The sequence below is a fragment of the Thermobia domestica genome, unplaced genomic scaffold, assembly GCF_964235325.1.
Source record: "Thermobia domestica unplaced genomic scaffold, izTheDome1.hap1.1 HAP1_SCAFFOLD_1087, whole genome shotgun sequence".
NCBI classification, from domain to species: Eukaryota; Metazoa; Arthropoda; class Insecta; order Zygentoma; family Lepismatidae; genus Thermobia; species Thermobia domestica.
Genome location: NW_027656797.1, coordinates 1 through 60,783, shown reverse-complemented (window position 1 = coordinate 60,783; position 60,783 = coordinate 1). Strand labels below are relative to the sequence as shown.

The window sequence follows — 60,783 nt, the reverse complement described above, 5'->3', positions numbered from 1 at the left end:
GTTCAGTTACACCGTGAACTTACGTAAGGACAGAGCGAACATGAGACGTCCACACAACGTCATAAAGGGCATGCATGCTGTACAAGTTCAAACTGGGGTCAAACGTCGCTGCAGCGTAACGGAAGATATCCCAGGCCTTTGGTGAGGGTGTCATGACTACGCGGACATGGCAGCGGTGGTTTAACAAGTTAAAGGACGGTGACGAAACACTCGAAGACGAAACCACGTGCCGGAAGACCAACACATGTACAAAATGTAGATTTTCAGGCAGCAATTGAGGTGAACAGTGGCCAGACATGTGAAGAACTGAGATTACAATTCACTGTGAGTGGAGAAACCATTCGGCAACACCTCCATCAACTTAGGAAGCACTAAAAGTTGGGTCGATTGGTGCCACATGATTCTCCGCTGGGCCAGAAGGCAACGCGAGCAGACACATGTGTTTCTTTGCTGTCTCGTCTGAGGAAGAAGGCATTTTTGGACAGGGTTGTTGACATGTGATGAGAAGTGGGTCCTGTATGAAGCTCCACGGTGCCGTCATCATTGGTTAGCATCCTATGAACCGGTTTCAAAACAGCTAAAAGCGGCACTGCACTAGAAGAAGGTTGTCCTGTATGTTCGGTGGATTGCTTGCGGCAGTAAAAAATGGTTTTAGCTTATTTTATTGAGTCGTTGGTGAAATATGTGTTTTCAATAGTTTTTTAAATATGTTTTTAATTGCCGCCCCTCAAAATTTGCCGCCTTGGCCCTCGGCCCATGTGGCCCATGCCTAAATCCGGCCCTGGAAACGAGTACATACCTTAGATTTATGATGTAAAATATAGATGTTTGTAGAATACGAATTTTGTAAATTAATTAGTTTTATTTCTAGCTTGAGTATGATAAGTTTTAATAAGTTTTGCGTTGCAACTACTCCCGACTTAGGAAAGCAAAATAATTTTGATGTTTAATTTGTGCTGAGGTTATATGCACTTCCTGTACTTGTGATGAAATGTACGTATATTTACGAATATATTCTCTTTCATCATATTTGTCAATGCATGACCTTATATAATGATTTATGAAAGGTAAATGACTTTAGTGTTTAGGAACAAATTTAAAGAAATAATTACATAGTAGTTTTGTTACATAATTCATTAATTAATTACAATTAAGTTTTGAAATATATAAAGGTTTTCAAAACTGTTTTTGTAAGTTATTTAAAGAGTAATGAACTAAAAATACCAGTACAGACAAAAGTTCAGTAATTGATTTAAACAAAATTCTTAATCTTAGTTCAAGACCCAACTATAGCTCAATGTTTGAAATTTTCTTTTCTGTCATTTTGGATGGAACTTACACACTGGTTATACCAAAACATTTGTATTGCAAAGTCGGCTCAAAGATACTCAATTCCCTTTGTACAATAATTTAACATTTTTGAGTTGTCTTCGCTTACCCATGGTAGAATGTGGTTAGTTCAAAATGTAACTTCCTTGATTGGTTGACTAATTGATTGTATACATTTAATGAGGATGTCAGTGTTAAGGTTATTTGTCCCCGCAACTAAAAGGTCACTGACAAACACATGGTTTCCTCTGAAAAAAAAAAATGTTATATGGTAAATGAGAAACGATGATCAAAAGTCATATACTTCTAGCAGGTACGGCCTAAGAAAAAAAAATGTTGTGTGTGCAAGAATGAGTTTTGGCCCCCTAACAATGAAAATGGGTATAGATAACCCTCCAATGCTTTCAAGCAAAATTTTTATTTGTTGAACAAAAGTTATTAACATATTCAAATGGTTAATTTACATTCAAAATTACATTAAAATTTAAATTTTTAAAAATATTACTTTTTATACTTTTCCTCGTTTCGGCGTCCCTCTCAAAATCGCATGTATACGGCCGCACATGTTGCACACGTCTTAGGCCGGCCCTGACTTCTAGGAATGTTTAGATCTAAATATAATAAAATATTAGTAACTACCCGAAATTAACGGAACAATTATATATATGAATTGTTACTGAAATAAAAGGGTGGACTTCCGGAATGTGTGTGCATTTATAACATATGTAATTACGTAAATGTTAAATTTGCAGTAAAAACAACTTCTCTAGACATGTTTATCTGCATGTGACTGATTGTTATTGCACTTGCAGCTGTTGATAACTTTCGATTAAAATTTCACATTAATGGTACAGTGTTTGGCAGAAAAATCTAACGATTTTCAAATTGAATTTTGACTGCGTTGATTGTTTCACAAATGAATTTTATTTCCTAAATGAGTTATAACACAAAGCTTTTTGATTACAATAATTAAATATGAATGGTATCGTTCTATAAAAGTAACCAACAAAGTTCTGTTGCTTTTTGTGGAGGTGTGTGTTCAATTCGCCCTCACACCGTGAGTTGAATGAGAATGAAGATAAGGGGAAGGTCAGTTGTGGAAGTGGGTATATCCAACATACTATCTGGTTGTGACAGTTCAGTTACACCGTCAAATTGGAAAGGACAGAGTGAACATGGATCCTCCATAGAGCGTCACAAGGGCTTGTTTGGCGTACGAGTTCCAACTGGGGTCAAACGCCGATGCAGCGTGGCGGAAGATATGCCAGGCCTTTGCTGAGGGTGTCGTGACTACGTGGAACGTGCAGCGACGGTTTAACAAGGTTAACGATGGCGACGAAACACTCGAAGACAAACCACGTGCCGAAAGATCAACACATGTACAAAATGAAGATCTTCAGGCAGCAATTGAGGCGAACCGTGACCAGACATGACGAACTGAGATTACAATTCAGTGTGAGTGGAGAAACCATTCAGCACCACCATCATCAACTTGGGAAGCACTATAAGTTGGGTCCCACATGATCTGACTTCGGGCTAGAAGGCCCAGACACATGTGTTACTCTGCTGTCTATCGTCTGAAGACGGAGCCATTTCTGGACAGGGTGTTGACATGTGATGAGCTGTGGATTCTGTACGAAGCTTCTTGGCGCCGTTATGATTGGTTAGCATCCCATGAACCGGTTCCAAAACAGCCGAAACCAGCACTGTACCAGAAGAAGATGCTCCTATGTGTTCGGTTGACTGCTTGCGGCATCCTGCATCGGTAACTGCTACCAGCTGGTCAGAGCATCAATACAACTGTGTACTATCAGCAGATGGGCCGTGTTCAAGAAAAACTCAAAACTCTGGACCCAGCACTTCTGAATTACAAAGGGGTCCCTCCTGTTACAGAACAACGCTAAGCCCCACGTGGCTAGGACTACCCGGGACACCATTCTACCTCTTGTATGGGAAACACTACTGCATCCGCCATACTCCCCGGACATAGCAGCTCCGATTATCACTTGTTCCATTCCTTGGAAATCACTTTCGAGGACGCCAGTTCAAATCCCTAGTAGAGGTGCAAAATGCACTTGATACATTCTTCGCTTCACGGCCCACCAAGTTCTATCGCGATGGAATCCATGGTCTTCAAGAACGTTGGCAGAAGATCGTCGATGCTGATGGGGACATTTTTTTTTTTATCTTCCATGTACGTCTTAGGTGACATATCGATGTTCGAAAATGGTGAATGAAAAAGCGATAGAACTTTCCTGGTTACCTTTGTAGTTTTTGATAACTACATTTTTCAACTGACTTCCTCGATGGCCAACACATTCCTCCTATTGTCGAATGGAATGAGGTTTCCTGAAGCTGATTTTTTGTTTCGGCGGTCACGGATATGTATTGTGACTTGGAACACTGCAATTGAGATAGTGGTTGACTTTCCGGCGAAAAGCACCCAGAGTAATAAATGCCTGGAAGATGAAAGTGCAACGTTCTCCAGACCCAACACTTCATGGCGACTGAAATCATTTGAGCTGACTACAGTGTCACGTTGACATCAACCATCACCACTGTGCTGAATCGATCTATAAAAAAAGAAAAAGGCAAAGACAGAGAAAAAAAAATGAAATCTGTAAGTTTCACGTTCCATTATTATGCCAGTTAGGCTAAAGGGGACGGTGATTATGAGAAATGAATGAAAATGGTGGAATGAAGAAAGTGGGAGGAAACGGGAGAACCCTCGAGCACGGTGTTTGTACACCACAATGTCCACACGGCGCGAGCTGGGATCGAACCAGGGACACCAAGCAACGGAGGAGAACGCTCTACCACTGAGCCACTACGCCCCCGAAAGAGAAATCTTTCAGTTACGCCAACCGTGAATATGATTCTCAGACCTACAAAAAATGCAAAAAAAAAAAAAAAAAAATCTTTCAGTTTAACGTCCCATGATTATGCCTTTTAGTTTAACGTCCCATGATTATGCCTTTTAGTTTAACGCCCCATGCTTATGCCTTTTAGTTTAACGTCCCATGATTATGCCTTTTAGTTTAACGCCCCATGCTTATGCCTTTTAGTTTAACGTTCCATGATTATGCCTTTCAGTTTAACGTTCCATGATTATGCCTTTTAGTTTAACGTCCCATGATTATGCCTTTTAATTTAACGTCCCATGATTATGCCTTTTAGTTTAACGTCCCATGATTATGCCTTTTAGTTTAACGGAGACGAATGATTAAGGCAAGTGAATAATGATGAAAGAATTGGTAGAATGAGAATGTCGAAGGAAACGGAAGTACCCCGAGAAATTCCACTTACACAATATTGTCTATCACAAACTGACTTGGTCGAGAATCGAACCAGTGACCCTATGCGCCAGAGGTAAGCGCTCAACCACTGAGGCACAGTACCCACGCTCTCAGGCATCGAGAAAGAATTGGAAGAAAATAAAAATGTAGTTTTGAGATGAAAGGTACGGTATGTTTCATAACTAATTTTGGAAACATAATGCTTCGAGTTTTAGTTTAATTCGGAAATAAAATAGCATTTTTGAAATAATCATCCTGGTTACAATTTCAATTTGAGAACTGTCTGGTTTCTCTGCCGGAAACTGTAAATTAAGAAACACTTAAGTATAAAAGTTTATGATAATTTTGTGTTATATATCACTAACGATCATCTGTACTGTTGTCTTACTAATATAATTAAAACCTTCACGGGAATATATTTTGGTACCAGTATTACCTTAATAGATAGTACGATTTGTATTCTGTATCAATTCTCATGTAAACACACCGGTTTTATGGAGATCTAAAACGAGGATTTACTCAGAAGCATGTGACATTGTTCAACAAAATGAAATCTATCAAGTAATACATTTGATTTGGGGTAGTTTCCTTTTTTCTTCATTACACGGCATTATTGTGCATTTTTTTAACCAGTTGTAGGCCCTTATATCGCTGTGAATACAGTCAGCTAAATCTTAAATCCTTAGATTCCTAACTTTTTTGGTCTGATTAAAATGTAGTATAATAAATTGTGTTGAAGACCCTACTTCTACAATACCCTTTCTTTCTTATTTCAGAGTAAAGAAGACATAGCAACATGGCCGACTGCTCTAATTGTCCGCCGGTGACGGTGGGTCCTTCCATTCCAGCTGTGTGTGGAGGAGCATCTACATTCCTGTTTATGACTCTGCTGGAGTCTCTCTTGAAGAACACGTGCGACGTAGAAGACCCTTGTGGAAGACTGGAAGACAGCAAGGACATCGAAGACAAATACGATTTCATTGTGATTGGTTCAGGTCCCGGCGGCAGTGTTGTAGCTAATAGACTGAGTGAGGTGACGCAATGGAAAGTGCTGTTAATAGAAGCTGGAGGCCAAGAACCGTTGGGGACTCAAATACCGGCATTGATGGGGTATTACCTTGGGAGTGATCTTGATTGGAAGTATGTAACAGAACCAGAAAAGGAAGCTTGCCTTGGTTACCCGGAAAGGAGGTGTCATTGGCCGAGAGGAAAAGTCCTTGGAGGCACCAGTGTGCACAATGGTATGATGTACATAAGAGGAAGCCCACTAGATTATGACCAATGGGAAGAGCTCGGAAACACTGGTTGGAGCTACAAAGACGTTCTACCTTATTTTAAGAAGTCTGAGGATAATAGGCAGCCAGATCTTGTTGATCCTGGTTACCATGGTACAGGCGGTTATATGACCATTGAACAATTTAATGATAGGCCACCTATTACTGGTGACATCTTGGCAGCAGGGGAGGAGCTAGGTTATTTACAAACTGATCTTAACGGGAAGAATAGCACTGGAATTGCAGTCGCTCAAACGTTTAGTAGAAATGGTGTAAGACTTAGCGCGTCTAAAGCTTTCCTAAGACCCATAAAAAATCGAAATAATTTCAAAGTTATTTTGAACGCCACGGCAACTAAGATCCTCATAAACCCTGACTCGAAACAAACATATGGCGTTCAGTATATAAAAGATGGCGTAACGAAAAATGTTTTTGTCAAGAAGGAAGTAATTGTATGTGGTGGGGCAGTAAACTCTCCTCAATTACTTCTCCTGTCCGGTATAGGTCCAAAAGAAGATTTAGATAAACTTGGAATTTCAGTCATTCAGAATTTGCCTGTTGGAAAGAATTTACACAACCACGTCTCATTTTCATTGCCGTTCTTAATAGACGATGTTCCAACCAATCAGCTTGACAATCAAACAGCCACTGAGTACCTCAAGTCCCGCAAAGGACCTATGTCCAGCACAGGGCTCTCTCAAATTACATTGCTTGGGAAAAGTGAGTCATCAAGTCCGGACGTTAATCAAGCTGATTTTCAGCTGTTCTTTGGGGGTTATCTTGCAAGTTGTTCTGAAAATGGGGAAAGCGACGAATTAGAAGATTCGCCTTCAGATATAAAACGAAATGTTGGTATTTATCCTACGGTGCTTCACCCAAAGAGTAGAGGTCAACTAAAGCTGAAGTCCACAAATCCTTTGGACCATCCCCTTATATACGTCAACTATTTGACTAATGAATATGACGTTAAAATGCTCGTGGAAGCGATCCAATTCGCGATTAATCTCACAAAAACAGAAGCATTGAAGAAATATAATTTTACACTTATTGCACCACCAGTCAAGGAATGTAACAAATATGCATTTGCGTCTGATGATTATTGGGCATGTGCAGTTAGATATGAAACAGGTGCAGAAAACCATCAAGCAGGTAGTGTCAAAATGGGACCTGCTCACCAAACAGATTCAGTTCTAGATTCGAAACTTAGGGTATATGGTATCAAAGGTCTCAGAGTTGCGGATGCATCCATAATGCCTAAAGTTACTAGTGGCAACACTGAAGGTCCAACGCTAATGATTGGCGAAAGAGCAGCTGATTTTATCAAAGATAAATGGCTGCCCAAAATCCGTAATAATAAAATACCAAGCTCCAGAAAAAGGTTTAGGTGGTTTCAAAGAGCACATTTCGCTCGGCCATACTTCAGGCGTTTTCGGAAGTATTAAAGAGATTTAACCTTTATCAGTGTTCTGACTTTTTGACATGTATGAAGTCAGAATAATTTATATCACAGGAATAGTATAAGCGTACTTAACAAATGAATAAATTTTTGCATCGATCACAAGGAAACTGCTTAAATTAGCAACATTCACGAAACGCAATGGAAGGGAAACTCTTAATGTTTAATGCTCTGCAAGAAATAACAAATATTGAATGTGGGATGCACACGTTACGCGTCATACGTCCAGATAATAGTCAAAGGATATGTGGGTCAGCCGTCAGCACCGATGCTAGTAGCTCTTTGAAGCTGTAAGACAGGCATTTGTACCATGAAGACAACAATCTTCGTATACCTAGGGGTAAAAGTGAGGGGGAACGAAGGTACGTCGTGCCCCCTTCTAAAAATATCTATAGCGTCCCTCCACTTCCTAAAAAATTATAATAGGCAAAGATAGGCACGAGGAACGGGCTGACGCCATGCGTAACCCTACCTTTTCAGATCCACTTTTACCCCTGCATATACCCATTATTGAAAATTGCAAGTGTTGAAACTGTAGACCCGGGTGGCCATTATGCGATATGCTTGGCCATTATTAGTAGCACGTCCAATCCAAAGGTGAGGCAGATAGTCATTTAAGTAATACTGGAGCTCCTAAAGATAAGTCTCTTTAAACATATGTTATTAAGACTTGGTGATATTGACCAAAACTTGTACGGAAATACCTTTGCACTATAGTAATCGAATTTGCCCCATTTAATCCCTACCTAGAACATACCTTCTCCTAGTTGCTAATTATTTTTGCAACATCCACGCTTCGGACTAAGTGTACTAAAAACTCGACGTATCAAAAAACAACAGTATATGAATTCTATAACATCCGCTACTGCCTAGCGCATTTTTCTAAAATGAGTGGTTCTTGGCATGCGAGCCGACTACGTGGGTGCTGACAGGATTTTAGTTTGATAGAAACAAAATAAAATAAATATTTCTCACTTGTCATTATCAAAAAGTAATAAGCAAATAAAACATTGTGATGAAAGTTAAAATTTCTAACCTCTAAAACTTAATTGTTTGTTTTAAATACGTTTGTGCAAAGGCAACCAACCGATGGCCTAGTCAAAGACAGTCCCACGATAAAAAAATATGGAGCTATATTGTTAATAGAATCGATCACAGCAATTTATGACAGTGTTCATAAAAGATTTTAAGTAGAAGGAAATCAATCAAAAAATATCGAGACCCCTAAAATCATATGACATGTCCCGTCATTGAGACGCACTTATGTGAATTTTAAAAAGTCGGCGCCGTTGGTTCTTTGTGATGGGTGCGATTCATTTGTTAGTACGTTATACTAGCGCGTACAAATGAATATTTACGTCATGAAGCCATAGTGATTGAGTTTTTGTAATACGTGGCACTCCTACTCACAATTCTCAACCAATTCATTTACGCTCTCCTCTCAAACGTTCAGTTTCTCTTTTGCCATTTTCAACCTTGAGGGAAAACTTCATAGCCCGGGCTAGCTACTTGTAAATAGGCCACAAACTGACTTTAGGCGATATTCTGACATAAATTTATTCGAACAAGTTAAAAGAACGTCAAGTATTTTTTTAAATGTGAAAGTAAGGCTAATTAAACTAACTAGTGATAGTATTGTTATTGATAGAATTATTTGCTTGGAATTTTATTGCGTTGTGTCACACTGCATAGGAAATTTGACATTGTTCCACTTTCAACAGTTTAAAGTACGCAATTCATTGAACATGATTCAATCATACTACAAGAATATATTAGATCTTAACTATCAGTTTTAATCAAATTTCTATGCATACAAATTTCCTACAATTTTATTAAGCTGAGCTAAGAATACATTAGTTGAAAAGAATTTTATCTCAGGGGTCGAGGAGGAGATATTTATGGTTCATCATAAAATATTTTTAAAATGTTGTTGAAAGTTTATATGTCATTATTATGAAAGGAATGTTAATTTTAGTGAACTTCAATTTCATTTGTGTGTGGTATATTACATATGTATTATGGTTGCAATGTAGTATACATTGTGTTACATTGCCCTGAGTTAAGGGAGTAAACTTTGTGTTAGTGCAGAAGAAATTTCAAACTTTGATTATAAAGTGTTCTTTATGTACACAGACGTATGAAATACACTTACAGTCGTAGTGTTAAAACACACAACTTTAAAATGTATTCTTATGGGAGAGAAAACCGTGCAGAATGAGCTTAAATTTAGAAGTGTCTAATCATATTTAAAATGTAAATTTTGAATATGTGTGTGTGTTTACATATATTTATATGCGAATAAAATATTAAATGACTTGTGACATTTAATGACCTATATATTAGATTTGAACAAAATTGTGTTTCATCTTTCAGTGAACAAGCAGGGGGTTTGCTTTACGTAACAAACTATATCTCATAAGTACACTGACCGATGATTAAGTAATTAGACTGATTTTATTGTGACCAAACAAACAAACATAATGTAATAATACCTATTTATTATTCAAAGTACATCCTTCCTGTGTCAATACAGCGAGTAGCACGATCATGCAAGAAGAACGACATCTGCAACTTATGTTAGTTTGTGGTCACAACTGCTTGGATGACTTCAACATTGTCAAAAAATCGTCCTTGGTAACTTCAGTTCAAGGAACAGAAAGTAGTCGCAGGGGGACATATCTGGAAAATAGGGGATCGATCGATCTCGATATCTGGATCGATCAAATTATCCCGATATTGATCAAACTTGTATTTGGTGGTAGACATTGATGAAGTTTGTAAACACACAGATTATTGTAATGTGCAGATTTTTAGTCCCCGAGATATGGGCTATCAAAGTTAGGATTTAGAATTTGACTGGTTTACAAAAAGAAATATTCTATAATTGCTATTTAGTTGAGAAAAAAGGAAAGGAAATAAGCATGCCAAACGTTAATTTCAGACATACAATAAGAATGTAATAATAATATAGTTGATTAGCACTGTTGTAAATGCACTATGTACTTGTAATTTAAAAAAAATGCTAAAAAATTAGAGAAAGGCGATCCTTTTAGCAACAGGGAAACTTACTACTCTCTTTTATCAAAAATAACAATAGAAAGATAATTAATTAAAAGGGTATGTCAATCCATAATTTCAGTCATTAACACGCAGCCGAAGGAGTAATTAATATACATGAAACTTTCTAAAATAATGAGAAAAATAGTAACGTTTTGATTTCAGATACACAATAAGTAACATAAAGAGGCTAGCGTTAATAATAAACGAGCTAGTCGATCTGCAAATAAAATTGATTGAGTCTACAATGTTTGAAAAATTGAAGGTTCTAGGACACTACCTTGCGGAACATCTATATTCATTTCATGTTATTTGTAATGTGAAAATTGAAATATTGTATTCTAATTCTATATACTACTTCATTGCTGTTGTTGTGTGTATAACATTTGTATTAACTCAAAAAGCTACCTAAAGTCTTCTGATCAATAATATCAAAGGCTTTAGATAGATCAAAGAGTGTATTGCAGGTTTGTATTTTAATGTCAACATTGTAAATTACAAACTGCAATAAACCCGAAACGCTTTCTTTCTTGATTGCTTTGTAAAACATATACACTATAGTAGATGTTGAAAACAGTATTTTCCATTATACGTGGGAAGATTTAAGGGTTCATTAATAAAATGGAGGGTGATATATTGAAATTTTTGCATTTTATGCAATGACATTTCTTTTGCAATTATTAAATAATCAGAAAATTTATAGTCTTTGAATGAAATCTTACTAAAAGTATTTAAAGCATTATATAAAGTTATTATATTGATAATAACAAAAATGGTTGTTTGTATCTCGAAGTAATTTCAAGAGGTCGTAGTATGTTGAAGAAAGTCTGTATACTGAACAAGAAAAATGTAATTACACAGATTGGAATTATTACAATGACATTATTCAAAAATTCGAAGCAATATTAAGAAATACAGCATTGTTTGAGCCAAAGCGTAGCCTATTTGAAGCTCATTCCACACAACTCAGGTACGATTCAACTTGTGCAGTGATTTGTTAATGTTATTCACATCATTAGCATTAACTATTGGGAAAATATTATTGTTCGTAATATCAACTATACTGTTGATTTGATTTCGAATAAGTTGGATTTGAAACAACTTATAATAGACAATTTTCGTTTGTGTAACTGTCTTATGACTTGTGTACGTTAACTAAAAATATTGTACTCCTTGAAATTAAAATGATTTTTTTAAAAAGAAAGAACGCAACTAATTTGTGAGTACATTGCATTAGTACTTTCCCAAAATTGATATCTTCTACGATCTCTTTTCACCATTATTTGGTTAGTACCTCATGCCGTAAACATCGCCAATATCTAGTGGTCCACTTTTCGTAGCGTCGGTCGTCGATATAGCAACGCGCCGAATTATTAACGCAGGTGTGCCACTGGCGGAGTTTCGTCGAGTCGAAACAGATATCTAGAGTCGGGGTGTTCAAGTTAGCACTACGTAGCAGCGAGGACTTCATTTTGGTCCACACTCATTCGATTTGTCGAGGATAATCGCGAAGGAACCAACACGAACTATTCCTAGTCATGTGCATGCGGTTATTATTATATATTATTTTTTCCTGACGAATTGTGCCTAAAGTGAGCTCTGAGGATCAAGAGTAACCCCTGCCTCTACATCATGAAGTGAAACATTTTGAGATAAGTTCGTATAATTGTATGAATTTAGATGGCAACTGTCGCCAATCATTAGAAAGTGAATATGGGAGAACTATGAAATAAAGTAAATAAAAGCGTGTCATTTTGTTATAAAATTACATGGCGAACGCATTTTATCTGATCCCAAATGGTTATTGTCGAATATACATGGTTAAAGGAGTACTCTGATTGGACAAATTAAAAAAGACTTCAACGATTTATCCCTCTACAAGTAAGGTGTTCTTCATTGTCTCCGTGGCAAAGTCAGAGAAACATACCCCTAGTAATCATAAGGTTGGTGGTTCGCGTCCATCACATGGTATATTTTTATTTTAGGGCTTTTTAGACTTACCTTAATGTAAACAAATCACGCATATAGGCGATAGAACATATTTTTCGAGAGTGATTTTGTGGTTCATAGTCGTTTCGTCGCGTCTCTGCAGCTGGTGATATAATTTTGAAAACGGAAATGGGGCCACCGCGGATCATCGCTGCGGGGCCGCTAAGTTTTGGCAAGATATCGCTAGTTGCCCATCGGTGTTCCACTGACGCTTACGACATGGGGTACCAATTAGATGAACTGAGAACTTGGACAAGAGTGCTACATAGACGTTTGGAATGGTAAGGAAAGAATGACAAGCCATAAAGAACTTGTATATAAACCAATAAACAAAAATCACAATGAAGAACGAAAGAAGAGAGGGAAGTAAATTGGACCCTATGTTCGACGGGAGTGTTTATTTTCTTGAAGTATATTTAACGATAATGTTTCCGATTGCTCAAGCTATGCTTTTAGTGTACTCAAATTTGATTTAAACTACTTGCTGAGCATAATACGTTTATCGTAAAAATTATTAACAATTTCACCAACTATCCACTTTGGCTTCATCAGATACTATGAATACACAGGTAGTGGCAGAATTAATATAAGATTATATACCGCTTACTGCAGAAAACTAACATGTCCACATTTCATAATGTTGCAGGAGGGGCAAAAAAGTCAATACAACTATCTTTACGACACTTCCATCATAGTATGTATTTTTCCTTTCATGATAGAAGTATACGTGATTAAAATACAAATGCAAAATTTGTGTATGACTTAAGGGTATAGAAGGGAGTACTGTTTTGTATTTTAAACATGTTTCCTTTCTGCAGTAAATGCACTGTTCAAACGAATTGTGGATTGATTAAAGGAAACGACAATAAAATTGATAAACAACCTTCATTTGAAGAAAACTTAGCTGTTAAAGATTTCTGAATAATATGTGTTGTGGAACTATAAATTAATCAGTTATCTTTGTCATCAGAACATGTTTCTGTTGTGATAGGACAGGAAGCTATTGAACTCCGAAATAGCATCTTTTCTTGAGGTATATAGACCAAAGTTTTTTTTTTTGATGCCATTTATTTTTTTGTTGTTTGTGGGCACGACAGGTTACAGGTAGGTAAGTCTGTCTGGAAGACAAGTCAAAGTGTTTAGAAGAGTTCCTTATTCTAAAAGTATCCACTATCAAGCCACCAATATTCATGTTACACTGAACGTTATGTGGAGTTAGAGATGAGAAGTACATCTCATGACATTTTGAAATGCTGAAAGTCAGTCTCAGGTGTTTAGGAACATTTTTGCCGTAAGAGTCATCGCTCAGACACCTTTTTTTAGTAAAACTCAGGCCACCAGGAACTGTAGTCAATGAAATCAGTCGCTTTCATCTGAACAATGGAAAACTTGTTGGAGATGGTCGAGGCAGTTTTAATGAGCTCAACAAAGTCATCCACTGTGTAGTATCTTTCCTCCTTCCTCAGCTTCTTCCGTATTATTCCAAGATCTCTATCATTGAGCATGCAGGAGTTACCTATAACGTGAAAACCACAAAGTCTCATTTATTGCCGATAGAGAACTCCTCCAGGACAACTTTCCTTTCTGCAGTAAACGGAAAATCGAAAGCATCGCGATGCCCATTGTTACTGAGCGGACTAGTGTCATTTCGGTGCTAAACGTTACATTGACCTATTACAAACCATTATAGTCACAAAAAAAGGAAGTGTGTACATGTTGGACATGTTTGCTTCCTGCAGTAAGCAAATAAATCCATGAATTTTGATTGGTTACTCAAATCTACAGCACAACGTACAATTCTTGTAGAAAATTATTTTAAGTTATCTATTCGTGCATAAGGCCTAGATACCAATTAATTCATAAGGGCCATTTCGAGGAGCAGATTGCTCCCTTGGCGATGAACATAGGCTCGAAATGAAAGTTTCAACACAAAATTACTTATGTAATAATGTATAAAGAATAATGTAAAATTTCAACAAATGGTATACAAATGATTTGTTCTATTTTCGTTGGTAGTTTTTACATACCTCCTTATTATATCGTCGCATGAGAACTAGAGGAACGTAACTCCAAAAATGCGGTTTTCGTTTTCTTCATGTTTGGACATAATTTTGAAAGCCCCACTTGGTGTAAATGGAACGGAACACCTTGTATTCTCCTTCTCGATCATCTGTTGTAATGTAGCTCAATTACCATCTTATTAAAAACACATCTTTCTAAGAAAATAATATTTTTGTCCTTTCACCTGTAATCCTACGAAAATGGAGTTACGTCCGTCTGGTTTTCATGTGACGGTATGCTATAATACAATAATAAATCACACCATTTTTAAGAAGCTTTGTAGGGGTGAAACGTAGCTCTATGCATCGCAGAACGAATTTAATTTATATATATATATATATATATATATATATATATATATATATATATATATATATATATATATATATATATATATATATATATATATATATATATATATATATATATATATATATATATAAAGCTAGGCTTGGGGAAAAGCGGTTACCCCACTGCCTTCCCCCATGGACGTAAGATGTATAATTGAACTTTCCAATTGAATCTTCCATACAAGAAAAATATATTTGTATAATAAAATAATATGAGCGTGTCTATCAGGCCTTAAATAATTATAATCAGTTTGTGTGACTGCAATCATGATAGTCGGGCCGATCAAGACGGTAGCAAGACAGGTAAGTACATGAGAGTTAACTCTAAACATTTTTTAATTTTATTAGTTTTAACCATTTTATTAGTTTGATGCAATCTTTAAGATACTTAAAAAATTATGTCTGGCACCAGTACACCCCGTTATTTCTTATAGTTTTAGTGTTAACTATTTTACTTAGAACCAGTTATTCGGCCTCATTGAAGGGATATTTTGGGTATAGCTCATACTGTAACTTTTAAATCAAATACAATACGGAAAAGGAAGCCGCGGTGGCTCAGGGGTAGAGCGTTCACCTCTGGTGTGTGGGGTTCCTTGTTCGAACCCAGCTCCCACCAAATGAACTTTCTGGTGGACAAACACCGTGTGCGTGGGTTTCCTCTGGGTTCTCCCGTTTTCTCCCACTTTATTCATTCCATCACTGTATTCATTTCTCAACATCGCCGTCTCCTTTAGCCTACACAATAACCGTGGAACGTAAAACTTCAGAGATTTTATTTGATTTTTCCAATATTGAAACAATTTTAGTGATAAAGTCGACATGGCCTTATAGCTGTGATTATAATGATATAAAAACCTGAAAAGTCAGAATAGGCTAGAACAGAATAAAACAATGATAACCACTTCTGTTAGCAAACCAACATAACACAGATAAGAAGTCGGTTCATTCTATGAAAAGAACCAGACAAATTAAAAGCGCATTACACTATCGAAAACATATATTCACGTATCTCACTGGACTATTACATTATATTCGTGATGTTGTTATTGGACAACACGTGTGGAACAAGATATAATACAGACTAACGAATATTAATTTAAACTTGATGCACAAGCCAAATGTTTGTGACAATTATTTGTAGATATTGTATCAATAAAACGCAAAACTATAAACAAACGAAATATATTCTTCTTTATTCTTGTAAGTGGTTCAATATTTACGGCATACATTTATTGTGTGATACACGTATACACAGCCGAATGGAAAATATGTGATACAGCTATGATGGAAAATATTATTTACAGAACGTGAAGTAGTTTTGAGGATGGGGAATTTTAAGGGATAACCGGTATACATTACTGAAGCTAATCAGGTGAGATTTTTCAAAAGTGTGGGGAAACTTACAGTTGCCATATTTCTCTACTGTAAATACAGCACGCGCGTTTTCAACAACAACAACAATAATAATAATAATAATAATAATAATAATAATAATAATAATAATAATAATAATAATAATAATAATAATAATTGTAATTATCAAGTGCCAACGACATTGTCCATTACCCTAGGAAGGATATATCGGGCGTGCTCCTAAAGTACAGACACTTTTCCATGTTTAATTGGATGCAATATGGACATTCATGTACACTATTCAACACAAATAGCTGCCAAATCAAATGAATTAGGACAGGATAGTTTAATATATTGGGACAGATAACATGCAATGATTGTATAACGAATAAAGGCCTTTATAAGTCAGAAAACTGCTTGCGCAATTCATGACACCATTTTACTTGTGCATTCAAACTACTTCTCTACCTGAAAGCTTTTAAAAATAACTAATTCATTTAACAATAGTTTATTAGTATTCAATTGTCTACCCATCATCATATTGCAAAATACCCGAAATTTACACATTTACTTTGGAAATTTATTTTAGCTATTATAAAATAAAAAGCAATAACCAAGCTATTTGTTTAAAAAATAAAAATAAATAACGAAGGCATCACACCACAGCTATAAAAAGTTTTCTTATAGAAATAAAATATTTCATTGAAAAGAGGAGCTAAGCTCTACGCTACAACTAAAAAGCGTCCAGATCCCAAAAAGAGTCGTCTAGTTAAATACAAAAAGTAAACTCGGAGAGTTTAAATTCAAATCTAATAGTAAAGAAACGTTAAAAAATCATGAAAAGTAAAAACGAGTAAGTATTACATCTATTTGTAATGTTCAATAATCTTAATGGTTAAATTTCTGTGCCAATACAATTTAGTAAATTTTTGTAATTAAAAAACGTTTCAAGTCCTATTTGCTTGTGGTGTAGTGTCAAAAATATTTTTAAAAAATAATTTCTATTATTTCATCTCTTATCCTGAAAAGTCATTAAATTATGTTTAAATTATCTTAAATTATCTTATACACGGTGTTACAAATTTCTCATAAGCTACGCTCTGACCCCAAGCATAAAAATTTCTAAAATACTATTTCAGTTTGAAATGTGTAGCTCATGTTATGGTGGAAGCATTCGGTTTTATTCATTTACTGCTTTTCTGCCTGAAAAGTTCTAAAATAATTCATTTAACAACAGTTAATTAGTATTAAATTCCCTGTCTTCAAAAATCATCATATTGTCTGTTATTTGATTAGTTTTAAGATGTTTTGTTGACAAAAAAACAAAACAAAAAAAACAAAAAAAAAAAAAGCGCTGTAATGCAAGATATTTTGCTAGGTATACTTTTGAACGTTTACAAAAATACAGCATATACCCACTCCATATATGCTCGTTCGTTCGTAAATTTAAAGTTAGTATAAATGTAGGCCTACTCATTATTAAAAAAATATTAGGTGATATACGCCATATAGTCCAGCACGCCACATTACATCTCTTAAAAAAGAAGAAAAGAAAAACTTCCTTATATATCTGCTGGATTGTCCAACTTTTAGTTATTTATTATTATTATTGAAATATTAAAGTGTAGAGGTTTTGTAGAATACATCTTGTTTTACTGTTATTAGAGAAGATTGCTGAATAAGGTATGAGTTAGTATCTTGGTCAAACAAACAGGCAAAAAACGCATGAAGTATATTTTGTTGAATTGTAAAAGTATTCACTCACCTCAACAAAGAAACAAATACAGGATTTTTTGTCCTGTTTGTTTGCACAAAATCTCAAGTACTCGATAGATTACAAATTTTGGTCACGATATAGATGGCCCAATCCGGAGGAATCCGGAGATCCTAGAAGTGGAGGAATCCGTTGATGGATGTAATATTAAAACCAGAAGTGGTAGTAACCAAATATTTCGGGTTTTAACGTTGATAACTATACAACAAAAACGGAAATAGATAGCGAGAAGCGTTTTCCTCCAATCAATTAGACGTCCCAAGAACATATTTCATCTTCATTCTAATCTTTCTACAAAACCTGAAGTGGTAGAAATTATTACCACTTCCGGTTTCAATTTTAATTGAGATAATTTTACGCCATTAACAAATCTTAAATATAATAAAATCAGAGCAACAATAGAATTTTTAAGTGAAAAATGGGTGTGAAAGCAAATGGATTGTTGGGCCGTTAAAACAATCAAACTTAAACTTTTACTTGCGTATATTTTAACAAAACCAAACTATTTTACGTGGTATACACCATGACTTTGCTACATTGTTTAAGAAAATAAGAAAAAAAAGTTGTGAGGATTCAGAGTAAGAAGTAATGAACAACTTCCAACAATATTTTTGAAAAAAAAAGTTCTAAAAAATTCAATTTTTAAAATAGAGCCTAAATATTGAAAGGGTTTATCATATGATAACATAATTAATCTTCTTCAAATTTAGTAAGACATTTTCTTAAAAACCAAAATTTTGAAACACAGTTTTCTAAAACACCAAGTTTTGTAAGACACCTTTTAAAATTCGAAAATTTGAATGATTTTTTGGGTAAAATCTTAAATTTTGCATTACATTTTTTAAATACAAAACTGAAAGTCATTTTTATCAATATCGTAAATTTTAAAGACATTTTATTAATATCATAAATTTGGAAGACAGTTGGTTTAAATCTCAAGTTTTGAAGTGATAACTTTTAAATTCTGCAATTATGAAATATATTTTTATTAAAATTCAACATTTTGCAAAATGTTCGTTAAAACCCACAGGTTTTGATGACATTTTCCTAGAACGTGAAATTTTTTAAGACATTTGGTTAAAATCCGAAAATTTTCAACACATTTTGTTAAAAACCGAAATTTTAGAAATACATTTTGTTAAAATTCAAAATCTTTGTAAACATTTTGTTATTACACAAAATTTTGCAAAACATTTTGTTAAAATCCTACAAGAACTTACTCAAATTTTTACAAATTTGAAGAGGATTGTCTAACTCTTGTTATTTAATATTTATAACTTTAAAGTGTAGAAGTTTTGCAGAATATACATTGTTTTACTCTTACCATAGAAGATTGCTGAATAAGGCACGCGTTAATATCATGGTCAAACAGACAGGCAGGACACGCATGAGATATATTTGGTTGAATTGTAGAAGCATTACAATCACGTCAACAAAGGAACAAATACAGGATTTTTGTTTTCTAATTTCAGAACAACTCAACGATAAGCCGAGTATTGTGGATGATATTTTACCAGCAGGGAAGGAGCTATAGTTTATTCAAGGAACGTTCAGTACCTCACGTAAACAAATACACGTGATGATTGTTTCATGTTATTGGTTAAAGTACCTTGGAACATCCACGCGGCAGGAGAAAATAGTTCATCGTCTAGTAAGCTGTTCTTCAATGTTTCTGTTGCTTGTAAGGCTCATTACCAGAAATACAATTTCCTTACAATTAAGTAACATAACCAACACTGTACCTGAGAATTAAATTGAATTAATGCAATAAAAGAGAATACGCATGCGTAGAAAGTGGCTTTGACTCACGCACGAATCACAGTTTACACTAACAGGGTTCAAGTAGCCTATGTGATCTGAAGCGCTGAACGATAGCCAATCATCCGATAACTGGCGGAGTAATACCATTCTGCAATGTTTACATTAGGATCAGAAGATTCGTTGAATGAACTTCAGGTTATGAGCAAGCCGATCGAACGGAAGACAACACAGAATTTGCAGTAACTCAAGCTTTCACTAGAGATGGAATGAGATTGAGTTCATCTAAAGCCTTCCTTAGACCAATTAAAAATCGGAAAAACTTTCGTGTTATTCTGAATGCTACTGCGACTAAGATTCTAATAAATCCAGAAACAAAACAAGTTTACGGGGTTCAATATATAAAGGATGGAGTAAGCAAATGCGCCCTTGTTAAGAAAGAAGTAATAGTTTCTGCTGGAATAGTGAATATACCTCAACTGCTATTACTTTCCGGAATAAGTCCTCAGAAAGAATTACAACAGTTGGGAATTCAGGTTGAACGCAATTTACAAATGGGACTAAATTTACAGGATCATGTAGGCTATAGGTTGTGTTTTATATTTGATGAAACTCCGACGAATATTTTAACCAACGGCACGTTAAATGATTACATAAATTCTTGCGAAGGCCCCACTTCCAGTAATGGAATAACTCAACTTACCGCACTTATCAGAACCAAATACGCTGATCAAAAATCCAAAGCACCAAATCTACAGCTTTATTTATGGGGATATCAAGAAAGCTGTTCAAAAACTGGAAATAATTCAGAGAACGAACCTTCGCCTTCTGAAGGAAAGCGACTTATATGCATGTACCCGACAGTACTCCATCCTAAAAGTAGGAGTAAAATTAAATTAAAATCTGCTGATCCCATGGAATATCCGCTCATTTACGCAAATTATCTAACAGATGAATACGACGTTAATGTACTTATTGAAGGACTAGATTTTGCTGTTAATCTTACCAGGACTAATGCATTAAGCAATTACAATATGGAGATAACAGGCCATCCTGTGGATCACTGCAAAGATTTTTAATATCCAGACATTGAATACTGGGCATGTGCTGTGAAGTATGGTCAAGCAATTAACCAAAATCATCAAGTGGGAACCGTAAAGATGGGTCCACCACAAAAGGAAGATTCGGTTGTTGGTCCCAAATTGAAAGTATATGGAGACAGAGAGGTCTTAGAGTTGCAGATGCTTCCATAATGCCTAAAATTCCCAGTAGTAATACACAAGTACCAACGACTATGATTGGTGAAAGAGTTGCTGATTTTATTAAAGACGAGTGGCTACCAAAGAATTGCTTCTATATCTACGTACGCATGCCAACGAACGAACTTGAACTCTCTCTTGACTATAGGGTTAGCGTACAAGATTTTGACTTGGAGACCCGAATTCGATTTCCGGCGGGAGCTCATGTGGTTCAGATCCCTAATTAAGCCATAGGTTCATGTCTCATATAACCTCGGCACTGAACAGGATGCTAAACTCCTAATCAAACTTCAGATATCATCGGTTACATCTTATTTCGAGGACCTACGTAAGCCACACTTTCGTTGTAACGATATGGGATATTAATTAAATTCATAATGATACAATAGAACGCCAACGATTGCCAAAATATGCTATGTACTCAGTTCATCAGCGATTAGGTGATAAAAACCAAGAATGTTTTAAATAAAGGATCTGCCCTTACAATAAAAATCTTCAGTTTCGCCACCCCTACTCTGCCCAATCCGCCCAATAAGATGCAATGTTTTGAGCCAACAATCATGGCAGAAACGAAAGCAGCCAATCAGACGATGGCGGAAACGAGAGTAGCCAATCAGACGTGCCGATTCTCGGTTGTTCTCTGGCTTCATTGATTTAATAGAATGAAGTTACATACGGGCAGTGGCGTAGGGAAGGGGGGGCGGTCCCCCCAAAAGAGGTCCGACAATGTACTTTCGTACTTTGATGTTTGTAATTTTTTTATATATATTTTTGTTTATATATTTTTTGTTTGTAATTTTTCTATATGTACCTATAACAGCACTTGCCACCCCCCAAACACACATCCTGGCTACGCTACTGCATAGGGCATATCCCCTATTTTATAACATCCTTGCTAAAAACAGAAGGATACGATGTTTGTTGTTTTGCAGTAGCCGTTAAAATAAAACGATAAAAAGTTTGTACGTTCCTACTAAGTAATGCTTTAAATTATGAATGGCGCCTTGTACTGTAAAGAACCCTTCCTTGCAAACAATATCTTCAGTAAGGATATTTACTTTTCGTCGCTGCAGAGTAACTGTAACAAGACAACTTCAGTGACTATGTAGTTATTCCAACATCATTATTATATTTCAACGTATAATAACGTACTTTATTACGGATGGAAGATTGCGTTTCGAAAGCCACAAATACTAGTTTATCACATATCATCAAAACTGGATACAGTTTCATAGGCAATAAGTTGGAGAACTAAATATTCACACATTCCTTTAATTTATTATTCCTATGTTTGCAAGAACGTATCTACACGTAATTTCATTTCGTTGTTCAATACCACAGGCTTCATTCCGTAGCGATTTGCGTAAATGGAACGCTAACTTTGCGTTTTAGTTTGCAATACTAGGCACAGTTTTTATATTTAATTATAACACTATTTGCGTTACGTTACGAATTGCACATTCTACGAAGACTGCTACGGAATGAGGGTACAAGTTTACCTGATACGGTAACTACTGCTAAAGTGGGACCTGTACCACAATAAGAATTTTTATGGGAGGCAATTAATTACACCGAGGTCACGTGCCACGAAGGAATACTCATGTTGTTGTCGTCCGAATTCCCAACTCAAATGTAATAATAGTACTGACGATCATCTGGTGAGATGAAATTAAACAGAGATACTCCGCGAAAATGCCTCTTGTTTCTAATACACATAAAAATCACTTCGTATAATGACATATATGGGTATCAGAGTAGTGCAAATTCATAATTTACATTAAAATCTGTTAAGTTATAATACTGAGGATATGTGTGTTAATGGTATGTTAAGTGGTTGTCTGCAGTACGTCAGACGTGGTAGAACAGAATAATGTGTTGAAACGGGCGGATGGTGATTATGCGAAGAAAGACCTTCTTGAGTCTTTCCAAGGACCAGCTAAAGGCCAAGTTGAGTGTGCGCTGTTAGATATCATAAGTATATCTAAATAATCACAGGAACAATATCCAGGGTGATTAGAACCTCCAGAATTAACTGTAAAACAACATCGGCTACGAGTAACAGAGAACGGAAGAAAAGTCTCAGTGACAGAGAACGCTGAGTATTGAAGAGGATTTATGATCATAGGATGAATGCAACAGAAGTGACTGCGAAACCAAGTTACACCTGGAACAACCTATTACCGAGGACCGTAAGAAGTAAAAGTGATTGTAGAACGCAACATTTAGACCTACCTATCAGTAAGAACTATTGGGCAAACACAACCACCACCTGAATACCTATTGCGACACTTGCAGTCCAATGCAAGTTGCATAATCTGAACATCTACTGTTGGGTTACAATTTTGAAGAAATGATCTCCACAAACAACCCTTTAACGTAATGAAAATGGTGCTTAAAATAGGTTGCACTGACGATGATTCGAACTGTGTAATGTGGTCCGCTGAGTGATAAACTAAAGTAATTTATTTCAGAATATGACAGAAGTTCCTTCTATTTTTTAAACAATGTTGTGTGTTTATTTTACACTATAATTATATTGTTCTTCAGAAGCCATCTTGTCCACATTTATTGACACCTTATCCCAACTTTCCAACACCGAAAAAGCTCATTTTTGCAAGTTAAATGCTGTGTATTTTTCTAGCTATATACAGTACATGTATTGCATTGTTGGAACATTTGATTTAATTGAATAAAAATGAGAGGTTCAAACGAGATTATTTATTTTGTCATTTTAGATATAGCGTCAGAATAAAATGGCATGTATTCTAATTTTACCTTCTTACGAATACTACCAACAACGATTATTTTATTTCTTAACATATTTCCTATTTAATATTCTTATCTTCAATATTCAATTCATTGCGTAAGTCGACTCTTGTCGACGGTAAGAAAATTTCCCTAACCAGCGAATGTCGACTATAGTCAATGTTTTAAAATTCTTTTGTCCGTATATTTGGCTTGTCGAGTGTAGTCGACAAAGGCGCTCCGTGCTATTTTTTGAACTCTATTGTTTTTTGCTCGATTTTCTACATTGTCCAATTCTACATTAAATTTGGAAAAGAATTACGTTTCTACCACAATTCAGTGAGAAACTATATTCGTTGAAAGGATACCCTGGCAGCGGCCATATTTATGACGTTATATCCACTAAGCCCACAACTGGATATATATATAAGTTGACCCCCGAATACGCCTCATTTCCCTGTACAATTCATGTGTATAATCTACGTGAGATTAGGATAATGAGTATGAGATAATGCGACTGATAGGTACAGACAATAACGAACTGCCGCGACTATAACAAAGGTTATTATTGATAAGTAGTTAGCGATTGCGACATATTTTGTGAAGTCTCATAGTTAGGAACATATTAAATTTCCATAAGATGAATAAAAAAATAAAGGAAAAATACATATCTAACTGCCTACAATGATTGTAAATTATATATTTTCTTCATCAAGTTTTGGCAAAAGTAATACAGTGATTACACAATTGACATACAAGCTTTCGCAAAAGAAACCTTGTTCTTGTTTTGTCACTTGAAAATAAAGTGTCTTAGACTGTTTTACAAAATGGCGATGGTAGAAATATGGTCTGCTATACACTATGAGATAAATCCTAGGAAATATCTTAGGATTTATCTTTAGAAAAATATTACAACATATCTCGTAGGAAATCCTACCCTTTTGTGCCATATACGTGAAGATTTTTTCCTGTTTCACATCCTCCAAAGAGGTGCCAGGTCTCACAATGCATACTCGGCCAGAAATGTTTTCCAGTGCCTTGGACCTTGCATGTCTGTTGTGATAATAGAGCGTTAACTTTGTATTATAGAGAATATGCACTAATAAGTGCGCACATAGCATCTTTGCTGGCGCGGAGAAAACAAATCTGTTTTCCCTTTTTCTCACCTAATGTCGCTTAGGTCGAAATCTCACTAATTTTCTTTCCGAAATAGATCGTGCTCTAAAGAAGAGAAATCTCATGGGATGCTTCCGAATATAGAAAATGACACGTGATCTGATGCCATACACGTTGAGATTTTGACTCAAGGAAAAATCGTAAGAGATTTTCTAGGATCTATCCTACAGTGCATGTCAAGAATAACTTCCATATCTGAAAACATACTTCTCTTGCGTTATTATTGGATACATTCAATGCTGGAAACGAACCCACAACGAAAATAAAATAAAGTTATTTTTTCTTACAATTATTATCTTACTTTCCATTATCTTTATTTACTTTTCTTGATTCACAATGCAATCTAAACAGTAATATACAGTTGTATAAATTATAGGATTTTAGTCTACAATGTTATAGTTAATAGAATCCACAATCAGTTTTTAGTCTTCTACTTTTTGGTGACACTGGACTGTTAACATTTTTGCCTTTCTTTTTTTGATAACAGATTAACACAATTACTGTTGAGTTTATACACAATGCACACATCGACATAATTAGAAGCTTCCACGAAAATTCTTCTCTTAATAAAGATAAGAAAAGCAAAACAGTTCGAAGGTAATGAATTTTAGGGTTCTTGTTTTTTTAAATAAAAGATTTTCGAGTTTTTTAACCACACTAATTACTTTAGCCAGTGATTCCAGCAACATCTGTGCCACCAGCTGGAGCACCACCAGATCCTCCAGAACCAGTTCCAGGAATATCCCCACCGGGAGCACCAGGAATTCCTCCTGTGATTGCACTAGATATTAGATCATTTCTCAAAGGTATCAACAAAGACATTATTAGCGTAGGTTCTGCCTTTCCCGTAGCTCCACCAATTGTCCCGACAAATCCTTGAACATCAGTTGGAACTTCTTGATTCCCAGGAGTACCCCCACCACCACCCCCATTACTTCCAGAACCCTGAGAGCTTCCTGGAACTTGTGGAACTGGTGAATTGTTGGAATTTCCTCCAGTTGCCCTGTCTTCTGCACTTTCAGTAATATTTTGCTCCTTAGAAATCACAGGCTGTGTCACGTTTGGAACTGGTTCAGGTATTTGATTGTGGGCGGTATTGCTGGTTTCACCTACAAGGTCAGCATTTGGTTGATCATTGGATGGTTCATCACTGTAACCTCCATCTGATACGCTGCTGTTATTGGAATCGAAATCACTTACAGACGAAGGCAAATCGTTCTCCACGTCCCTTTTCACATTATACGACGTTTGAATATTTCTAGTTAGACGTTGCAGAATCCTGATAGCTGAGACCTGAAATTGAAAATTAAGAATAGTGAATAATTTTAAAAATGAATGAAACACACTAAAACATTAAAAATACGTTAAACGGGATTTCAACGATGTGATAAGAGATAGAAATTAGGAAAATACAACAATTCATTATCACTGTAACGTATTATAATGTTGCAAATACAGCATGATTAGTTGCAATCCCTACAAAGTCAAACGCAGAGAAGTCAAACTTTCAGATTAAAGTTGTCAATGATTTCACTGTTTTTGTGCGTAACTATTTTTCATGTTTTTGATTATATTTTACTTGAGAATGAATACAACTGATAAACAAATGTCCTCAAAAATCTATACATTTCCTATGTAAGGTCTAAGGTGGATTATGCAGCGATAATATGGGCTTCTATTAGAAAGAAATATATAAATAAAATCGAAAATATTCAAAATAAATTTGTGCGCTTTTTAACATATAAAGAAACAGGGATATATCCGAAATTTGAGAAAGTACGAAGGTCTTCGAAGCAAATATTCACTACATTCACTTGAAACCAGGACTATTAATCTTTCTTACATACAATCATTCATAGTACAGTATATTCAGAATATTTATTATCAGAAATCAAACTTCACGTCCCACATAGAGCAAGGAGACCCCATAATGGCATATCCCATCTCTCAGAGCAAAGGACTAATGCATTGGGTGTATCACCTGTCAGAAAAATGTGTCATAACGGCACCTAGAAATAGACATCTTTATAGACAGAATTTTATTCTAAATAAATGAGGTGTATATCGTACTATAGGATGTATTTTAAAGCATTTTGCTATCGTATTGTATGCATATTATGAAATATATTATCATGATGGAAAACTGTAATTAGGCATTTGCCTGTTGTTTTTTGAAATAAATAAATAACAAACTGACAAGAATGAACCGAAGAGTTAGGTGTACAGAAGAAGGTTCGCCAAACTTTCTTCGTTTTTCTTAATTTGTAGGGAAGCAGAAAGGAATGCCAATTTGCTAAACAATGAAAGTCCATAACTGAGTTATTGATGGTCAGAGACAATTACCTCTTGAACCAACATTTGTACAGATAGTCTTCTAGTGTTATACGCTATCAATGACTCATTTTCAGTCAAAAATATACTACTTGGTTTCTGTATCCAGTTTCAATGTTGATAAGCTCTACTGATTCTAAACTAGTTCTCTCTCTCTTTCTATTCTTCAAATTTTTTCGTCAATCTAATTCTCCAGAGTGAAAAATCTTTAAGCGGGATCAGGATTGGATACAGCTAGTATTGATCAAAAGCCTCAATTATTTAACATGGGTCATAAACACTTTTCTCTATACAGGGCGTTTCCATACAACATCGAGGTGATTGCTAACACCAAAATAACACAAAAAGCATGCACCAACCTGGGCGAAAAATGTTTCCTTTCGGGCGAAAAATGTATAAAATTTGTTGGAAAAATACAAAACAACCATAACTCAGGAACAAATGTGGAATCAAAGTCGGGAAGATGAAATGTTCATTATTTTTAGTTGTACATTCCATTAATGCAGAATTAAATGTGACGCAAGGATGATTCCCAAAGAAACTGTATAATTCCTGGGACATTTTATCAAAAAATAAACGAAGAAAATAAAGAACAATCGAGCATAACATTTTAATGAAAAAAAATCATAGTGCGTTTTTCAGGTAGGAAAATAAATTTTAGAATTCGAAAGAAGGAGAGATACACATGTTTGATTCATCTACTTTGTTCCACTACTGAACAAAAACTCGGAGAAACTGTGTCTCAGTAGAAAATAAACACTTGGAGGAACTCTTTCTCCGATGGGCACATCCTTTTCAGTGTAGTATGATTTATCACGAAAAATATTGAAATATGTATGTAGCATGTGAGTTCGCAGCTTTTTACAGTGTAATTATTAAGAATGTCTTGTACTTCACAAATAACCAACCACTTAAATTTCCCTCTTCTCATTTCCTTTTATTGTACGATTTACCCTTGATGTGTTTATACTTTACCCTGAATGGTTTACAGAGCACTAGTGACTCAATGAAGCAGTCTATATAACAATTCAATATTGTTCATTACGTAGGTCATGTAGAACTGATCTTAAAATTCCTACTGGATACTATACAATATTATGCGAAATATACTAATGCATAGAAGACCTAGTATTTATCCTCATATAGTTTACTCTCTGGAGGCTAGACCTTATCAGACGTGAATTAAAGTTACCTGTACTATTTCTCACGCAGTTCCCTTCTATTACATCATGTTTATGCCATCTAGCTATAATTTTCTTTACTTGGCATCCTAGAATTCTATTTGTCCGTCCCTCCACCAATAGAAAACTGTCTGAATCATTTCGTTATTAATGACAAGACTAATTATGTGTAACACTCATAAATCGAATCTATTTGATGTCTTTATACGCTATTCATGCAATTAGCATTCTCTTACAATTAACCTAGAACGGTAGTTCTCAGAATTTTGAACAGTATGATTCCTTTTGCGCTAGCTATATAGGAAAGCTTCTTCCTTACAAATAATAATAAAATACTGTGTATGTATATTAAAAACCACTTTAACGCTAACTTAACGAAGTCTGTCGACCAACACTGGATAGAAGTGACCCACCAGCTGAGAACAACTGATCTATCGTTTCCGGACCTAGAAACTCTACGAATTCCACATTTTAGGCGTAAGTGCTTTTGATACATTGGTTTATTGCGCGCACTATCTACACTATCAAAACTTCTATTAGAACCTTGGTTCTTCGTCCAAAGTAGAGGCATGCGAGTTAATGATACAGCTCCTTTCTGACGCGACGGGTCCCTCGTCCGATCTCACACCACAAAACTTTGTGGTGAACAACATCATGTCTGTGACTTTTCTCGGGATTTTCCTGTTTTCTCCTAGATTTTCATTCCACGAATTCTTTCGCTATAATTAGCTACCATTTTTCATCTGCCTTTATTAGTCCAAAAGATATAATTGTGAGTTCAATACTTACACCGCAGTTCATTACAGTTCTTCCCCTAAGAATTTATTCTGTATAGAGACGAAGTAGATTAATAATTAAATCCGCGTTATCTTTCCTTCTTTCGAATTTTGAAATTGTACTTTGAGCTTAAAATTGTACTGCGAATTTTGTTCGTTGAAATATCGTATTTGACTGTTGTTTATTTTCCTCATTCAACTTTTAATAAAATGCTCCAGTAATTATCCAGTTTCTTTGGATGCCATGCCCTTGCGTCACATCCAATTATGTATTAATGGAATCTACGACTGAAAGTAATGGACATTCCCTTTCAACCAACTTCGTTCCGAAATTTCGTTCTTGAGTTACGGACGTTTACGTATTTTTCCGACAAAATTTAATACTGGTCATACCACTAAAAGGAATCATTTTTACATCCAGGTTGGTCTATACTTTTTGCCTTATCTTGGTGTCAGGAATCACACCCAAACGTTGTATACATCGTTTTCAAACATCCTGTATATCTTGGGTATATGAAGATTTCTTTAAATGGAACAATAATTTAACACAACAATAGATACGGTGATGCAGCTGTACTGATAAAAGCTTCATGAGACATAATGAAGCTATAATTTACTGTTAGTAACCGGTTTTCTTATGGAAACGTCTATAACTGCATTATAATAATAATCGATTTCGTTATACAAACTTCTATAATTTATTATGTTAACAATCGACAATCGATTTCCTTACAGAACTTCCACAAACTTCTTCAAGTCCTAACTTTTACAACCAGGAGCGTCATTTCAGATTTTACTTGGGGGGGGGGCAAGACCCCTTGATATAAGTAAAATTTCGCGTTTTTCACTGACTTTCTACTACTCTGTTGATAAAATCTATATAAATCTCAAACGCAGGGGGGCAATTGCCCCTCCCTGCCCCCCTAAATGACGCCCCTGTTTACAACATTCTCTAGTAAAAGTTTCTATCTCCAGCAATACTTACTAACAAGTAGATTGACAACACTTACATTAAATCTTATTATCTTTTCATTTCGGAGGAAAGTATACAGAGAACAAAGTTTGTTAATGCCACAGACAGGGCTGGGAATTACAGGTACAAAATGTTGGTAAAAATAAAGTGAAAATTTTTGTATAAACAGGTGCAAAGTTTAGATGTAAATTTTCATACAAATAGTACTAAAATTATTTACATGATATTTAACACGTTGACTGCTGATTTAATGATAGACCTCTCCCCATAAACTCTCTTATTTTATATGATTACTTTTACATTATTGTAGAGGGATTTATTGACTATGTATGTATAACGTAATTCATGAAACTATGCTGAAAGGTGTTCCACCACACATGCCGTCAGTTTTTGATGTCATAACCTAAGGTTATTGCCGGAAAAGTGATTGTCATGAAGTACAAAGCGCCAAACGGCATCCACCGTATATGTGAAGTATAGCATCGGACGCCGACAAGATTTGTCCGCAGTGAACGTGTTAAGGACCCAATATACATTCACGTATTAAAATGTCTGCCTTTAAAAAGTTCGACAATATCATTAAAATCACAAGTTCGAAAAACTGTTACAAAAAATAACACTTTAACATTCAGAAGTCCAGAAAACTGTTAGGAGAGATAACATTTCAATAAAATTTCATAAGTCAAGAAAACTGTTACAACATATAACTTTAATATGGCAATAAAAAATCAGAAGTTCAGAAAAGTCATGTCGCTATATGAACTGCCTCAAATCACGTAGCATTGTCGTCTAAAGCAGAAGACTGCTGGTGTCTTAATGTTCTTGAAAACACTCGGCTGTTTCCGCCGTCTAATAGACAGACATACTCACAATATTTTTCCACCTGTTAACTGATTAAGGAAGTTCAGGGTGTCCGTGAATTGCAATATAGCATTAACTCCACATAATTCTAACTGAGCGCATAAAAGCAATTGGGTGTGAATGGCCGGGAGTAACAGCGTTGGGGCTTCGATTTACTGTACTTGTGGTGTTTAGAGAGAGTTTACGTATAGCAGGGTAAAAAATGTTGTTTAATTGCTATCCCAGTTGAGAAATTGGATTATAAGCTTGTTCATGTTTTATAAAAATAAATAAATAAATAAAATAAAAATAAGAATAATAACATGTTGAACTGAATAACGAAATGCTTATCGATTGGAACTTTGCACTTATTCTTTTTGCAAATTTCACGACAAGGATTGTTCGAAGCGTAATTTTCTCATATTAAGGTTCGTGCATGTGCAGACGGAGGTAGCTTTCTATCTAATAACCCTACAGTGCATATAGTGAATTCACTCAACAGGAGTGCAGTTTAGCAAATTTCTTTCAAGTTCCCATGCTGATTTTTACAACAGTATTCCTTTCTCCTTCCATCCATCTTTTGATCACATTTGCGAGATTGCAACGTCTTAACACCCACTGTGTCTGTACTCTCCTGTCAATACTATGGCTAATATGAAACAGATCTCAGACCATGTAAGAACAACTTTAAAGAACAGCGTTCAAAACTTGGCCACCTAAGCAATCAAAACTTCACATGGAGTTGACAAGCGACAGTCAATTGTCTGAAATGAAGGGTCTGGTTGGCCATTTAGTTATTGGGGATGTTTTCCACAAGTTCCCTTTCCGTATAATCAGACGATAACTTGTTTATGGCACGAGCTACCACACATAGAAGGTGGCATTTTTTAAATACTAACTGAACTCCGGTTGAAGAAACAAACTATAAAGAAAATTATTGTCTTACCATAGATCGAGGATCCCAATTAGCAGGCAATGAAATACTCTGAGTATGAACGTCTGAAAAGAAGAGCATTGTCAGTGAAGGATATATTTGACTTAAATAGATATATTTATGATGAACAATAGACATAATATGAGGTGTTCCAGGTAGTAGGGGCAAATTCAACAAAGATTGCACAATATAAACACTCGCAAACTACATTTGAAATGTTTGGAGTAGTAATAACAAACTGCTCTGTGGGAGCTAGTTTCGTCCCCATGTATATAATTCGTGGAAGTAGTTTCTGTTTCCTTAAATACACTTTCAAAATAAATAGACGATTATTTTCACCGCCCAGAGTGTCTCTTCAGGAAACAAGACTGCAAGGTTCGCCCTAACAACCCGCTACGTCTCATATTAATTGAAAAGCCAGAAATACCTCGAAGATGAAGGAAACTATATATATACAGATATAACAGTTATGCTCTAACTATTGAATGTCACAGTATGTCATTAATATACCTTTGCTATTAGTTTAACATCGCAACCCTGTGCTAGGCCATTAAATGTTTTCGTTTTTCTTTCAGTGAAAATTTTGCATGAAAAACAAAATGTCGCAATGCGTGTTATGTTATTCTATAGAGCATTATATGCTCTACAAAATGGTGTGTTCATATTTTTTATGCTGATATACTTTCTGTTCTGTTGAGGCCATTAAAATGGAGTGTCAAGTCGACAGAAAAATAACATTTTAGACACCTACTGCTGTTCTAGTTTAACAGAGGTGCCAAACCTATAGAAGTGTTTGAAAGATTTATGAAGTTTATGGCGAGGAATCGCTGCTTGTATCTATGTATTGACCGATAACGGGCAAGTAAACTGGCGGCGATCGTGGCGCGTTTATTTTTTTGTGGGTCTAAGCATGCGGAACCCATGCGCCCAATTTTTCCCATCGAGTGAAGGTGGCGCTCTACAGCATTGTGGGAGACCCCATTATCTCTGAGAATTCTCCTGTTGTTTGGCGTGGATCTTCGTCAACAAGCTGATTTAGTCATCAGTCACTCCGGTGCGATGCACGTCTTTGAAGTCGAACAGCAGGTGTCGAAAATGTTCTTTACTGTCGACTTGATACTCCATTTTAATGACCTGAAAAGAACAGAAAATATAACAGTATAAAAAAATTTGAACACACCATTTTGTAGAGCACGTAATGCCCTATCGAATAACACAACACGCATTGCCACAACATTTTGTTTTTCATGCAAAATTTTCACTGAAAAGAAAAAACGTGAACACTTATGGGTCAACCCAATAAAATTTACCTTCTTCAATTGACACTTTTTCCAGAGGCCACATTAAATATCGCTTTGCGTCAACGCAACATACAATTTATGGTTTAGTTTGTGATAAGCGTCCTGACAAACTGACTTAGTGAATTTGTGATAATGACGATACTAACGCAAACTTTGCGTTTGTTATTATATTGAGACAGGTCTGCAATTTTCTTCACAGACTGATGAAATTATGCGTGCGCCACTGGTTTCGTGTATCAAGATGGCTACAACAAAACACAGGAAGGAATTCTCTGACAATTCCAGGTTCTCTAAATATATTTTGAAGTTTTCTCTGATAAGTAATTAGGGACACAGACTTACTTTCCCATGCGAATGGAAAAATAAGACCGAGAAAACATGACAATGATGGCACATAAACAATACACAACTCCCTAATTAACGAGAATAATGAGAGCAATAAATAAATAAATACAAAACATTTTATTATCAATTACCCAATAAAAATTCCTGCACAAAGCAAGAAACTAAACATCCTCCCTCAAAGTTTAATCTGTAGCTTTAGTAATTGGTCCTTTGATGAAAGTCTCGTTACATATCCCTTTGGAGTTCTAGTTCCTATTTTTAGGTGACAAAGCTGTGTCTTCATTACTCGATTAAAAAAGAACCAATACAGCTTTTTACTTAGTTTTTTTTTCAAGTCTAGAGGCATTATAGAACACGTTACGTATGGTTTCACGCCTTCCTGCGTGCAGACATTGGGGTGATTACGTCATAACTTTTTTTGTTATGCCTATTTTTATTATTTTTTGGCGGGCTTACTTTTGCACCCAGAAGACTGAAATTTTGCACAAACATTCAGTCCACCGAGTAGTATTTATGAGATCTCTGCGTTAACACAGGGGGTTCCAGAGGGGCAAAAATGTAAAGCAGAGAGACATTTTAACCAAAAATCCCTTTTTCGCACGATTTTCCCGCCTCAGATACATGACGATGAGATGTGAATGGTACCATTTGAAAGTTTCAAGAGAATGAGGTACAAAACATGACCCTAGGATAAATAGGGATGTCTCAGGGTTTGTATTACCTGAGATCAGGGTCTTTTGCGGTAATCTGGGGCATTGTGGGGATCACTGGTAAATATTTTTCCCGCCCTTACTATTCAAGAAGCTTGAAATTTTGCATGTGTTTAATACTTCCCTTAGTATTTTTCAGTTGATTTTTAGATCTCTAGGAGTTAACACAGGGAGGTCCAGAGGGGCTCAAAATTTGAAAAAAAGAAATTCAGAGAAAATCCCGATTTCTCTCACAATTTCTCGCCTCAGGGACATGATAAGGAAATGTGAATGACATCGTTTGAAAGGTTGCTCTATTGTGTGTAAAATGAGTTATGAACCATGATCCTACGATAAATAGCGATGATGCTATAGCCGCTTAACTGAAAGTCTATAATTTACGTTTTAAAAAGCCGGGATTTTTAAGGGATACAAAAGGAAAAAAAGTCACTGTGAGACACTGATTGAAAAACAACGGATAGGTTTAAATAAAAATGGCTGCGGTGTATTAACAACATATCTTTACAAGAAAAGAAAAAGAATAGTATTATGTACTAATTCAGTTCACTTCTTCAAGTGCTTTATTTCCTCATCAATATTGCGCACATCTTTCATTATTTTAGTTTTCTTAGCATCAGGCTCGTTGAAAATGATCTTTATTTTCCTGTCTTAAACTTCTGGTTTGCTTTCCTTTTTCTCTGATCATTGACTTGCTGCGTCTGCAAAACAAGTACGAACATTTTCTGCATAATGAATCATGGATTTGGTTTAGGTAATTTCTCAAGGCTACCAAAAGAAGCTACTGAATCATACACAAGTCTAAGCATTACTAAAATTTGTTGTTTTAAATTATCTGCTACACTGAAAATCCTTCTTCTAAAGTTTTGAATTTCCATGAGAGAAAACGAAGGTCATTTTAACAATATACCTTAAACCACTCAACTCTGAAATATCCAAATTCTTTGACCGGAAGTCACCAAAATGCTGACCATTTCTAGAATACTGACTCATAATTGCTTTACAATTTGGACTCGAACATAATTATCTGAACTACCTCATAACTTTATCTGCTCTATTGCCACCTAACCAATTATTTTCAATTAGTTCAACTAAAACAGACTAAATATCAAATCCTGCAGAAAACTGAGATTCAAATACAAAAAAAGCTCCAACCAATTTATAATTTAAAGGCAATTTCTCCAGGAGTATAACACATTTCTGTAGACACTTCCTGCAATTTCGGTGAAAATCCAAAACGTTCATATCCATTATTGGTTGACACTTCTAAAATACAGTACGTGTAGCAGAAGCAATGTCTCCGCCATTTTTCAGAGGAAGATGATTTTCCTAATTTGCCACATCGATTTGTATCCACGAAGTCGAAGAACAAAGTTTTTTCTTTTCTTTCTTTTTTGTTATATCACAGCGAATTAAGTGTTACAAAGAAATGGACTGAGGAGAATATTAGTCTGAAATTTGTAAGGAAAGAGTCTACTTGTGAAGTAAGTGATTTGAAAATTGTTACGTTTAGGAATAAACCTATTACTTTCTTCCAATATATTTGACAAAATCTGATAGCTCGAATAGCAGGAAACTTTTTTGTTCTTTTTGATACTTTCAATTTACAACAGAAGATACGGATAAAAGTCAATGGCTCCCGGAACAATACTTTATTTTCAACCAGTACAGAACTAAATTTCACTAGAAATTTTCTGTACGTCGACAGTGGGTGTACTCGCCAGTGATGAAACATTCTTAAATAAGTTATATAGAGCTCTTAGAAATTCAACGAGTCTCCAATTCCTCATCTCAATCCAGCCTTAAATGCTCCCGCGCAAAGTAACCCACATCTTTTATATCACGTATTACAGAGTCATTTGGTAACGTTTTGATATCTAACTTAAAGTTACACAAAAATTTAAATTGTACATTGGGGTCATTAATTAAAATTTGAATTATCTGTTTTGTAGAATGCCCTTTCACGGTACTTCAGAATCGTACATGTATGTTCATCTGTTTCTTTTGAGACACTTTATTAAGAAATTAATCAGAATCCACAACATAGTAGTGCCACTCCTCTAACAACTGAATTACTTCACTCTGATATGGTGATGCTGGGTAAACTGAAGTATTTGCTATTTTGTCACGTTGAAGCGGTATTTTACAGGCAATTTCACTGTCTGGAAACGTAACTTTGAATACTTTGACATTCTTAGCTGGAGTTCGCACTGATGTATGTCATTTGACTTTCAATATACTTCAGAAATTCTGCTTTTATATATATGTATATATTACTAAAATCCCTGTATAAACAACTTTGTTTCGTCCCCGAATTCCTACCCACTTGCATCTCGTAGAATCCATATTTGAATACGCAACATAACCAGAAATGTTCAATTTTTGTGCAGATGAAGTACAAATAGAATGATGCAACAACTCAAGGTACTGACATGTTCCCTTGACTAATAAAGACGCTAACTGCTCCTGAAATGGAGATGGACGATGTCATTTGCAAATACTTTCTACTCTTCATGTTACTCAGGAAAAAGACGCTCCACCAAATGTAGCAAGCAGAAAATTTGTTACTTAGCACTAAGCAAGAACAAGGAAGGAAGGATTGGTTATGATATTGGAGTACTTAGAAGCTGATATACTTCCTATCAACACTGAATACGTGCGACAACACACTAAAACACCTCTACTTTCGATTCTGTCTCTGCAACTTGAACAATACTAAACCAGGAGTGATATTAAACAAATGTACAAGAAAATAATCAGAAAGCTCGTAGGCATCCCCACCCCACTTCTTGATCGCCTGTCTATATAACAAGATGCTGTCGTAAATAAACGCTTGTTGTTGACCACTGTATAAAATATTTTTATTTTGCAACTACGTTGCCTCGTTCCACTGAATCAAATCAACTTAAGTTTGCTCATTCTTTTCCTTTTTCTGTTTAGTCTTACGGATTTAAGCACTGTTAAGTTCCTAACACGGTACACACTTCTGAACATGCAATCTGGGGTCAACCTATATATGTTCAGAAAGTACGCATCATGTTATGGAAGAATCCCCTTGCAAATGTTCCGTCGAGCCTAACTCACATCGGATGCAAAGCTCTATAAAATTTATGAGGGGATGGATGTTGAAACTATAACCGAAGGGATGACACCAAAATTTCATCCCTTTGACTTTTTCTTCATCCTTCAAGTTAAGTACACCTCAAAGAGGATCCACAAGTATATCCGGGACTATGGGTTGAGTGACAGGTTCGACATGACCAATTGTTTTTTCACCCCCCACATGATAGACTTGGTATGCAATCAGTTACAGTCACCAAAATTCCGTATGATTACGTACGCGTTTGGAAACATTGGTTATATCGACTTAGCGGATGGATTCACTTCCAGCTAGTGAAAGATTTATGCTTCAGTTTTGAAAAAAACAGTGAGAATATGACGTGTCACAAATCATGACGAGCATTGTATGCAGAAAACATTCATCATCTGCAGCTGGTGTCTTCACCCCACTGCTTGTACCAGTTCCTATGCAATAATGGTCAACCTGGAGTAAACATGGAGCACACCCTGGAACCTCATTATCATGTCGATTGAATGACTCGTGACGTATAAGTTACGTGTCCCTCACATTATGCAGCAAGGCCACGCCCTGGCGAACACCAGGGAACTTTCCCTTTCATGACCAGAGGCTTCTCGTGCCGAGAAGGCTAAGTCCCCTTTAAGGGTAACCAATGGGGTCGGTTTCACATGTGGTTATTGTCGACTTTGTTAATACACTGCAAAAAATACAGAACTAATTTTAGACACAGTAGGACACTGTACACATTACCGACACTCTTCGAACATTTCCAGACAACACATATTCCCCCTTTTTAGATACTATATTGTTCAAGTATGTCCCAGATGTATGTACAAAATGTGCAACATGTATGCCATCACTTTGTTTTTGAACTGTTTGCCGACAAGAAGTGTTTTAAATATTTCATACTAGATACTGTTTTCGGAGAATGAACGCTTTTGGACACGCGAAGCACACTTTATGAACACACACTTAATATATTTCTCTCTCAACATCTGTACTAAAGGTGTTTAAATGCTGTTTTATTTCTTACAGTGCACGAGCTATACATACGTCGGCCACGATCCAGCGTGCGGCATATCCAACATCTCTTGACGGGCGATCATGAGCCTATCCTCGGATTCTATCTTGGGTACATCCTATAGCATGAAATTTCTGGTATGTATATTTTGTATAAATGGGTGATATACTTAAAGTGAGCCAATGACAGGTCACAGAGGTGGTGTCTGTCAAGGTATGGCCTGCGACATATCACACTACTTGTCTTGGAGAGTAGGTCACGGATTCATGGTTGGTTTCCCTGTAGGTCTCGGTATATAGGACAAACTGGCTGAAATATGCTTTCACACTAATCTTTTGTGTCGTTCGGGGAGAATCGTGAAAAAAACACCTGATCAATATTCTAGAGGTCGCTAAAGTAATTTGATTTATAGGTCAACAAGATAGCTCAATTGCTTTATCGGACCCCCTATTTTGGGGTTGGCTGGGTTAGGCCCGAGGGAACTTTTGCAACCGGATTCTTCCATAATATCACGAGTATTTCTGGAACATATCTAGGTTGACCCCAGATTCCATGTTGAGAACCGTGCACATCCCGTGTAAGATAAGAAATGAAATTGCTGAATTAAAACACGTACACAATGTAATATGATCGTGCGCTTAATATACGATAGTAAAGCGTATACACTCATTCTCAGTCTATTTATTCATTTGGAATTTTTTGTAGTCATGTTTTCATTACTCTGTATTACATAATAGGTTTGCGCATTTGGGTGTTTACAAAATGTTAGTTTCCAGCAACGAATAGTATCGAGAAAGTAAACTGAATTCCCACATCAGAAAACGAGCAGAGAACACCTTATTTCTGAGAAAAATAAGATCACTTCCACGAACATTATTTACACGGGTGAAAGAAATCAATCATTGCAAATAGATAGTTTCACAATTTCCCAAGGCGTTTTACGGTTACTGACAGATTAAAGCTCCTTGCTTAAGAGCCCGACATACTAAAAATAATACAAAATTTACCATTTCTCTCTTGTTTGTTTTTCATAAGTGAAAGGAGATAAGAAATGTAATTTACAACAATCATAGATAATGTTATTCTACAACACGAAATATGAACCTGAAGGATTTTCAGTACTGCCAATCCTAGAAATTACAGTGTTGCCAGAATAACATTTCCCCCAAAATCTAAGTTAAGGCAGCGGCTAGAGGAACAAACTCAACTACATTTGATTACGTATCATGTTGTTGTGGTATCGTGTGAACTACTTTTTAAGTAACGTTATTATTTAATTTTAATAACTGTATGTTAAAACTATTTTCTTTATTATAAACTAAATACAACTATTATTTAAAAAAGTAGTTCATAGGATTTCAAAACAACATGATATGTAATCAAATGCAGTTGAGTTCGTTCCTCTAATCCTTGTCTTAACTTAGATTTTGGAAAAATGTTATTATGGCAACACTGAAAATTCTTCAGGTTCATATTTTCTGTTGTAGAATAGCATTATCTATGATTGTGGTAAGACGCATTTCATTATCTCCTTTCATTTCTGAGTAAACAAGCAAAAGAAAAATGGTAAATTTTGTATTATTTTTAGTATGGCAGGCTCTTAACACTTAATACTTTACATTAAACAATTAGTTTAACGTTTCATAAGTGAGATGGTAACTATTGAGTTAATGGTGTAAGGACGAAAAGAATGTGAATAAGGGAAGAAACGTGAGAAACCAAGAAAACCCGCCACGAGGTATTCATTTACCACAAAACCAATATTAGGCCAGTCAAAACAATGATAAAAAGGTACTTTATTCGGAACAAATTCTAACAGAAACTCTGTTTCGATTTTATGGTAGAAAAAAGAGATCTAAACAACATATCAAAAGTGTAGCTTAAATTTGACGTATTTTCCCGCCATTTTGGATAATGGAACTGAACACTTTACTTTGAAACAGCAGGTATATCTTCCCACAGAATTAAGATAAAAACTTTGTTCTGGTGTCAAATTGATAGTAATAGATCATAGAAGTAAGGAAAGTTTGAAAAGTCCTGCAATGGTGCTGTCATATTGAAATATGGCGGCTGTTCTCCCCAAAATTTCGTTACATTTAGTTTGTTACCTATAGAAATTGGCACATAACTATGAAACCGTTATAGATAGCAAAACCTCATCCGTAATAAAAGTTGTAGAGTAGAATCTGTTCTTTCCAATGATACCAAAATGGTTTCGTTGTCTTAGAAACTAAGCGAGCTATACCATTTTAAATGTGGAAGTGTTGTGTTTTATATCGTTGAAGTACGCAATCTTAGGCTATATATTTTTTTATTTAAATAAATGAAAGAAATTCTTATTGAATTAATAAGGAAAATTATCTGAATTGTTCTTATAAAGGAAAAGGAATAATTATAACATTAGTAAAATATATCACTGCACCACATCTCATGTAAGATTGTTGTTTGCTTTATTAAAAAGCCAATCAAACATTCACTGGAATGCAACACTAGCGAATAAGACTGAGCCGCATTTTACGGTAGATCAAATAGTCTTTATCCACGTTGCAGACGTTTATCTAAATCTGTGAGTCACCGATTTCGCATGAAATGTTCTCTTGTATTGGAAGGTCCATTTGCGCACTCCCTGTGCTTATGCTTGCGGCTATGGTTCGTGACGTCGCTTCCTCATATAGATCTTATGGATGAAAATATGTAGAATATTTTGTCGGGCACTGAAATACAGAAGCAATTAAATGACTGAGAAAAACTGTAATAGGATTGCCGATCAAGTAAGGTATCTAATTCATAGTGTTCAAGGTGTAATATAAGAAATTACGATATTGGGAAAACCGTACCAGCAATTTTGTTTATTTATTGTGTTGAAGTCGTAATATAGAGACTGCAATGTTATACATATTTGCCTCAGTCAATGAAAACGTTTTTCTCAATTTCATATTGTATAAGAGTTAAATTGAGTGTCGAATATATTATTCACATAAAGCCTGGACCTTAGTAGAAAAGTGTGTGCGTAAGCATATATCGAGCTATGCATATAAATAGTACTTTCATCGAAATATATGGTTCAAAGATACATCTGGGTCAACAACAAGAGACTATCGCTGCAGAACAACATGTGACAGTAGGCCAAACACAGGATAAGGTTGATGTACCTATAATTGAGGTCAATGCCGATTTTCTGCAGGTAAGGAAGATGATGGAAACTTGGAAGGAAACAAAGACTGCATCAAGCAGAATGTCTAGGCTGTGGATATAGTGCATGCAAATAATTAGTATTCTGAAACAGTTCATAACTAGTGAAAGAACGGAAATGAAATCTTTAAGTTTTACGTCCCACAGTTATGCCGGTTAGGCTAAAGGAGATGGTGATTATGAGAAATGAATGAAATGGTGGAATGAATAAAGTGGGAGGAAACGGGAGAATCCCGAGAAAACCACGAGCACGGTGTTTGTCCACCACAAAGTCCACACGGCGGAGCTGGGATCGAACCAGGAACCCCAAGCACCGGAGGTGAACGCTCTATTACTGAGCAACCGCGCCCCCTGGTGAAAGAACGGGGTGACTGGGATATGTACATTAGATTTCTGAGAGAGATGCTTCCACTCCTTACTCCCTCAGGACATAACTTTTATGCAAAGACCATCCACATTCATTTGCAAGATATGGAAAACTTGCATAGCATAAAACCCTATGTATACTCCGTGTTTCAGAAAGAATTTTACGTTGTCCGACGTTCTGAAAAATACTAGGCGGCACTACCAGTACATCATTTCATCGAACAAGTTTTGATGAGAACCATAAAATCCAGCGGAGGCCTGACAAGAAGAAGGGGAATGACAGACTCTCAAGTAAATCTATGAGTGTTGTCAATGATGCAATGTATTGAAGGTAACTGTGCCATGCAAGCGTTGACTAGAGTGAAGTACAATACAAGCGAGCAACACGGTGAAACTTCTCAGGCCCGAAGTCGAAGGGATGAAGACACAGACAAGTTGTTGAAATATCTGACAGAAACCAATTCCACACGGATTTCTCGTTGCGCAGCATAATATCAGGTATGGGTGCATCTAAGAATGTAAATGTTGATCAAGCCAAAGAAGTAGGAGAAAGCATACTTCGTTCTAAGATTGGTAAGAACGTATAATCTTACACCTTTAAATGAAGAGCACAGGCCGTAACAATGGCAATGAAAAAGCTTATAAAACTTAATAAGAAGTTGTACAAATCGATCCCTGTCTCTTGTTTCAACGACTCGCCGCAGTTGCAACTAGTAAAAAAATACCAACAGAACTGCTCTTAAAGCACAAACTGTACAGCTATCCAGCAGTACTCTTTGATTTGACCCTCCTTCCATGACAGGCGAATAAATCAGTTCTTCGGGTGCCTTGTGCACTGCTGCTAAAGAAACACAGTAAGCAAAACCTGTAAACAGCGTTTACATTCTGGATGAAGGTGCTCTGTTACATCATGTACCATGGATTCTAGCCATTACGTTTTTGGATACCTGCAGGAATTATGCAGTGCACATTCAACATCATTATGGCAGTACAATAATTGTTTTTGATGGATATTCTCATGTTTCATCTGTAAAAGACGCAACACACACCAGCAGATATGGGAAGAATGGCAGCCCTGATGGTCTAATATCCCTTAACAGCAATCTCATCATAAAAGAAAACTCCTTACCAAACAAAGTAAACAAACAACGGTTCATCAACATGCTCAGTTCTCACTTACAAGGAACTGAATGGCAGTGTGTACATACAAAAGGAGATCCGAATTTATTAATTGCACAGACTGCGGTGAAAGTTGCTTGCGAGAAGGATGCTATTGTTGTTGCTGGTGATACTAATGTACTGATTCTTCATTGTCACCACACATGGTACCTATAAGAATATTTTTTTTCATCCTAGAATAAGAAAGGGAATGCAGAGTCCACATCAGTGGCATGTTCGAGCAGTCCAAAGCAGCTTGGGAGTCAACGACATTTAAAATCTTCTGTTTACACATGCATTTCAAGGTTGTGACTCTACGTCTCAGTTTTTCAGCGTGGACAAAGGGAAAGATCGAAAAATGCTAATGAAAGGGACAGCTTGCAAATGTGCAAACGTTTTTAAAGATCCATCAGCAACTACCAAAGATGTTGTAGCAGCAAGTGAGAAAGCAACAGCTGCAATATACAATGGTTCAGAATCAGACACTCTTGATGTGTTCCGATTTAAACGTTTCAGTGAAAAAGTTGTAAGAAATACTATTTCAATTAAGTCTTCCACCAACTTCAGTAGCAGCCAAGTTCCACAGTATGAGAGCTTACTACCAAACTCAACTGTGGAGGGGAAATGATCGGTTGCTACCAACAGAATGGGGATGGATAACTACTCCCAATACTAACAGATTTATCTCCTGCAGCTAAGGACATATTAGAAAGGTCTGCTGTAACTGTAAGACAGACTGTCAATCAGGTCGTTGTTCTCGCCGAAGCCATAATCTGGATTGTTCACCTGCATGTGGAGAATGTCGGGATTCAGCGTGCTTCAACACCCCACATGAGTACGACATACCGCTTGAGTTTGAAGATAATCAAATGACGATCATTTCGAGTAAGGATGAGAACATATTAAATAATGAACGTTTATTATTGACTGATGATATTACAATCATCCTCTACTATATATACACCAAGTGATCATTCATTTATTCTTGGTATTTCTTTTTCTTTTTTTCGTTAAAATCACTGGCACTCAGTAGATTTGGTTGATTTTATACTGTACATTATATATATATATATATATATATATATATATATATATATATATATATATATATATAGTTATGTGTTAAATACTTACCTTGTTGATTTGATTTGAAACATTGAACAGAAGAACGCGGTCAAAAATAAAATCATTACGATTTTTCGCTACCTCATTACTGCGACACTCTCGCCATATAACATGGTCTATCTCGCTTAGTTTCTAAGACAACGAAACCATTTTAATATCAATGGAAAGAACAGATTCTACTCTACGACTTTTATTATGGATGAGTTTTTGGTATCTTTAACTTTGGTTTCATAGTTATGTGCCAATTACTATGAGTAACGTAATTTTGGGGAGAACAGCCGCCATATTTCAATATGACGCCACCATTGCACAACCTTACCAGTTTTCTTCACTTCTACGATCTATTCCCACCAATTTGACACAAAAATGAAGTTTCTATCTTAATTCCGTGGGAAGATATATACCTGCTGTTTCAAAGTAAGGTGTTCAGTGCCATTATCCAAAATGGCGGGAAAATAGAAGTCAGATTTTGTTACATTTTTTATATCTTGTTTAGATTGCTTTTCTCTACCACAAAGTCGAAACAGAGTCGAATTTGTTCTGGGTCAAACCATATTTTGACTGGACTATATCACCCACCCATGTTTTGAGCGCAGGAACTTTCGGTGATAGCAGTGAATGCTCTATCGACTACGTCACCACTTTCTTTTTTTGTTTAAAGTTTGTATCGAGATGCGAAAACATGTCTAACCCGCATAACATCTGAAATATGTTTAATCTCTTGGACCATTTCCTTCTTTCAATATAATGCGTGATAATAAATCGTCAGCAGAAAGAGTCTCTTTGCCTACAACCCACGGATTTTGGCGAAAATCAAGATGTGAAACAGCAACAAATAAACATGATGGAAATTCCATCTATATTTTTCTCCACAGTAAAAGTCACAATTAAAACAGTAACTGCATATCATAAAAGTTGGTTGCTTCCATAGTATACTAGAAACAAATAAATGTCCTACTACTTTATCATAATTTGAACCGCAAATTCATTTTTTTCTTTTCTTTCATTTCACTGCGAATTGCTAAATACAGGAATCCAGTCTTTCTTACGTATTTTTGGAGAGGTGTGTGAGGTGAGGTCAGGGGCGGATCCAGGACCGACTTCTGGGGGGAGGGAATGGCGGTGGGTTGTCATACTGCTACTTTTAAGGGCTCCATACTTTGGGATGGGTTTTATTTATATATATAAAATAAGAAAGTTTCCTCTTCTGGGGAAGGGCGATCGCCCCCCTGCATCCGTCCCTGGGTGAGGAGTCTCCATAAAGGGACGTTCTCCAAAGCCCGGAATATGTTTCGTGACTTCCTCTCGAAAGCTGCATTCCACTCATCGTGTCTCAATAATATTATTTCAAAACCTTGACAATTTCGTATTGGAACTGAAAAAGGATGCAAAAATTAGCTCAAAGAATGGTTAAAAAGAGAGGGAATGAAACTGCATTTGAACTCATGTACCACAAACATTGTGCACAAACTACTACATCATTATTAATGCCAGAATAAATTTAAAATAAATTTTTTTTAAAAAGTTTATGAGACGCATCATCATTAATAAATCGTTACAAATATATAACTGTTGATGTACTTACGAATGTATAGACTAACCAACGCACTCAATGGCCTATGAAACCTGGAATCTGAATACATCATTTACAGTAGCTCTCCTTTGAATTCAGCGATATATAATGCTCCGAGGATTATTTGACAAATGCACATACATGTCTGAAGAAGTATATTTAATTTTGAAACTGAATGCAATGGCGACCATATTTCTTTATTCATTTTTTTTGATTGGTATCCATTACACACACACACACACACACACACACACACACACACACATATATATATATATATATATATATATATATATATATATATATATATATATATATATATATATATATATATATATATATATATATATATATATATATATATATATATATACAGTGGACTCTTTTTAATTCGAAGTCCAAGGGGACACGAAAAAACTTGGAATTATCCAAAATTCGAATTATCCAACAACATTCATTTTCACATATATAACAACAAACAAACCAAAGTACTGTGCATCAAAAACATATTCATATGGTGTAGACTTTACCTTTAAAGCAGCTTATTATTTGCGTGATCAAATACCACAAACTAATAAACATTGACTCCACATAATTCGAACTACATGTACAATGAAAAATACATTTACGTACAATACTATAACATACATTGAATAGTCGGAATAATTAAATACCAGTAACAATTTGAATATTCTGTTCTCACTTTTAAGAAGTCGTAAACCTCACTTGCTTACATTTGATTGTTTTTGTACGGTCAATAAGTCTTGAATTTCATGTATTGCGTGGAATACGATATTAATAATATTTGGTTGACTTTATCAATAATTCATCTTACATTTTCAACCAATTCTGAAACAAGATGATATTCGCACACGTTCCCTATCTTTCTTTATCATTACATAGATTTATTTACTTCGAATTATCCAAAACGTAGGTTCAAAAGTTTGATTTATCCACGATTTTTTACTGTTGTTTTCAATACAGTTTTCAAGGGGAATGGACTTCTGTTCGAATTATCCAAGTTCGAATTAACGAGACTCCACTGTATATATATATATATATATATATATATATATATATATATATATATATATATATATATATATATATATATATATATATATATATATATAGGTGTATTTTCTGCACTCAATATCCAAGCGTTAAAAATTTCATTATACATTTGAAGTCTTGCTTACACCAATAAAGAAAAAACGTCGTTAGAAGTATATAGGCATAGACTAGTATTATCAATAGTCAAAGCTTCCGTAATGAGTGCAGTACGAAACCAATCAAATGAGAGGACCCTAAAAGTCACCTCCCCACATCGGAACTGCTATTACCACAACTGGAAACGAGACTGAATTTTAACAACCATGCGTTGCAAATTTGGAAATCTTTGTCAATTTACGAATACTTAGTATAAAGAGCAGCAAATTATAGCATGAAGGGAACAGACGAAACAGAACATAAACAGTTACAGACATGTGAATGAATGTAACAAGCTCTGAAGAGGCAATTGTAACAAAAATCATAATGAAATTGACACAAGAATGCTACTAAGGAAACTTCGGCACGCTCATTTTCATAAATTCTGTACTACTCTTTGTTCTTGGAGGTCTTATCTCTTCTCCAGTGTTTCTGTAATGGATGAACTCACCTTGTGTGAATGGAAGAATTATCAGTAGGGCGACAAATGTTTGCGAACAGATCTTCGGCATCCTATAGAAAGAAAAAGAAGCAATTTGTTATTCAGAGCGGCAACGACTTACATAAAAATAACAAAGCATCTTAAAATACAGTATATATGGTCACTTCTGTCTTAAGTAACAGCAAAATAAGAATGCAGCTTATAATCTTATTTTCTCTTTTAATTTGTTACACAGGACAGTTGAAAAGACACGAAATACAGAGGGTAATTTTGTGTATGGCGCTCATCAGTACCTCTATTTAATATTAGTTAATTCATTATCATTTTTTAAAATAAAATACAGTCTAAGTCAACCATGTGCAACAGCCGGCCCTCGGGCAATCCCGGTCCACTGAATCCTTTCATTCGGCCCGTCCGATCCATTATTGAAGACGTATTCCTTATGTAATCTCTTTAACTGAATTAAAACTTTTTCCTGGGTAACTAAAGCTTCTCCATTGGAACATCCAGTGTACCATCGAACACTTAGAGAGTGTTTTAGAACATGAAAGGAAGGTTTCCACTAAAATAGTATAAATATTTTGGCTACTGTTGTAACACTTTTTGTGTTCCTGCGATATTACTGAAAGATGGACAATTTTCTCCGTTGAATATGAGTGTTCAATTCTTGTGGAAATGTTTTTGTACGACCCTCGACGCCAGGAAGTCCTCTCTGATTAGCCCACATCCTGTTCCAATTTGCACAAGCCTGGTCTAAGTAATTCAAGATGGACGGGACTAAAGCTATCTTGGACTATCGAAAACTCGGATTATCGGCAGGAAACAAACTTTAGTTTAACGTCTCCCGATTATACTAAAAGAGGCAGGTGATTAGTGAAAGGGAATGATTATGAAAGAAATAATTGTAGATGTCTTACAGAACGGTAGAAAAGTTGTTATAGAAAGACCCGCCGCAAAAACTCTTCGGACCTCATAGCATAAACATATTAAATACATAAAATGTATGCGAAAAGCTATTATTAATGTATCACATAAAACAGACAATGCATGCATTAGTACGGAGTCATGTTGACTTTGCTTTTGAGAACAATTTGAATGCGCTTAAGCATGGAGTCACTAAGATTTCGGAAATAATTCAAGTCCATGTCAATACACCACATTTCCTTCAATTCTGTTTAGAGGTTGTGAAGCTTCGTCTGTTCCAAGAATTTCTTCATATGATGCAAACAATTTTCGATTGGAATTAGATCGGGGCTATTTCCAGGCCATTCTAGTATCTTGATATGTTGCTCCTCAAGAAAATTCACTACCTTTTTAGCCTTGTTTCAAGGAGTGTTATCATCCATGACAAATCATAGTTGTGGATATGGAGAATATCCACTAAATGGCCATGAAGAACGTCGATACACTGATCTGTGTTCATCGTCACATTTTGTGGTAAATATAAACCACCATTTTCACCTGAAAAACATCCCCAAACAATTACAGACTGGGAGTACCTAACGGTCGGAACCGTATACGGCGGGTCGTATCGACCTGAAGATGATGGACGTCGAACCTTAACAGTTTCTATTCGGAACAGTTGGAATATGCTTTGATGCTGGCATTTTCCGCACTGCTACAGTACTTTCCTGGCATATCACAAATGCTCTACACAAATACAGTACTAAATTATAAAACACAAAGTGCATCATACAAAAACAAATCAATTTATAACACACACTATAGCAGGAAACCACCCTACATATGTTAACCCACAATACAAAAGGAACTGAACTCGCTTATCAGCAGTAATACTGTTGCCAGATACAAGAATACAAAGTGATAGATCTCCTACTACGACAGCTTTCATATGAGGTCCGAAGAGTTTTTGCGGCGGGTGTATACACCTTACCAAGTACGTTGCGGTGACTTCATAAATTTAATCTTTATTTATTATTATAACACACACACACACACACACACACACACACACACACACACACACACACACACACAAACAGTCTGTGAGTAACGTTAATATGAAAACTTGGTGGAGTTTGAATTACAATTAGCGGAAAGAGAACGAGAAATTGGTCGAAGGGAAATGAGGATGAGCGTCCGAGAAAGTTCATGAGTACGGGTAATATTGTCTATCACAAGGAAATCAGGTGAATTGCGATCAGATTATGAAGTCCTCGCACGACCCAAGTAAATGAGTGTTGGTCAAAGGTTGATTCTTCTATTCTGGCTACATGACCTTCTCACCTGAATCTCTTAGACTTGATGACCCTAACAATGTTTGGTAAACGGTATAAATTATGCAGTTCTTGTTATGACGTTTCAACTATTCTCCATTCATGTTCCTCCTGGATCCGAATATTCGTCTTAGGATCTTATTCTCAAATATTTTCAGTCTGCGTTCTTTCCTTAAAGTATGCGACCATGTTTTACAACCATACACTACAAAAGCCGTGATTATCGCTTTATATATTTTAAGCTTCAAGTTCCTCGTCAGAATTCAGGACGATAAAAGACATATCATGTCTGCGTGGATTTGATTTTGGTTTCTTACTATTGATCCTAGATATTTGAAAATATCCACTTATCGAAAGCATTATTTGATATTTTAACGCATAATTTGCAGTATTACGATCCCGGCGAATTTTCATGTATTTAGTTGTCTCTGCGTTTACTGCTAAACATCTTGGAGTTTTAATTTCAACTAAAAAAGTACCTTAAGCGCTGAGAGATTATGTTGAAGTCTAATGGAACCCCGCTATGTAGAGATATTTCCGAAGAGTCGTCAGTAAATGTCAGTATCTTCTAGATGTGGATTATAATAGTGACATAAGAAGGTGCACATGGTGTGACGACAGTACTATTTGATTGGTCATTAAATGCCTACGCATCACCTGAATACCAGCCTATTACGTCTTAAAACAGCATAGCCTTACCTTGATTATTTTCCAAATAAAATTCAGCCTAATATCAAAGAAAATATGATCCAAAGTCTAAGCCGAGAAAAGACAGCATTCAAAGTTTTTCTTTAAAAATAGAACTCGTTCTGACATAAACCTTCAAGCACTAATCCTCTTACACGCTCTTCTCAAATTGCTAAGTGGCTTGATCCAACAGGAATAATACACGTGATTATTGAACACTTTTTGTCAGACGAAGAACATATGGGACACTCAATAAAGATTAAAAGGGCGGAAATATTAAAAGCAAAGAATAACATGATATTTCCGTTGTGTTCCAAGTAAATTCACTTTCACAAAAATCAGATACTTTTTAAACAAACCATAAATAGTACTAAGTATCTATCGGGGGCACAAGACAGCACTCAGTAAACGATAAGGCAACAGGAAGAAAAAACAGATAAGTTTCGCAGCGAAGTTTTGTATGCAATATTCTATCTCTGAAATTCTGACATATTTACTTGTTGTTTAGCAAAATAAAACGTTTTGATGATGATAAAAGCTGCTGGTCTATTATTATTTTTTTCTTCATACTTTCACTTTTAAACGTTTTTAATGATTTAAGTAAAACAATAAATCATGATTTGTATCAAATAAAAGTATTGTTTACCTTTCGACGGAAAGTTTAAAAACAAACGATATCAAGTTTTATCGGTTTTGACGACAGACTTTTATGAGGATATAATTAAGCAAACACATTTATTCCGCTACGTTGTTAAAGTGTTCTCAACAGGTCCACAGCTAAAACAAAATCGCAGAACAACACATACTAGGGATGCTCAATATATAAGTTTCCCTAAGCTGTAAAAAGAAAATATTTTAAAGATCCATTTGTAACTATATATACATACGTAGGTCGCAAGGGCGCCGATTTCTCTGTAAATTTGGGGGGGGGGAGGGGCATTCAGATGCAGAAGGTATATATATGTGAGGATTTTAAGACAAACTGCATTCAAATTATGCCAAATATTGTCTATTCATAAATACAATAGGGGCCCATATGGGTTTTGGGGGGGGGCTGGCCCCCCAGGATGGGCGCCCTTGTGTAGGTTCGTCCTTTTTCACTTGTCCACATAATCCCCATTGAAATTCAGGAATTTTTGTCACCGTTGCACCAATCTGTCCAAACCCTTTGGGAAAAAAAATCAGGGCGCCGGCTATTTAGCCTAGAACATTGACAGGGTGGATGAACTTGCTCCAGACAACCGTTGAATTAAGGTATGTGAAGTTGCAGAAAGGTTGAATATTATTGTTGGTACAGCTCACCACATCATTCACGAGAAACTGCAATCCCGCAAAGTGAGTGGACGATGGGTTTCACATCAACTGAGTGGCGATAATCGACAGAAACGAACGGATTGCAGTTTAATGCGATACCAGCAAGACGGTAATGCATTACTCATGCGCATTGTAAAGGGGATTAGATATTTGTCCATCATTATACTTCCGATGGAAAATGAACATTTCAGAAGAGATAAAAAGTGGAATGTGAGGAGAGTTATAAATAACAAGAGCCCTGATTTATTTATTTATTTTTGAAAAGTTTGGAAAAATTGATACATCGATGGGACAAATGCCTAAATTTAAATGGGGATTTAGTGGTGTGAAGAAGGACCCACTTACACATGTATATATACTTTACAAATGTATCCCTAATTTCTTTTTTCAGCTTAGGGAAACATACACCCTGTTTCAAAAAGAATATACGTATTACGAAGAATTATTTTGTCCAAACTATAGATCGCTGCGTCTCGGCTCGGCTGTTGGAGAAACGAATACATAGTCTAGTTTATATTAATAGCCGCTAGATGTCGGTTGTCTTCTATTATGCTTTGTAACCGTCATATGTTTTAAATGGCTACTCCGCACCAGAAATCATTTTGTGTTCTCGAGTTTGTGAAGTGCAATTCCGTGATATTGAACATCTCACGTGTCACAGAATTTGTTAGCATTATCCCAGTTCCCAGTTAGCATTATTCAGAAAAAAAAAAAAATGTTCCGAGGAGGAACACAGTATTCCGAGGAACACATATTATTTTTTACGCGGTTTCCATATTGTTTAGCAGCTTGTTTTCAAAAGTTCTTAGTGGGTTTTCTAGTTGTATCCCGTGTGCAATTTAAGAGTCTTCATCCCGGCGAAATTAAAATACCGCTAATTTTACAGTAATTATGTGATATCTTTAAATAGATAAAAGATAATCGAAATGTGGAACAAGAGCGCCCTAGACAATATTATTTTACATGAGATACCGTTATCACGACTCACTCATCTGCTTTCGATTTCGAGCCATTTTGAAAATCGGCATTTATTTTCGCGTTTCTAAACAGCTGAAAACGGAAAGCCGCTAGGTGACTTGTGATAACGGTACCTCACGGAAAATAATATTGTCTAGGGCGCTCTTGTTCCATATTTCAATTATCTTTTATCTATTTGAAGATATCACATAATTACTGTAAAATTAGCGGTATTTTAATTTCGCCGGGATGAAAACTCTTAATGGTAGAGTATTGTGTATGGTATCATTTTGTTCCTTATAAGATAGGAATTAGAAAAGTAATGGTGGACATGTCAGACCCGCAACTGGGAGGGAGGAGGGGGTGGGGAAAATGATGAGTCATCGCTTGCTTAACGCCTTACAACTTTGCTCCTAATCATTAGATTTTAATTTTCTTTCTTTCTTTTTTTTTTTTTTTTTTTAAAAAAGAGTCTAAGTACGTTCTACACATTATGTTATAAGCACCTTTTGCGAAAATATAGCTGTTTCGGTTAAAATTTCAAAAAAGGAATTTTTCCTAAGAAAAATATTTCGTTTGACAAAATTATTTTTCTATTATTTATTTATACCAAATAGCTAAATTTATAAAAGGAGCATGAAATACCAATAAATTTCTATTTTCAAAATCGTTGTTAAATAAAACATAAGGAAAAGAACAATATAGAAAATCTAATATTTCACTCAAGAGAAGCAATTAATACTTTTTAATTATCATTAAAACTATCCCTACAATTTATTAAATTATGTTATTGATATTAACCCTAGATTGCAAAGCCTTCGTAAATTTTACGACGCGCCATTTGCAAAAACGATAGAACTTGGATACCACATTTTCGAGCATTGCCATTTCTCCAGTACCTTCCTATCATAGCCGATAGATGCCATTACTAGTTTGGCAGTCGCGTAGATCGGATGTATGTGTTTTATTGCAGCAATGCGTCGTAAAATTTACGAAGGCTTTGTGATTACGTTACTTTTTTATTTTACGTTAGAATTTTACTCTACAAGTTGTTTTAATTGTAGTGTGTACATAGTGGTGGCTCTTTGGGTTGATATATATTGTCAGTGTCATGGCAGATGCAGAAGAGCGGGAAATAGACCGCATAAGACAGTTATTGAATGAGGATCTGTCAGATTATGATGACAACGAAATCAAGCATTATTTGTTGAAAGTGATGAAGGGGAGGAAGATGAAGTAGAAGATGACGAAATAGAAGATATGGATTACACAGTCGCCGACCCTGATTATACATTAGATGGTAGTGAAAGTGCATTGGGTTCCAAAGTCATCTCCTGAAGGATCACTTTCAGGAACGAAAAGAAAACGGAGAGAAACTGTGTATTGCCCCTTTTCTGTCTCATTATCTAATATTACGCCGTCTTTCTCAACATCCACGTCCGCCACTCTTGACTCTGTACTATCCGCCACTGGCGCACCCCCTGCCGCTGACGCATCCCCTGCTGATGACCCGTACATTATGGTTCTTCCACAACACCCAAACAACGCAAGATCTTCATGAAAGAACTGTACATGGAACTAACAACTCCACACATGACAACTCGCTTGCAAACACCGTCACTGCAGAGAAACTTACGTACTATGATTTCCGAGAATCTGGGAATACCTGTAAATGCGAATGGTCGCTGCCCTGCAGGTGCAAGGAAAATCTGTTCCTTTTGTCCTTCTGCCAAGAGAAGAATGACTACCAATTACTGCAACCATTGTCACAATGTAATTTGTGGGGAACATAAGAGCAATGTGCTGTGTAAACTGCGATACAGACTAAAGATATGCAAATGCTCATAGTCGCAACAGTGTTATTTGAACAATATTATGTGAACACTTTTATATGAACATTGTAATCAAACTGAAAAAAAAACCTTTCTTAACTTTTACTGTGAAATATTTAAAATTTTCCGTTTTTCAGTGTTAAAACCTCACAATATTTACGGTTCCACCTAAACATGTTTTCTTGCTCCATACACAAGTGTAATTTTTTTTTTTTTTAATTTTATCTTATATATTCTAGTTTACAAAATATAGTTAGAAATTAAAAAAAGTTCATATTCAATTTTTCCTCCTCCATCCCCAGAAACAAACAAGTTATATATATTTGTGATATAGACATACAACTGAATCCTAGATAATTTTTAAATGTTAAAAATATACAAAAAAAACAAGTAGATATATATAAGAAACCATTGTGTCGTAAAAATTACGAAGGCTTTGTGACGACGTGACAAAAAATGAGGCTTTGTAATCTAGGGTTAGTATTAATTCTGTAGATGTTCATAAGTATTTTAAAAATATGCTTTAAGTATCATGGAATAAGTACTCCAGTCATGTGTTTTTTTATTATATTCATTTAATGAAAAGTAAAGGATACTCTTTTAGTGTAAATCCACACGTTAATCATCGGGGCACTTCCAGAATATTACTACTTTTTCAATCTTCATAACATTACTTCTTCTTAATATGTTAATATACACTACACTACACCATGACGCCACTGTCACAACGCACTAAGATAAAACAGAAATATGTAAAAGGGGAACAAAGGAAACACACAAACGCTTCCTGATTTTCGTTGCTTCACATGACAGGGATTTTACGCTGTTCAACCGATCGGCAGCAGGTCAAACGACGGACGTACTAGTTCACGAAAGAATAGAATGTCACATAACAAAGGCTTTCCCTTAATCGAATTATGACAGTTGTTTGGGATTATTTGTGTATTTAACAGTGTGTGTGCCTTTAGCTGGCAACAGTGTTCAAGTTGCTTAACGCTTTTCTATTGTTTGGTGTGGGTGAATGTGGAGGCAGCAAGAGCATACAGTTTGGTGGACCATATATCATGGTCGAAAATCATATAACATAACATAAACAATAAGCCATCCTATCAAAATCATTTACAACTAAGGACCTTGTGAACATGTTTATTCTTGTGTATTATTATTGTGTGCAAATTGAAGTTGTAATCATTAAATACAGTGAATTTATATTGGGTTGCATTCATGTGGTGTACGAATCAAGCCTTACAGTCCACTACTATGAACATTGTTTTTAGCATTGTCATTGTACTTGAGTGAAGTTACAAATATATACATTCATATTGTACATTGGTCCTATCCGGGCCACATGAGTGCAAAGCTTTCTGACAATTGTGAGAATTGTTCTGTGCTGTTATGAAGAGAAATGTGTTTGTGTCGGCCTATATGTGGTGCTATCACGTACGTTGGACAATCAGCACGTTTTCTGTGTAGGCGGACAGCTGTTGTACCAGGACCACGCTTCTGGAGTATATTTCATAGGTAAAAGAAAACAAAAAACATCATCATCAGGTCAGTAGTTTTTTATTCTTCATATTTCTGCGTAGCATTTAATCATGAGTGAATCACACCAGCGTCTTTTAAGGCAAAGATCTGCATACAGAGGCCAGTTAACAAGAATAAACACTTTTGTTCAGGCCTTTGATCCAAATGAAGGCAATATAGAAGAAATACGTGCACGCTTAAAACATCTAAATAACGTCTGGTCAAAGTTGCAGGAGGTGCAAGATACTATTGAAATTGATCAAATCGAACCCGAAGCGGAAGCATTAAACGTTCGTGCAGAAATTGAAAATGTGTATTTTTCTTTAGAGGCTCAAATGCAAGCACTTGTTTTAAAGCATCGAAATAAAGAATCAGCTGTTAATAATAGCACTAGCAGTAGCGCACAAGTTAAATTACCGGTCATACAGTTGCCTGCATTTGACGGGAATTGTAAACATTGGTTATCATATAAGGACACCTTTACATCTCTTATTCACGAGAATAAAGACATTTCCACAGTACAGAAGTTTCAGTACCTCCGAACTTCTCTTAAGGGCGAAGCGTTAAACCTAATTGAAAATTTACCAATTACCGAAACAAATTATTCAGTAGCATGGCAATTACTCGTTGACAGGTATTCAAACAAAAAGCTAATTGCTTCTTCTTACATTCACGAAATACTACAAATCAAGCCAGTGTATAAAGAAAATGTAAGTGAACTTCGCGCTTTTATAAATACAGCTACTAGTAATATAAATGCGCTACAAGCACTTGAGCCAAACGTAAACCTCACAGACGTAATTTTGACCCAACACTTTGTATCAAAATTAGACGCAACTACTAGAAAGTCATGGGAGCTTCAAAATACGAATTCTAATTTTCCTGCTTTATCAGAATTCTTTTCGTTTCTCGAGAAACGTTGTCAGGTGCTTGAGAACATGAGAACTAGTATTGATGGTGTGAAGCAGAGTAGTAGCGTACAAAACAAGCAAGCAAAAAGTATTCAGTCATCAAAGACTTATTTATCAACATTTTCAAATGCATGTGAATTTTGTAATAACCAGCATCCCTTATATTCTTGTTCGTCTTTTGTGAATGCGGGACACAGCCAAAAATTAGAGTGCATTCGTAAAAATAAATTATGCATGAATTGTTTGAAAAGTAATCATTTTTTGAAGAATTGTAAATCGAGAGGTTGTAAAAAGTGTTCCAAAAAGCACAATACATTATTGCATGTAGACGTAACAAAGGACAAATCAGTGCGGTTTCCAAGTGTAAGCAATGCCGCGGGGCAAGAGCGTAGTAACAACTCAGATTCCAGTGAAAATTTAGGGCAAGTGTCATATTGTGCATTAAAGGCTAGGCCTAACGCAAGAGTGTTGTTATCTACTGCAATAGTAAAAGTAAGGGATAATAGGGGAAATTTGGTTCCTTGTCGCGCGCTTCTAGACAGTGCTAGTCAGACCAATTTCGTAACAGAGAATTTGGTGCAACAATTGAACATCAAACGGTATAGACAGTATACTCCAATTCAAGGTATAAATCAAGCGATATCTAATACAAAGTACTCTGTAGATATTAGTGTCCATTCATGTGTTAACACATTTTCATTGAATATAAGTTGTTCAGTTCTCCCTCACATTACAAGTAAAATACCGGAAGAAAGAATTAATTATGACGATTGGAACATTCCCAAGGACACTGTTCTAGCGGATCCTACTTTTAATACGCCTGGAGACATAGATATTCTTTTAGGTGCGGAAGTATTCTACATAATTATGAAGTCAGGACACAAAACGCGGCCGGGTGATTTTCCAGTGCTTCAGGAGACAGAATTGGGATGGATCGTGGCAGGACGCATTCCTCAAGAACGTGACCCCCATATTCCATTAACAACATGTTTTGTGAAGACAAACATAGATCTACAGCAACAACTACAAAAATTCTGGGAACTAGAAGAAATTACTGTTACACCTAGATCAAGCGAAGAGCTTGCATGTGAGCGACATTTCGTTCAGAATACAACAAGAGATCATACAGGGCGTTTCATTGTACGATTGCCTTTGCTTGAAGACCGTACAGTTTTAGGCGATTCTTATCAGCAGGCATTGGTTAGATTAAAGCAATTGGAAAGAAGATTCGATCAACATCCGGACTTTGAAGCTAAATATACGGAATTCATGCAAGAATATGAAGATCTTGGTCACATGGTAAGGATAGATGAGCGTAAAAAGGAGGACGTCAGCGTTGCATACTATTTGCCACATCATGCAGTTTTTAAGCCTACAAGCTCTACAACGAAACTCCGTGTGGTGTTTGATGCTTCAGCAAAATCTGACAGCGGAAAAAGCCTCAACGACATTCTCTTAGTTGGTCCTACAATACAGCAAGATTTATTTTCTATCATTTTGCGCTTTAGAACTCATTCGGTGGTATTCACTGCAGATATCGCTAAGATGTATCGCATGGTCAATGTTCATCCAGAAGACACGCCATTACAACGTATATTGTGGAGAAGATCTAGAAATGAACCGATTCAAGTTTTTGAGTTGAAAACACTAACGTATGGTACGGTATGTGCTTCATTTGTGGCCACAAGATGCCTACAGCAATTAGCAGACGAAGAAGAGCATAATTACCCTGTAGCAGCAGAAATATTACGTCGAGATTTCTATATTGATGATGTTTGTAGTGGCATGAGCGACATACAGCAAGCTTTAGAGGTCCAGAAGCAATTGATAGAGTTACTGGGAAAGGGAGGTTTTACACTTAGAAAATGGAGTTCGAATGATCCAAGATTATTGGAATCCATCTCGCCAGAGCTTCGAGAAGTGCAGCGTCCAATCCAGTTCCACGAAGGCCAAGGCGTCAAGGCATTAGGATTGTCATGGCATCCAGACAAGGATATATTTCTCGTTGAAAGCAAGACGTCAACAATGAAGGTTCAAGAGTGCATTACTAAACGCCAGATTTCTTCCATCATTGCCACTATATTCGATCCATTAGGAATAATTTCACCAGTTGTCATTTCATACAAAATATTTTTGCAAGAATTGTGGCGGCAAAAGGTTCAATGGGACGACAGTATACCAATGGAATTAACAAAGAAATGGACTCAATTGTACAAGCAACTTCCATTAATCAATCAGATTAAAATTGACAGATATGTACTTGTTGAAGGAAACATAGAGGAGATTCAGATCCATGGTTTTTCAGATGCTTCTCAAAGAGCATATGGAGCTTGCATTTATATGCGATCGATCAATCAAGGAAAAATATCAGTTAATTTATTATGTGCTAAATCACGTGTGGCCCCAGTCAAGAAAATCACTCTCCCACGTCTGGAGTTATGCGCAGCAGTTATTTTGGCAAAGTTAGTTCACAAGATTTTACCAATTTTAAAATTGAACATAAGTAGCGTCCATTTATGGACCGACTCCCAAATCGTGTTGGCATGGCTAGCTTCTCCGTGCAACAAATGGAAACCTTTCGTGGCCAACAGAGTAGCTCAAATTCAAGACTTAACTGACGTTAGCTGTTGGAAACATGTAACTTCTTCAGACAACCCTGGAGATTTGATTTCAAGAGGAATAGATGCAGTTTCCATAAAGGACAATTCATTATGGTGGCACGGTCCACAATGGCTTTCTAGTTTACAATCTAATTGGTCAGTGACAAGTAAGGATTCATTGCAACCAGATCAAGTTCCAGAGAGTAAGGGAACCATAACATTGACAGTCACTTTAGACAATTGGTGCAATAAAACCATAACAAGATTCTCAAAATTGTCAAGGTTAGTTAGGACAATAACATATTGTAGACGTTTTGTTCATAACATCAGACACAAGCAAAACAAACTAACAGAAGGTCTTTCAGTACAAGAACTCCGCACAGCGCTCCATGTTTGCATCAAATGGACACAAGAAATTGGGTTTCACAGCGAATTGCAGCATCTTCGTAATGGAAACATTGTTCCGTCAAGAAGTAAATTGAACAATTTACATCCATTTTTAGATAGTGAAGGCATGATCCGAGTTGGAGGAAGATTGGAGAATAGTCAGCTTCCATTTGACGCCAAACATCAAATAGTTCTGCCTTCAAACCAACACTTGACAAAACTTATAGTGGAAGCAGAACACTTAAGATTACTTCATGCTGGACCCCAATTATTAATATCATCACTACGCCAGAAATATTGGATCATCAGGTGCAAACAGGTAGTAAAACAAGTGATCCATCATTGCATCACATGTTTCAAGTTAAAAGCCAGTGGTTCAAAACAACTTATGGGACAGTTGCCAGCAGCTCGTGTGCAGCAAGCCAGACCATTCCTAAACGTAGGCGTGGACTACGCTGGAGCGTTTTACATAAAATCAGGAGCAGTTAGAAATAGATCTGTACGTAAGGCATATGTTGCGTTATTTGTTTGTTTATCCACCAAGGCTATACATCTGGAATTGGTAACAGATCTTAGTGCGCAGTCATTCATAGCAGCTTTACGCAGATTCATAGCCAGACGAGGAAGATGTCTCAACATATACAGCGACAATGGCACAAATTTCGTTGGAGCCAACAATGAATTGAAAGATTTGTATCAGCTGTTTTCATCAGATCCTTTTAGTTCTCAAGTTCATGATTTTACATCGACCGAAGGAATTCAGTGGCACTTCATACCACCAAATTCGCCGCATTTTGGAGGACTATGGGAAGCCGGTATAAAATCAATGAAATACCATCTAGTTCGTATTACAAAGGGTGCAGTGTTAACATATGAAGAGTTTGCAACATTACTGACACAGATT

The 60,783-nt window shown here is 35.9% G+C and overlaps 2 protein-coding genes and 2 pseudogenes across 2 annotated transcripts; 3 read left to right on the top strand and 1 right to left on the bottom strand.

Annotated features, from left to right (window-relative positions):
• Positions 1–5,373: 5,373 nt before the first annotated feature.
• LOC145677602 (glucose dehydrogenase [FAD, quinone] pseudogene) lies at positions 5,374–11,619 on the top strand (annotated as a pseudogene).
• Positions 11,620–19,966: 8,347 nt separating this feature from the next.
• LOC145677599 (glucose dehydrogenase [FAD, quinone] pseudogene) lies at positions 19,967–20,776 on the top strand (annotated as a pseudogene).
• Positions 20,777–24,397: 3,621 nt separating this feature from the next.
• Positions 24,398–47,533, bottom strand: LOC145677600 (uncharacterized). The gene is made up of 3 exons (XM_081748058.1): positions 47,440–47,533; positions 31,925–31,977; positions 24,398–26,170 (listed from the first exon to the last, which is right to left on the bottom strand). Exons 1-3 carry the CDS (start codon positions 47,498–47,500, stop codon positions 25,544–25,546), a joined length of 741 nt encoding a protein of 246 aa, XP_081604184.1. The 5' UTR covers positions 47,501–47,533; the 3' UTR covers positions 24,398–25,543.
• A 6,649-nt stretch (positions 47,534–54,182) lies between these two features.
• On the top strand, positions 54,183–60,694 carry LOC145677598 (uncharacterized; the record flags this gene model as incomplete). The annotated part of the gene is made up of 2 exons (XM_081748057.1): positions 54,183–54,321; positions 57,221–60,694. Coding segments are annotated over exons 1-2 (3,613 nt in total), but the record flags the coding sequence as incomplete, so codon positions are not given.
• Between the last annotated feature and the right edge of the window lie 89 nt (positions 60,695–60,783).

What these genes read in the sequence shown, in the direction of transcription:
- LOC145677600 (XM_081748058.1), bottom strand. Translation starts at nt 47,500, where the DNA reads ATGCCGAAGATCTGTTCGCAAACATTTGTCGCCCTACTGATAATTCTT. An exon ending in AATTCTTCCATTCACACAAG is followed by an intron (nt 31,978 to 47,439) that starts GTGAGTTCATCC and finishes TCTTCTTTTCAG; the next exon opens with ACGTTCATACTCAGAGTATT. An exon ending in ATTGGGATCCTCGATCTATG is followed by an intron (nt 26,171 to 31,924) that starts GTAAGACAATAA and finishes TTTCAATTTCAG; the next exon opens with GTCTCAGCTATCAGGATTCT.